The 67,046-nt window shown below is 33.7% G+C and overlaps 1 protein-coding gene across 1 annotated transcript; it reads right to left on the minus strand.

Annotated features, from left to right (window-relative positions):
- Positions 1-10,016: 10,016 nt before the first annotated feature.
- Positions 10,017-37,468, minus strand: LOC145685561 (uncharacterized). Its single transcript, XM_081757956.1, has 4 exons — positions 37,448-37,468; positions 33,739-33,918; positions 12,642-12,725; positions 10,017-10,256 (listed from the first exon to the last, which is right to left on the minus strand). Exons 1-4 carry the CDS (start codon positions 37,466-37,468, stop codon positions 10,017-10,019), a joined length of 525 nt encoding a protein of 174 aa, XP_081614082.1.
- Positions 37,469-67,046: the final 29,578 nt, after the last annotated feature.

Consider the following 67,046-nt stretch of genomic DNA (forward strand, 5'->3'; position numbering starts at 1 on the left):
AAGACAACATGACATGTCCAGTTGCTTGTTGGAACTTTCAGAGCAAGAAGATGAGAATGTTTTTGATCCATCTGAAGTGTTTTAACAAACATCATATATACTTTATGGTTCTGAAACAAAAGAGATAAAAGTGGGATGGAAGTGCTCGTACGCATCTTCGTCCAAGAAGCTAAGATGCAAAAGTGTGCAGCTAACGTCATGCTCTTGTGTTTTTATTTTATTTTCTTTCTTTCTTTCTTTCTTTTTTCTTTTTGTACTGTCGGGGCGTCATCCTTTCAGACTACCTTTATAAGTGTGGCACTATCATAGGCAGGTACTATTGCCCACTTCTGAGAAAGTTGGGTGATGGTGTTAAGCGAAATTCTCACGATTTGCTCACTAAACGTAGCCGTCTACTTGTGGAAAATGCATACGCTCATGCATCCCAAGTAGCTTAAGTACAAGTTGCTAGAAGTAGCTTTAAAATATTTATCCCGTCTATTTCCCTGATCTTGCACGTTATCGACTTATTTGTACTCCAAAAGATTTAAATTCCACTTCCAGGCCTTCAATTTAATTGCACAAATTGCCTTATAGTAAAGTTTGAAACAATTCAGTTCTGCGAAATTTACGGAATTCTACAGCAACTCTCTACGAGAGCAAACTTTAACATTCTAATGGAAATCTCCTATTTTTTATTACAGAATCGGATTCGATTGAAAATATGTAATTTTACTTGACAGACTTTCTTGTTATCTTAATATATGGCTCAGTAATCGCAAAGAAAACATCATATGCCACTTGAGGTTGATAATAAACGAAATACCTTGAGATATACAGTTGCAATTTAAAACAACACAAATGTTTTGAAAATATCTATACAACTACCATTAAATGAAATTGTTCTCATTTGTATTCCAGTAACACAGTGGTAAACATACCTTGTGAAAACCAAAGATGTTGTGCTTGTTTCCTAAAAAAAATCCCAGAAATGTAAAAGTCAAACAGACCAATATGCTCCTTAAACCAATGGCAGAAATATGTTTGTAAATAATTATTATTTGGCAACAATACGTCAAAGTACAAATTAATATATTATATGCTACAGGGCAACGATTTTTCAAAACGAAGATAAGCACAAAGAAATTTAATTGGTATGCAGTACTATTGTAAATTATCTTCCTCGTTTCAGAAGTTAAGAACTCAGTTTATTTAGTCACAATTATGTGTTTCTTGTGTTAAATCAGAAAATGAGAAAATTTTATTGTTTCTAAATACAAACGAGTAATGTTCCAAGTCAAAAATACTCGATGAAATTGTATTTTTTTATTCAGCACACATACTCCGATAATCTAATTCCTGGTGCCGTCTCTCCAACACCCCGGAATCAATGGATCTAAACAGATCGTAGTCAAATTGAATGCGTTCTCAAAATGAGGGCATATTGTTAGATAAGAATGTTGATACACTGGGTTTTGAAGAATCTCAAAATTAGGGAATATTGTGAAGTAGGGATGACTGTTTTTTTAACATAAATTTAACTTCATTTAATACTAGCACCACACAGTTTTACACGAAACTCGAGAACAAAAAACGCTGCCCTGCCTTGGCATCCTACAATCTTCAATTATTGTCGAACAATTGACGGAATGCACAACTAAGAATTAAATTTGAAAGGCACGTACTGTCTTCCCATTTTTATTGAGGTACTCGGTTAACGTGACTCTCCTTGCCGCTCAAGATTTCGTTGTCTATAACATTTTAAAATTAACAAAGCTTAAGTTATGTTTCACAGCATATGCTCTAACTAAAAGACTTCTTGAACTTACACTTACCAATTTGATTGTAGAAAAAGCAACTACAGGATTCCTGGATACGTCCGGTTCAATACATTCTACTTCATTCATAACTATTTAAAGAACATTATCTAAAGTGGTTGGCATTGTTTGGATTTGCCCCAGAGATAACCCCAGAAAAAATGTCTAACTGTGTAAATCAGGAAAACGAGTAGGCCACTCAATCTTGCTTCTTCTGTCAATCTGTTCTTGAAGATATACTATGTTAAGAATTTGCCACATCGTAGTGTGGTTCTGCACCATCTTGCTGCAACAATATGTACTCAAAATTGTCTTCTACATTCTTTATCATTGCTGGGTCTAATTGATTTAGAAGCATATCGTCATTCAGTGCAGAAATCAAATTGCCATTCATGAAAAAGTAATCAATTATTGTATTGTTCAGTACTATCTTACATATATTTAACTTTTCATGATGTTGAGTGTATGAAGAGAGCAGCGGAAGTTGCTGCCAGACAAAAGCTTTATGGTAGTAATGTTGATACCACTTGAAATTTAACATCCTTCATAATATATTTGAAAATGCAACGTACATTTGAAAACGAATTTGAAGACGTTATGAAACAGATATGCTAGAAAATAGCTAAAATATTTTACAATACACAATTTTACTATGTTTTGAACTTTATAAGTAACAAGACTTTTAGCACTTCTGGGTATTGCCTGAGGTTATAGATGATGCAAGAAAAGTCACGTATAACGATATTAACATTATATATTTGCAAAATTTAGGATTCCCAAATTTCGGCCCAGGAAAGTCATTTGGGAGAAGCAGATTGCCTCTTGGACCAGTAATGTGGACCTGAAGTATGACTATATCAAACCAAAACAACACAATGCAATATTTTATATATAGACTTCAAAAAAAGCAATCCTATAGTGGATACCCCATGGATACGCCAATATGTTTTAGCACATAATAACTAATTTCACTACAAAAACTCTTATAACGTGTCACAAATTTGTCAATGTTAAAAAAAGTTTAGTTATTTAGCACCCTTAGTAATTATAGAAGAAAAGAGCACTAAAATAAAATTTTAAATATTTTTAATATAACGTGATATTTTTGGGTGATAAAGGCATCCTGATAATTTCCAGTTTCCATAAATGCCCTAGGATTATTCTTGAAATATAAATTCTTCTTCTGAAAAATAATCATGTTGGCGTGTGATGAGCCTAAAGAGATGATCTTTCAGAGAGAGACTTTACTTTATTTCTGATTGTATAGTATTCAATTTAACTTTTGTATTTTTAAGATTACTTGTATACGTTCGGAATATACTTATTTACTGCTATATTCTTAAAACAGATATCTAACGAATTATTAAACAAAGTAATCAATTCCACATAGACTTTGTGCTCCATATCCCAGGTTTCGTATCCTCCAAACATATAAGCTTCAAATAACGTACCTTCAGTTTCATATCTTCTTATACCGAGTGTACTAAATCCACCAACACCATATCCGGGGCCAAATCCATGTTCAGCGTAAGTGCTAGCTGGAAGAGTTGTGGAATCGAAAAGACTTTTGCATTTTTTGCTGATAACAGGACTATTTCTGAGGACAATGAAAAATATTAGGATCAAACTGAATTGTTTTGTAGAAAATTAATTTCCTTTTAAATTATGAACGTTTTAGTATAGTATACTAAGGCGAGTGTGTAGATAATTCATCTTTTAACTATTGATACCTACAGTCTTTATTTCTCAGTAATGTGTAAATTAAACGATTTTCGCTCACGCAATCTTATATATATTAACCTACAATCGATGCGTAACCAATCGTTTTCTGATATAAATCACAGACTTAGGCTGTCAGACATATTTTTCAAAAGCATTCCGTAATGTTTCAATGTAACACTTTAAGGTTTATTAGGTGTACGCCTATGACCTACATCCTAATCAGAACAAGAACACTGTATTTCTTTCTTATACTTCAATACTTCCTTATATTAAACTTTTTCATTTAAACTGTTGATTCTTTAAACGATTCGTCAAACTTTTTTGATGTTTTCTCGCTTATGAGTTAAAGTCTTTGAGCTAAAGTCTCGCTTATGCGTTAAAGTTAAAGTCTTTGATCTTTTCTCGCTCGCATGAACAGAATATAAGTGTTCTGTACGTCCCTTGAAACAATCAATAAGTATTAAAAGAATACGGAATATGCAAAGAGAAGAATGTTTGTTCCGTTTGAAGATGGAATTACGAGTCTTAACATAAATGCCACTAAGCTACTTATTCAAGTGAAATTAGTTTTTGGCATTTTTATACTGCGAAAGAGGTGAATCTAGCAGAGACATTGAGAATTACAAATATAAATATAAATATCCAGACAGTTAAAAATCCCGTCTAGTGATCGAACGAAAGCACAGAAGGTGTGTAGAAAGTGATAAGACTGGCAACACTGCAGGCGATCTAGCAACGTTGTGTCTAATGACCAGTGCTAGACCGGTTTGTTAATTCCTTTTCACTTCCTCAGTCCGAGTTACAACTCCGTACATCTAACACATTATTTTTGACAGCGCCATCAGTGAAGTTGTGTTCTTGCTGTGTGATACAGAAATGGAGCATCGGAATTTAGAGCAATGTTGTGCAATAAAGTTTTGTGTTAAACTTTGTGAATCTGCGAGTGTGACTCTTGAAAAGTTGATACAGGCCTATGGGGAACATTGCTTATCAAGGGGTCAAGTTTTCCGCTGGTACAAATCATTTTTGGAAGGGCGAGAACACGTTGAAGATGAATCTTGCTCAGGGAGAACTTCAACTCCAAAAACTGACGAAAACGTTGAACGTGTGAGGGCTCTTGTGAGACCAAACCGTCGTTTAACAATAAGGATGATGAGTGAACAGTTAAATTTAAAAACTTTAACCGTACATCAAATTTTTACAGGCGATTTGAACATGCTGAAGATTTGTGCCAAAATAGTGCCGAAAAACCTTACATCTAAACAGAAGAACAATTGAAAACACATGCACTTTGATCTTCTTGAGAGAATTGCCAATTACTAAGAATTTTTCAATTGTGTGATCACAGGTGATGAATGCTGGATATTTGAGTCGATTCTGAAACAAAGCTGCAAAGTGAAGAGTGGCACACTCCGTCACCTCCACGACCGAAGAAATGTTGAATGAGCGAATCAAAGATCAAGACGATGCTGATTTTTTTTTTTTTGTCAGAAAGGGTATCGGTCACAAAGAATTTGTTCCACCAGGACAAACTGTCAACCAGAGTGTTTTATCAAAGTGTCCTTAAAAGGTTCATCAAAAGAAGGCTTCGTGTGAGACCAGACATTCAGCCAAGTGGGTGCTTCAACATGATAATGCCCCGTGTCACACGGCCATTTCCATCAGTAATTTTGTTCCTCAAAACACATTACTGTTGTCCCTCAACCCCCCCTATTCACCTGATTTGAGTCCTTGTGATTTTTTCCTTTTCTCCAAATTGAAACATGTCCTAAAAGGACGTCATTTTGGAACTTTTGAGTACATTCAAAGACTGTGACCGACCAATTAAAATCCATACCAGTTGAAGACTTCCAGCGATGCTACCAAAAGTTTGAACAACGAATCCGCTAGTGTACACCTGCCCAAGAGAACTACTTTGAAGGAGATAACATTGATGTTCGAAAAGCATAAGAACTCTAGTTAGTACAAAATCAGTCTCATTAGTTTCCTAACACACTTCATATCTGGCAATAGGTTGTAGCACTGTTTGCCGAATTATGTTCTGTGATCCTTGTGGACACCAACCAGCACTATTTTTGAATAAAAACTTTGTGAGTACTATGGAATCAAAACCACAGAAAACTATTCGTGCCATTTCAGAAAAATGAAGCATACAATATTAAACTACTGCTGTAAAGAGACTCCCATGCCATCGGTAAGGCAAAGCATTGCCATGTGAATTGACATAGGCTAACAAGCTCCGTAGTCAAACAGTATGCAGTTTATATATGAGTGAAAACAATACCGAGTAAAGTATTCTGTATGGATTATGACTTCAGCTATAAATTTGAATCTGATATAAAAATTTTAAACACTCAGAATACTGATTGAATCGTGATCATCGTCCATGATAGATTCCTGAACACCTCCCCATCCGCAGAAAGTATGATTGCTCCTACGTTGGCCTATAGTGGGAATGATGCATCCTATTCCTCTCCTGTGAGGTAAACCATGAATACAGATCGTTGTAGTGCCAAACTATAAAAAACAAACTGCCATCAGTTTAGAGGATAATACTGTCTTCCAGTGATTGATGAAACCTTCTTATGACGTACAGAATGAAAACATTTGCATCACCTCAATGACATCGCCCATACTGACTAGCACATCATATGGAATTGCAGAAAAGATAAGACTTTAACTGGTGTTTGAACTCGACAAGGGGCGGTTTAAGGTTTCTTCGCACCACACACTTCAGATTTACTTTTACCACGGAATCCGATAGTTTTTTGAACAATGGCAAAGCCGTGTGGTTATATAAACTGACGAAATTAAATTATCGTTAAGTTTACGATTTTTCTTTAATATGTCCGAAATCGATTAATTTGTCGGAAATGAGAAAGCTAAGACTCTTACATAATGGTCCGTACACAAGCGAAGAAATATTCTTTTCTCACGAAAGCATAATTGACCCTAGATTAGCCGCCTGGATAAAATGTTTTCCTCAGTAATATTTCTCTGAAACTGGCAATATTGTGTGTTGCTGTTCGAGTCGCGCTTTTCAGTAGCTGAAAGTTAATTGTTAGTGTTTGATGTAGCGGAAGTAGTACACTTCTGTTTCAGGTCTACAGTTTGTGAGAAATAAATTAACTCTGCAGCAGTGTGTTTGGGTGACAGTTGTCAACTGCGCGCCTATGTGCGTAACAAATAAAATATCAAAATGCCGGAAGAAAGGGACTACAAAAAATATAAATGTTGTTATACAATGGCCTGGGGAGGAAGAAGAAGAGTCGGAGGTGTGTTCTGATGACAGTGATTATGAAATTAATCGCATTAGTGCAAGCGACACATAATACGGTAAGGGAACATGATGGCTTATGGTGGCGTTTTTCTATTTTCTAAGTATGTGTGCAATTAATGCACTTTCCATCCTGAAATTCAACCAGTTCACATCAGTTGTCACGAAAGAGATTTCTTGGAGGATATCGCCTGGGAAGTAACTAAATCTCAAATACAACACCGATGCTCTATTCCCAAAGTTTCAGTTGAAATTGGGAAAAGGGGTCAGACTTCAATTCTTACTTGGAGTTGAGGAAGAGGGACTGGTCGATCTTGAAAACCATCAGGTTCCAGAGAACATTGTCATGCCTGTAGAATTGGAAGAGAGAAAACTACAACGAAGTGGTGCCTGAAATGTAATAGATGGATGTGTAGAGAACATCTCAAAGACATTTGTGTAACATGTTGGCAATCAGTTTAGTTGTCATGAAAAAAAAAAAGTCCGTTGTATTCAGCAGTACACTGTAGATATACAACCAAAATTATAGCCTATAATTAACATTTTATCGAACAAATGAAAGATTCGTCATTTAAACATGATTTTACTTATTCAAGATATATTTTACTAGGTGGATGACACATGTCACCCACGCGCCCAATCGTGCAACAAAAATGTACGCGCCTAACGCATGGTTAAGAAAATATACACATCCAACTGTATTCCGAGGGCGTGTGGATACATCTTAAATCGTGATTATTTCTCTTCAGACGAACTACTGATGATCGAATAGATAAGAATCTTAAGTTCCAATGTGAAGAAAGCAACAAAGAAAAGATATGTTTATATCACGGACAGAAAATAAGTAAAATGTTCTATTTATGTACTCCTTGGCAATAAGTGTTGGAAAACTTGAAGTGTTTGTACTAAAACCAGATTCAAAAGAAATGAACTACGGCTTACCATCTCCATTTTTAAATCTGTACTAAAACCAGATTCAAAAGAAATGAACTACGGCTTCCTGTTTCAATGCTGATCCAGATCTAAAACAAAAACTATAAGAGACATCAGGAAGCGATTTCTAGGAGTCGGTTTAGCATTTCAATATTGGTTTTATATTCTTTCCTAGTTCCATATTGAAACCAAAGGTCTCAATAACAAACTACTTTCGGTGTTGGTGTCGATATCCAGTTTGAAACAGAGCAATATTCAGCGGAAGGTGGTTTTATGTAATATATAAAATATCAAGAGAATATATATTCCATCTACGCTCTATTCCCTCTAGTAAAACTGAAATTGATACAAATAAAGCACTTTGATTGTTATAGAGTAAAAGCTATAAGAAATTACGAAACGCAATTGTCTCAAAACAATGAACTTTCCCAAGTACATATTTTACCTCTTTCAAATCTTCTTATAGAAACTGATAGGTAGATAAATTAAGCAATTATCAATATTTTCTCTAAATTTAGAAAGATAATTCGTAAACATAAGTTGTTCCTGGCAATAAAAACAAAATTACTGAAATATTTTGAATCTTCACACTAATATCTCTAAGAATTGCAGAATTGGTAGAATATACTACAACATACTACAGTTTTTGGGTTCAATATTAACTAAGAAGATATCTAACAATACAAACCAGACTCATTCACATGGTAAACTGGCACTGCTACATGTTTTGCATATTCAAAAAGGGTGGCGCAGTATTCACTATAGAGAGAGTCGTATACTTGAGAAAAAGTACTATCACTCTAATTTACCAATATTTCTTAATGTAGTGAGGATGCTTTTCTATGGGAATAGCAGTCAAAAATTAAAATGTGATAGTGGAAATCGTAATATTTTAAATTACAATTAATTTCAATGTGATATTGCTGGTAACAAAATTATTCTGTTGCTTGGAAGGTGTATTAAACAATACTAATTTAACAAGAGGGAATTTAGTTACAGTGATGAAAGGAATTGATTACCGTTGAATGTACCTTTTACGTTCCAATGTAATAAAAGAATACGATATAAGCTATAAAATGGAATCCGAATCACTATTTGGGATTTTACTCCAAAGATTGATATACCTAACCAGGATTGAATCCACAATTAGGCGCACGGAAAGGACGTGGGCTAAAAATTTCGTAACTAAATTGAAACTGCCATCAATAATTTATCAATCGAGAATAAAATGAAAAAATGGGAAAATACGAAACGTCAGGCAGTAAAAAAAAAATGAAATGAAATCTTCGAACTTTACGTCCCAAGCTTATGTCGGTTAGGCTAAAGGATACGGTGATGATGGGTAATGAATGAAATGGTGGAATGAAGAAAGTGGGAGGAAACGGGACAGCCCCGAGAAAACCCACGAACACAATTTTTATAATGTTTATGTACCACAAAATTCACTTGGCGGGGCCTGGGATCAAACTCAGGATACCAGAGGTGAACGCTCTACCACTGAGCCACCTCGGACGTCATCAGGCAGTAAGTTTATAGATCTTATACGTTCTTAATTTCGTTCAATTAATTTCTTGACAATTGAGAAGAGACTGGCATAAGCATGTGTAAAGATCGAGGCGACACCAGGACGGGAATGACAATTTTTAACCCAAGATAAGACGAAATCGAGATTGCTGATTGTAAGTCGAGACGAGACACAGGTTCTATGAAGTCCAGTTTAGTTTCGTCTCCATTGCATTCCGAGTAAAATTACAAATTTCGAATTCAGTTACTTCTATAACTTATTAACTGTTAGTAATTCTTACTCAATGATGTCAGTAATTTCTAGCACTAGTGAAGATAATAGAATTATGGTATTCAAGCTAAATATGAATCCGAAAAGACACAATTTTAAACTTTGTAGCTAAAGAAAAATAATTTTCAGGCATTGATAGAAATACATAAATAGCAGCTTACAAGAAGCTGTATTATTTTCATCGCTTTATTAACAATAATATAACTTTATTTACCTACGTTTTAAAAGAAAATAATATGTATTCTTCAGTAAATATGATAAAATATCATGTGACAAGACAAACCTTTGACGTTTTAAAAATTCTCAATACGAACGCCTACTTCCTACATGGGCCATTATTATTACAGTGCTATTACGAAATTAAGTAACTATTTCAAGTTTATTAAAAGTACCTTTATTTTCGTTAATTTAGGGTATGAAAAATAATAGTAATGTAAAGCATTCTTTTCATTTGTATTTCATAAGAATACATATATGATGATGTTTAAAACAGTTAACCAAGATATCCGTAACCTCCAACTCCAGCGTGAAGGTTACCACCAACCCTTCTCACAATGGCATTAAATCCATTGATATCATCAGCTCCGTATGTAACAATTCTTCTGCTGCCATCAGGTTCAATAAGACTGTATTGTCCTTTTACAACTGGACCATCACGAACTTCAGTCTGTTGCTTGTTGTCTCCAGTAAGGGCATCACTCACAGCATAACCAAACTGGTATCGTGGGTAAGCCTTAAATGTAAATAGTTTAATTATTATCTAATTTGTATAATTTTGTTAAGATAATTTTAAATTTATGCCTTTCTCACACATTATTACATACTTCTATAATAAGTAAGAGTAACAATTATTTTTATTGTTTTATGGTATTTGCTAAATATTACCTTATTACATATACAAAATTTTGCTTTTTAAACTTTAGATTAAAAGTAAGCATTACAAAGTAAAGCGGATATCTTATAGTAATAGAGAACAATATTTCAAAGTAATGTATTCAGTATTCCAAGAATAGGGTCACTGAGTTTACTGTTCTTAAAAGAAAATGTAGATGCATTCCTTTATTTTATATTACATCCACTAAATTGGAAATCATAATAATATAGCTAGGAAACCTTTCTGATATGACCGAAAACAATCAAATAGAGGATTAACCTTCGTTCGTATAATGTTCTCCTTATTAAATACGTTGCTGTATTTCTGGTTTCAGTTTTCGTAGTGTTCAAACGCATTTAGTTTCATAATAACTTAGTAAACTTAACTAAATTATTTTAACAGGGTACAGGTAAAAATGGCTATTCTTCTTTAAAACAGAATGTCTTAAAAAAAAACTTTCATCTTCGAGATGGAACATTGATTGCAAAATATATAATAGATCGGGATTCTTGACTACGAAACTTCGTAATGAAAATATTTTAGTAATAATTTCTGCAGTTATGCAACCATATCTTGAAAACAGTTGTCCAAAACTTCAAGATATTGGCCTAATACGTTCCTCATACCTTGAAATATCATATTAAAAAAAACTTTCAAATTACAAATAAGTTCAATTTATTTTCCGTGTATGCGTACCTACCCTACTGGCAATGCTTCGAAATTCGGAGAGAATATGTACCAATACTAATAGCTTCCACATAACAGTACGTAGTCTGAAATGCGTTGAGCCCTTACAACTATTCTCATTTGAAAATAAAATTATGAAACCTTCCCATATTACAATTGGACTTCAGTGGTTTCTGGTAGAGAAAAATAAATGTACATATCGTTTGCACATGTATCATTTGAATTTAACTTGTTGTCGTGCTGCAGATACAGCAACAAATAGTACTTTAAATTTCCAGGTCCGTGCTATATTGCGGATGTCTTCATACTTCTGAGTCAAGTTGTCTCAATTTCTAAGGAGTCGTCAAAAATGTACATGATCTTAATATTGTCAGTGGTGTATACGGCACACTTTGTGTTGATTAATTTCCATTCTTTCTTCTCAATAGCTATATGTATTCGCTTTCGTTGTGAACAGTACAGATCTTGATGCACATGATGTACGATTTGCTTTCAATCCCACAAAAAGCGCAGCATAATCTTCCTTGACATCACAGTTTGCGCTTTAACCACGCCGCGGAGATTCTACTCACTTCGACCATGATCCTTTTTGAACATTAATATGGCAGATTCACCTTTTTTGTCACTTGTGATCAACCTCTTCAAAAATATTTCAACTTTGTTTCGCGCTACATTAACATCCTTGTCGAAATAAAATTGTGAAACGTAATGCAGTTTTACGGAAAGTTTGTTCATTTTGACTTCGTAGTACTTTGTGTTTAATTTTAGGAATTGCAAATTTGAACATTAACTAGCTTCGACCTTAAGCTGTCAAAAGGCGTTAAGACTTTCCAGCTACAATTCATCCACTCTATGAATAGCTACACTAATGGTGCGAAATCACATTTGTTTCCTATTTGATATTTAGCTCGAAATGTGTAGAAACAATAACATTGCTTGACATTTAATTAGAAAGAATACTATTTTACGTCCCTTGTATATCAAACTAATATTCTGATGTGAAGGCAATGCAAGTTGTTTTCTTATTTAAGAATGAGTCATCAACAGATTTTCTACCATTTATAAGAGAAAAATCTAACTAACGTTGAAAAAAACTCAGTCACAGCACATTATCATCACACGCGTATTTTCACAGAATACATGGATTTGATTATAGTCAGGAGCTCATATGTTTCGGATCTCAGTCTTTAGCTGCAGGTTCATGTCTCATGTTACCTTTACGCTGAATGGGACTCAAATTCCAAATAACTAACAAACGTTGGTTACAGTCAAAGAAGCACTGACAACTTTCTTAAACAAATAAAACTTTATATCTCTAATTCATATAAACATGTAAAATCAAATATCCAAATATGTTTCAATTATTAACAATATGTACAAGGAAGAAACAATGTTAATAAAAACGAATTCTTCCGATCTAATTGGCTTCAAATGGACTATAAATTTGTTGCAAATAAAGTTTGAAACTTAGAAATGGTCAACGTACATCAATCTATAATAACAGTATTCTTGTAATTTCTAAAGCATATTGTAATTTTAAATTATTATTGTACTTACGTAATAATCAAGTCCTCCACCAATTCCGCCAAGGACACCAACTGCATAAGCAGAAGATGCAAGAGCAATGAGAGCAAAGATAACCTTGAAAAGAATAAAAATTATATTCTGAGGGAAAACTCAATTAAGACAAAATATCAAAATTATATGTGCAAGAGAACTTAATCACCAAAGAATTTAGTTATGTTTTAAAATTCATCTTCGTTCACAACCAGGGGTAAGTATGAACACTACATAAATAATAGTCTTTCCACGCACGATTTACACTTTCTTGTAAAGAACTTTTCTAATTGAGGTGATTATAAATTAGAATTAATAGGTGAGTATTTATGTGTTGAGATATTGTTCAAATTCTTTACAGGTAATTTCTAAGCTATACTAGAAAGTAACTATCATTTTATGTTTCCTAGGAAGCATATATATATTGTGGAAGTACTCGATTTTCGAGGATAATAAGTTGTATATTTTGATTTTATTTTTATGTTTATGTCGCGGAATTGTTAATAAGGTTATGGGAATTTAATGTTGTAAATGTGAAGTAAATGCAAGCTGCACAGTCTGGTTAACGTTTGTGTCAGCAATTTATTGTAAACACTTGTGTATAAGAATGTCATCGTTAAGAGTCTGGCAATGTAGGAAGGAAATGTTGACAATGTGTCTTTCCTCACATTAGCCAGATTCTAGAAATTGTATAAACTGAATCTGTAGGATTTTATGAATTTCATGAGATTACGGATGTACGGAGAATTGCTTAGAACCGGGAAATCAGAGCGTGTCGAGGATTGCAATTTTGAGTTTTGACACATGGAAGGAATTTGTCTCTCCATGTGAAAACGGTGTTACACGTGCCGCAGCAGACGGAAAAGCAGACGATGGTAGTTGGACCCCGCAAAACAAAACCGGAGGACGAGAAGGTTTTGGGGAGACAGTTCACGGAGAGTTCTTGAGCAGTTCTTGGATGAGTTCTTGGAAAGTTCGCCGAGTTACGACAGCGAATAATTCTTAGAAGTCCATGATCAATTTACCGTGATCATTCTTGGGTTCGATTTTGGAGAATCGAGTTTCATTTGAATATCAGCCAGATGATAAGAGAAGACAGTACGTTGTACTTCAACATATTCTAACGACGCAGAACTTAGGCAGAGATTTGCATTGAGAGGAGCCATTCCTCAATGTCCATTTTCGTCGTCCACCTACAAGGAATTTCAGCTTAAGGAGCAGAGTTCAACACCAGAACGACGAGGGAATACACCAGTTTAATCCAGGTATGTGTGGCACCGAGTCAGAATTCAAAGCTCAATACTTGATCGTTCTGTACCTGTCTGGCAAATGAATCCGAATATCCGTTATAGCTAACATTCATCGATCTTACAGTTCATTCATAAGATTACCGAAATACAGTGTTTTATTTTAAATGAAGTGGACGTATCGTTATTTAACTAATCCCCAAATGAAAACCTCTCGCAAGTTAATTTTATGGTTTGTCCCACTCATTCTAGATGGTGAGTGGTAGGCGCCTAGTAGCACTCAATTTGCATCCCCAATTAGGCACTGAGTGGCTAGGTTGTCATGATGGAGATACTGTTAGACGTAAAAGTCATGGTAGCGATTCCAGTGAATTATGCGCGTTCAGTAAATTTAAAACATTAGTAAATTTAAAAACCCTCCCTACCCACCCATTCATGGTGAAATATGTAAAATTAGTATCTTATATAGTTGTAAATGAAACCCACCCATCCCACCCTCGCTTCGATTCAGTATAAGATTATAACAAGTGCGACGACTGAGTTCGATTCTCGATTGAATAACAGAAATGTGCATTAGTGATATTTTTAAAATAAATAACGGATTACGTTCATCAAACCTAGTTATTATATGGTAGTTTGTGTTAGAATATTAAGGTTAATAACAATAACACATAAAGTGATAATATTACAAGTTTACAATAAAAATAATAAGAGAAAAGAAAGTGAAATAATTTTTGTTGTTGTTCTGGATACTCAGAACGGATGCATGAATCAGGCAGGTTATGCTGAGCGGAAGACGATTGTCGCTCAAGCGTTTAAGCACGAGTGGAGCCGAGTAGACACGAAGGCACACGATTACGTCGAGAGCCGCACGAAAAATTTGCTCCGTATCGTAGTTACGAGCAGAGTAGGCGGAATAACAAAGACAAACCAGTTGTTGTATAGTACATTAAATATAACCTACATTAATCCTAGAAGTGAACTATTTAGTATTTATTTTGGAGTAAATAGTAATAAGTGTCACAATGTTGTCTATAAAGAACAATCACAGGGTGCACTATCCTGTTCTTAAAGACAATGGAAAACCTGCGACGATGTTCAGTAAATCTAGGTACTATTCATTAGATTTAGGAGTTTTAAAATATTTTGCGGAATATTATCCGACATATGATGAAACAAAGGAACAGACGTTTAGAGATAACGTTCTGGGTCGCAGATACAGAAACTATTACATGATTGAATTCTCAGAGAAGAATTTCAGCGTTGATGATTTGGTAGAATTAGGATTCAGGAGACATTTCTTGTCTATAATTACTGGTATTTCAGAGACAAATACGTTAATACGCAACGCTATATTTTTCGCAATCAAAGAAGATCAACTTAAATACAAAGTATGTGCGTTATTCACTAGTGGTGCTAGTCAAGAACTAGTGACCCAATGGCTTGATCGTTTTAGGAATAGATTTGTCTGCACTCAGGCAGTAAAAATTTCAGAGTTTATTAGTACAGTAGCGTTATATGAGAAACAAGCAAAAATAGTAGTGGCGAGCGATAAATCGTTGCTAGACTTAGTAGCTTTTGCGTTGTTCTTTAAACAACGGACACCTTGGTTATCAGCCTAGAGATGACCAAGAAAGTAGAAGAGTTTTGTGTATAGATATTAGTATTATTATTATTATTATTAGATATATGAATAGGATAAGGATATATTATTAGTAATTATTAATGTTTTAAGTATTTAGTTAGGATAATAATTTGGTTATAAGATATTTTGTTTAGTAATAGAGGACATAAATATATGGGTAGTTATAGTAGTATTATTAATATGGGAAGAGGAAAATCTGACTATCAATTGGTTTTATTGCAGTATGTCTTTATGGCATATAATTTTAATGTAATTTTAATAGTGACGTAATAAAAAGAATAAAAATAGGACAAGACTATGGAGAAGAAAAGCGAAACTAAGAAAATGAAATATGAATGATTTTGTGATTAGTTTTGCATTAGGATTTTAGATGTAAGAGAAGGCAAGAATGGAAAAAAAATGAATGATGCAATTGAAGTAGATTTAGTCTAGACATAAGTTAAAATTAAGAAACCCTGATAATTAGGCCAAACCTTTCATTAGGGGAAACTCTAATCAGGAAGGAAATCCCATTCTCTTCGAGTTAAAATTGGGCGATTACCGAACGTCGATGAGAATATTTTATTTATGATGCAACATAAGTCTTCCGTGATTGTTGAAAAGAGACACAGGAGTTGACTCGTACATCACGTGAAAGCCGTGCAAATTTTTTTTTTTTGTGGAGATATCCTTCATTTTTAGCTAATCCCTTAGCGTAAGATTAAAATTAAGATAGAAATAATTAGTGAGTAAATTTTTCGATATTCTAGGGAATACTAGGATAGTCAGAAGAGAGAGAGAAATGTTAGTAGTGCATCTAGAATATAGTAGAAATAGAATATAGTTATATTCTGCTAGTATAATATAAAAATAGTCTAGATTAATCGATTCAGTTGTATTAGTTAGGAAGAAAGAGGAAAAGAGTTGGATTTAGGAATGTGATTATTGAGAAGAAGGAAATTTTAGTAAAGATAGAGTTAGAATGTAAATAATTAAAGACGTAAGATGTAAAGAAATAACCACCAGTAGATCTATAACATAGACTATAATTAATAATAAAATGTGGATAGAGAGAAGAAGAGAGAAATAATAAATAATGAATAATGGTTAATAAGTAAATAAGAGTAAGAAGATAGAAGTAAATAATAAGGTTATAGATTTAAGCATGCATCGACGAATAGATATATAGATAAATATGGATGCATATATTAGCGCTAGGAGTACTCCATGAGAATATAAGAAGTAGATATAGAATATATATATAAATAAAGCGCAAGAAAAGAAGAAAATGGAGAAATGTTATCGGGGACATGCAGAGGATTTTTCCTGCAGAAGAGAAGCCCTGAACAGATATAGAACTTATTCGAGTTGGATATATGAAGTAGTTTTAGACTTTCTTCGATAGTAGTCCTTCTCACACGCTATAGGCCCTGTCGGCAATTGTTAAAATAATGTAATAATTTAATAATTTAATGTAGAGATAAGTATAGTGTAATAACTTAATAAATATGATAAGAAGTTTAATAGTAATAAATAATAATATGAATTGTTGACTTAGTGAAATTGTTATGGAAAGGCCATCCTAAACAACGTAACTAGGCAAATAAGTAAATAATAATAAATAAATATAATAGTCTATGGTTATGATCTAAGAGTATAAATAGTCACGTCTTCGATATTGATGAAAAAAAAAGAAAAGAGAATCACGTCACGAAAGTTGATCAAAATTTAGGTATGAAGAAGAATTAAGTTGTAAAATTTGAAAACCGGTCAGATTTTGTAAAACCATGTATATAGATAGTTATAAATATGCTAACTGTAGCCAATTGTTGATTGAGATGATACGGCAAGTCAGGCTGCCGTATTTAACAACCAAAGCCTTCAGGATTTTTAGGAAATGGAAAATCCATCATTTTTCTTAATCGCAATCAATTTTTGTATGCAGTTAACAAGTGTTAGGGATAATAATAATTATAGGTTAAGAACAAGTAAATAGTCATAGTATTTAAATAAATATATATATATTCGCGTGTAAAATTTTTTTTGGTACTTACCCATATAGATAATCCAGTAAATAGTACATTGTGTAATCCTGTGTAATGTCCATAAAGGAATTATATCCATTTAAGTATATATCACATATTAATCAATAACATTTTCAGTTTTAAACATTTTATCACTTTATAATATTTTTAATTTTTAATATATCACATTTTGAATACTTTAATCACGAACGGATATGCCAGATTGGTAGAGTAATGGTTGAGTACTAGTATGAATTTTGAATATCGGTAACACTACTACAGTGCAAGAGATCCCGCACGCAATCCCACGAATAGATGTCAAGAATTGGAACATTTTAGTGAATTCCAATAAACATTCAACGTAGATAAAAACATTCACGTACATCATGTGACATAGTGGTTTTGTAAAATAAAGTGTTTTAAAACTAATAATGTAATAAGTGCGACGAAATATTAGCACTCGATGTTATCCAGTCAACGGTGACGCGTGAACAGAATGACAGGAAGTTGAATTAACCTTGACAAAGCTTGATTGAAAAACTGATGATCTTGCAGTAACTATGCTGGAAGTACATTCAGGATTTCCAATGCCCTGCGTTAGGATTTTCTTTCTGTTCAGATTAAAATGTCAGTGAATAAAATTTTCATGAAAATAAAACATTAATATGTTCAAGTTTTACAGTGCGATTGTGAATATGTTAATTAACTATGTTCTAAAAACAATGTTACAAGTTTTTGTTTTAGATTTCCATTCACAGAGAGGTGGAAATAAATGAAGTTAAAACATTACTGATACGGCCAATAAATTTATTGGTTGGCACGTATGGACAGTCAGAGTAATGGAAGTTTTGGTAATACGACACTATAAAAGCGTTGTCGCTAAGAGGAGATAACTCAAGAGTACTTGCAAACTAATATATATGTATTCATGCACAATCACTCTTGACAAAACGTGATGTGCAAGTATTTCAGCAAAAACTCGCTAGATGTCGCGAGGATATACTTTGCTACATTACATTTCAAATATTGTATTTTATAATTTTAGGAAGTAAGAGAAAAAAAAATTCAAAGATATATATATTATGAATACATGTTAGGTGGAGGAATATCGATTACTATTTATATAATTTATTTTGCATAATAATACATATTTTATTTCATTTCAAGTTTATATTTATCTTTAATATGGTGTTAGTATATATCATGTACAGGGTGTTTATAGAAAATCGCCCTCTTACGATGTCGAATTTGGTTTGCGGAGCAACCAATTTTTTAAGGGGGGACATGTGGAAGTACTCGATTTTCGAGGATAATAAGTTGTATATTTTGATTTTATTTTTATGTTTATGTCGCGGAATTGTTAATAAGGTTATGGGAATTTAATGTTGTAAATGTGAAGTAAATGCAAGCTGCACAGTCTGGTTAACGTTTGTGTCAGCAATTTATTGTAAACACTTGTGTATAAGAATGTCATCGTTAAGAGTCTGGCAATGTAGGAAGGAAATGTTGACAATGTGTCTTTCCTCACATTAGCCAGATTCTAGAAATTGTATAAACTGAATCTGTAGGATTTTATGAATTTCATGAGATTACGGATGTACGGAGAATTGCTTAGAACCGGGAAATCAGAGCGTGTCGAGGATTGCAATTTTGAGTTTTGACACATGGAAGGAATTTGTCTCTCCATGTGAAAACGGTGTTACACGTGCCGCAGCAGACGGAAAAGCAGACGATGGTAGTTGGACCCCGCAAAACAAAACCGGAGGACGAGAAGGTTTTGGGGAGACAGTTCACGGAGAGTTCTTGAGCAGTTCTTGGATGAGTTCTTGGAAAGTTCGCCGAGTTACGACAGCGAATAATTCTTAGAAGTCCATGATCAATTTACCGTGATCATTCTTGGGTTCGATTTTGGAGAATCGAGTTTCATTTGAATATCAGCCAGATGATAAGAGAAGACAGTACGTTGTACTTCAACATATTCTAACGACGCAGAACTTAGGCAGAGATTTGCATTGAGAGGAGCCATTCCTCAATGTCCATTTTCGTCGTCCACCAACAAGGAATTTCAGCTTAAGGAGCAGAGTTCAACACCAGAACGACGAGGGAATACACCAGTTTAATCCAGGTATGTGTGGCACCGAGTCAGAATTCAAAGCTCAATACTTGATCGTTCTGTACCTGTCTGGCAAATGAATCCGAATATCCGTTATAGCTAACATTCATCGATCTTACAGTTCATTCATAAGATTACCGAAATACAGTGTTTTATTTTAAATGAAGTGGACGTATCGTTATTTAACTAATCCCCAAATGAAAACCTCTCGCAAGTTAATTTTATGGTTTGTCCCACTCATTCTAGATGGTGAGTGGTAGGCCCCTAGTAGCACTCAATTTGCATCCCCAATTAGGCACTGAGTGGCTAGGTTGTCAATATATATATGAGCACCATTAAATCGCACTAATGACACTTTTTATTTGATATGTTGGAGGTGTCAAACTGATCATCATTAGTTTCCAAGAGTTACCGCATACCAATAAACATCACACAACAATAATATGTGATGTGACTAAACTAAGGTGTAGATGCTTTTATCACACGATAGGATATCTACAACATCAACATGCGTTAACAAACGACCGTTGTTTAGGTGAGGAACGGTATAGACAGGCTTACAGTTAAAGGTTGAGATATCTGCAAACGTATGTGAAATATCACTGGGGGGATCAAAATTTTGGTTGAAAAACAAGACCACACACTGTTCCATTCCAATGAAATGTTTGATGAACTGAAATAAAATGTGGTGTACCATTGAAACGAGTGCATTAATAAGAGTAGAGCTATGAAAAGTTTCTGCACGGAGAGTGCTGAAAAATGTACTACACACATAAAACAGATTAAGATAAGCACTTTCGAACTTTGTTTTTGTACCATAAATGTGAAAGTGATGTTTTTTTAACAGCATTTTTATAGTAATGTAACTTTTATGTATCAATAGTATATCATCGGAAACAAATGACTATACGTAAAGAATTCCGAGAAAAACTCTTTCAACAAACTGTTTAAAGCTTTGGTACTAGTAGGTAAATTAAATCTGATAATCTAGTTTTATTATAAATCCAGCCTGAAAATAGTGCAAGCTGTTCTGATAAGATCTTTTAAACTAATTCAAAATGAAAATCACGAAAACGATTATGTTGTCCAAAAATTGAAATTAAAAAAATGAAATAAAGTATTACAGTTTGACGTTACATAACATTTACATTAAAGAAGACGATAATTACAGCATGTGAATGATAATGGAAGAATTGGTGGAATGAAATGTTGGAGGAAACAGGTTACCACATACACGATGTTGTTCACAGCGAACTTATTAGGCTGGGGATCGAAACAGGGACCCCATGCAACTGTGGTAAGCGCTCTACAACTGAGCCACAGTGCCTCCTTCGTATGCAAATTTAGTCTCGATCTGCTAGCCCGGGTAAGTGAGAAGACAACAAAGATCAAGCATTTTTCGTTCACTGCTGTACACCATCCTCTACGCAGTCTATATCTGTTGATTAATCAGATGTTTATCTTTATCAAAACATAATTAAAACTGGGATTTCATTTTGATTTTCATACCGAAGTGAAACCAGAAGTCTGGCAATGTTGCGTAGTGGTAATGAGTAATTACCGTATTGTGAAACGGATGTCATCTTGAGAAGGCATCGTAATCACTTGTATTCTATCCCTTGTATGATATATTATGATTGTTTTTCATGGTAACTCTCTATACAGCTATCATTTGTGGAGCAAATGTTGGTGAGCTAGCAGTACTTTTTGATAATGCTATTTCATGTGTTAGCAAAAGTAAAGTTTACAAAACAATATTACCAAAATTACACACACACACACACACACACACACACACATATATATATATATATATATATATTTCAATTTTACAGCAACAAACTTCAAAGAGCTGCTACACCTTGCAGTAGAAATATGTTATTTTGGATTTGTCTGCAGTATTTCCATCTTATTGATTTATTTTTAGCGATTTGAAAACCTCAGTCTCTGTGTTTCATAATTCGTTAATGTAATCCTTATATTTATTTACAAATTCAAAAATTGCCAAAAAAAAAAGCGTTCTGAAATCATTGTAGGTTTACCTATTATCACAATGCCATTATCATATATTCTATTAAGGCTTAAATTACCGTATGTCACGATAAATCATTGTATGGTTAGCTACCGTGTATCCATCTCTACAGTATTTTAGATTAATACTTTTTCCTTTTCATCATTTATAAATTAGTACTTTGCTACTTTCTAGTGCAAATGAAAATAAATTTTAAAAATCATATTATTAATCAGTTATATAAAGTACAGTCAAGGAATTTCATTTTTTTTTAAATTACCAAATTATTTAAAACCTAGAAGTATATCATAATAAATGAAAAGAAAGTAGTTAGTCATATGGTTCTTATAATTTGGAAATTAAAGTAAAGAAATGGAAATAAATTCCTTCCCGGGAATTTATATGCCAGAGAAGAAACTCGGAAATATTCCCATTTTGTTATTTTCCTTCCCACCGGGAATATTCCGACTGCCCATCACTACTTGATCGAGTAGCGTTTCGTTTATTAGTTACACACACTCTCTCGCACACATACAGTGATTATGTTTACAGTGTGATGATGTCCATTGTTAGCAAAACGTGCCCTCTTTTATTCATGCTTTATTTTTTTATTTTTATAAACTAAAAAATCTACGGAATTACCGCATTCAGCCTTAAAAACTTACACATTGTCTGTACCGCCTGAGCTGTATACCACTATCTGCAATGCAATTTTAAAAGCCTGTAAGTGAGAAATCTTGGTTATCAGTTCAAATCCTGTCTGTTGGAGGACTTTAAATTCATCGTCAAACATAGAAAAATCACTACGCTATTTTGGGGCGTAGTTCAAATATTACGTAATCATAATCCGAATTTACCTACATAAAAGGACCGTAAGTTAAAAGTTAATAAGTGCTCAGTAACTGAACTCTATTCACTTATTACTAGACAAATAAGGATTGATTTATGAAAATTTAAGACTTCTCAAGTGTTTCATTTAAGGTTGAACATAGCTAATATAAAAAAAATAATAATCACAATGTTTCACGAACTAGAGCTTGATTGACGTATTAGTCAGCACCTGTGTGACGCTGGAACGATACTTTACTCATTTTCCTGTTCATAATCAATAAAAATCGCTCGAGACGAACTGATACGGACTTACATTTAACGAAACACTTCTACACTGGGACGAAATGCTACAGATTTTGCTTTGAGACGAAACGCTACTTGGACGAAATACTAAGGAACCAGTTTGTAATCTGTAGACTAACGTTCTAGTGGTGTAGATGCGTTTTCAATTATCTAACAATTTTACACAAAACAAGTACAAGGCATTATTTTTCAGCATACTATGGTAGCAGTTTCATGGATGAAATAGTCATGGCATGGATTTAAAAAAATGTAAGTTACGTTCTTGTTCAAATATGTTGCTAGAAAGTGCGTGCTGCTAGAAGGAGAGTACTAGAAAGTCATATAAAGTTTTATGTATTTTGTGCTCTTTATCACATACATTACGTGCTCGTTCTTGATGAGTGCCTATCAGTTCAATATCAGGAATCGAGATAGGTACTTCTGAACCATGAACACGTAACCTTTACCTTAGCATTTAGAAGGAAATAACGGAAGAAGGAAAATGAATTAAATTCGTCGATAAGCTAGAAAATTTCTTGTAAATTGTATTGGTGAAAAGTGGACTGAATGAAACTAATAACATATTAGCAGTGAAACATGACACTGTTACTCAATTTAGTTCTGATGCTGTTAGGTAAGTTTTAATATTTTACATGAAGGGCATAATACATGCATTTCAGGTATTTATATTCAATGTTGAAAAGTTGCGCATTTTTTTTTTCATAATAGAATTTAACATTAATAATTGGGATATGTTTACTGAGACTAAACCAACCAGAACCATTGCATCATAGATAATTTTTCAGTTTATAAATACTCTTCACAAACTTCTAAGTCTCTTCTATTTTATTTATTTTTATTTTACATAAGAATATAAACTTTAATATGGAGATACATATCAATTTATTGAAAACACCTAAAGATAGCTTTCCTTACAACCTTAATCTGGCCCTTACAAGGATCATCTTTACCCTTACAAGAGCTCTGATGAAATGTGTAATGATATCATATGGAGCTGGCACTATGGTGTTTTGTTAAAGCATTTTGACTCCTTATCAGCGGTTTAGCCGAAGCCACCTGATTCCGAGTGTTCATGTGTTGTATAAGAGATGGAGTTTCAATCCCTCTATCACTTGTGGTTCAGTTGCATTTCAGGTTCTGAGTGACAAAGACGGTGGGAACTGAGAATTTTCTTATGACCACTATCCTTCTTTGCTGATGTGGTTTTGCGGTGAATGTAATTGGTGTTATTACTATGGATAGTATCCCTCGTGATACAAACAACACAGCTGCCACTATTGCCACAAAACGTAGCAAATTGGCAACTACATGAGTCAGAAAGCTTACCCATTTTATCCCTTCCAGGCACGGCAATTTTCTGTTCCACTGCTTCTCACATAGTACTAAGCTTTCCCCACACTACTATTGTGTAAAATTGTGCTGTCAGCAGCACCTAAACGTTGCCAACCAAAATGTATGACGTGTTTTAAACTCAAGTATGTATCCATTAAATTGATAGGTATCTGCGTATAGATATGAAACTGATGTTTTGTAACAGCGACCCACGGGAATACTATCGAACCATTTAAAATAAATTTTGGAATGGGGTTATCATGGACCAGGAACTGAGCTTGTAGTCAATCTTGATGTGAGAAATTAGGTATACCGTTAATTGAACAAACACAACTCAATGTATAGTCTCCTCACTAAAGATAAATAGTCACATAGCTTTGTGTTTCTCAAAATTTATATTTTGGGGGAAGGGGTTTTATTTTCTATTCTTTTGTTTCTCTTTTTTAGATAAACTTAGAAGTTCTTGGCTCTTTTCTCACATCATTTTAGAACGGCTGGCAAGATGATAAAGAGTTTTTGAACACATTTAATACCCCCGGAACCCCCAGACATGAGTTCTTTATCATGTCGCATTGTTAAAATTCTACATTTCACTACACAAAATATAATATCTCGCGACTTCCGCTAATTCGGCCAGACGGTTAAACTCACAATATTAATTACTCAGTATATATTTATATTACAAATATAAATTATTTGTTGGGATTATGTCATACCAGTTTGATTAAAAAAGAAAAACCCAAAGGGAAAACTAAGCACTCAACGTTATGCTAACGTACTGTATCTTACAGATTTTAATTATTATTCTTTAATTAAGTATTGAATGATGGAACGAGGCTCTCGTTTTCTCGTTCAAAAAATTGGTATTTAAGCTAAAATTTTAAAGTGGAAATGTAGCTCATCTATCAAATGAATTTTGACTTTAATGACTTAAAATGCTACAATTAGAAAGAAGTTAAATAATTTAAATAACTGCTGACAATAAACGGTAAAAATGAATTACTATACTCACTGTTAGGATTTTTAATTAACACTTAATTGGTCGAGCAATGATATATATATATACCGGTACCTATCCTAATTCCTAATAAAAGCTGTATTAACTTACACCAGTCACGAATCACTACTATACACTAGGCTTCTCTTAGCAACAGTGAAATATCGCGAAAGTGTACTTATCAGCTCAATTATTCCATTTCGATGTTAATCTTATAAGCTATAGAAAGTTTGAAAAATTGTATGCATGCATTGCTGAAAGCGAATTGTTACTATTCCGTCCTGTGTCTAATTTTAATAATAAAAGGTACAGTATTAAAGAAGATTTAAAGAAAATATATATTTTCTTATTCACAGATGTCTTCTACTCTCCTTTTGTATCTCGCCTTGTTCTTCGGAACTTCTTACGGTATGTATTAATTTAACCATTTAATAATATGTTACCTATACAGTATACTATTGATATATACATAGTACTAGACATTTACCACCCCTAAAATTACAATCAACTAACAATAGTTCATACTTCGTACTATTGGCATGATCGTTTGCTTTTCACTACTGCTTCTATGAAACATCTGTGCTACCATTGTAATCAGTTCGGACTCATTCCAAAGGTGCACTATGCTCGTTCCAAAGACGCAATTCTCTTATAAAAGCATGTTGGATGACCATTTAGTGATAAAAAAAACAATCACGAGGTGAAGAATAATACTAAACATAATTAAAGCAATAAACATATGTTCTTATTCTCTTTTCTAAAATTCCTATCTCCTGTTTCATTTACCTTTTTTATGATTTTAGTATGAATAAGAAAACATGTAATATTTTAGAGAAGCTTTGAAAGCGGATCAAAATAGTTAACTTGTATTACAATTCTAAGTCAGCTAAAGACACGAAATAATGCCCAAAAAGAATGTACAACTGTATGCTAAATCTGGAGATTCAAAAAATTAAAAGAAGATAAGTAAAGCGACAAAGTGTTAAAGTATAACATAGTAATAAGATTATGTTCTCATTCTGCTTTTTGTTTCAAATACACTCATTAGAACACAAGGGATATATATATATAAATGTAGCATACTAAAACTTGGAGCAAAACCTTCTCTATATATTTATAAATACACGTATATAATTTATTTTAGAATGGCGTTGAGTCAGCATACTCGACTAGGACAAAACTAGGACAGCGGTACTAGGACAAAACAATGCTTCATTTATATATTAGTGAAATATCTAAAAAAAAAATGCGATTGATATTGAACTTTGAAGATTGAAGTATGTGCTTAGATTAACTTATCTTGTTAAATAAGATTAACGCAAAAAATACTTTATCTTACCTGCCATTTTATTCATTCATATCATTAACATAATCGCATTTTCTTCAGCCGTTCTCCCCAGCACTGGAGCTACGGGCTTGGTGTCGGATACGGCCTTGGTGGTTACGGAATTGGTGGCGGATATGGTCTTGGACGATACGGCCTTGGTGGATACGGTCTTGGAGCTTATGGACGTGGTGGATACGGAGCCTGGGGATATGGTGCCCAAGGTCTCCATGGAATCGGTTATTTTGGTTAAGAGTTTGAAAAGCGTGTAACGTTTTTTCAATGAAATAAAAGATATGAATGCATCTTAAAATATTAACTTTTAGAAAAGATCTCTGTTCGATAATTAAAATATGAACGTTAAATTAATGTTTATTACTAGGATATTATATTAAATATATTACCCTTAGTGATTTATGAAATGGGGAGAAGAATCATAACAAATATACTAGGGAAATAATGATATAAAATAACATAACATTCATTTAAATCTTATACCCCATTTTGTACGATATGTAAACAAATGATGGAGAGAAATTTTCTCGCCTAGCCTATGATGCTTTTCTAAATGTCAGCTTCTTGGAGGCGCAATGGCACTGATTACCGTTCCTTTCTGGTTATGTAAAAGACAAAACGATAACGTAATATGTTTAAGTGTCAGCAATAGTAATGCATCCCTGGCGTGGTAAGATCAATAAAAATATAATATCGTGATTCACGATGTAAATGTTTTGTACTTATAACAAAAAAGTCAGTTATTGAAAGAAAAACTGAAATAGGGTAATGTAAAGAATAATATTAAAATTCAATCAGTTTCTTAGAGAAAAACTCGACTTCACGTCACGTAAAATAAATGTAAAACATTGCAGCAGGAATGTTAACTTCGTTCAAATTTAACTCAAATCAGAAATCTTACCTTTGATGCAATACACATAGGTCATCAAAGATTGTAATTCTATTTACTTTAACGTACCCTCTGTGCACTCTTCTACGAAATATATTGCTTTACCTTAGCTTTTATCTTACAAGTGAATTACTAAAATTTCTATCTATAAGAGTCTTTAGTTCTATCTTTAGTTCTATCCCCTAGCGTATAAATGAATGCAATGAATATTTTGCGCTAAAATCTTCATTCATCCACGAAATATCTTTCTCAGAGGCAAATTCTGGATACAATGCGCTCAGTTTAAGTAACCGAGAATTATGATTTGCCAGTAAGTAACAGAGAGTTATGATCTTATTAATTCATTCTTATTTTTCTATTAATATTAGCAATATATTTTTTCTTTCTTTCTTCTTCTTATTGATATGAAGTAGTTTGCTACATTTGTACTACTAATATCTCCTTTATGCAGCTTGCAATTTTTTTTTCTTTCCTAGAGGACGAGATCAATGGGTAGTATTATTCAAGGCAAGAGTAGGAATACCTTCCTTGTTCACTCTTTTCACGTGGTAAGTCTTTCTAACAGTATAAATATTCAAGTTTTGGCAAGCTTCATGCGTCTGTTAGTTTAAAGTCAGTTTATACACAGTTTAAACATTTTACACTGCTAATGTTGGTTTACTTTGAGCACATGATTCCAGTCCCGTAGTAAGTTTTCTTCTACTTAATTCAAACTTTGTGTAAATGCAGTATGCACGTTTAACCACTCTGGTGAGTCTCATTGACCCCAGATAATATACGTTCCCTTTTAAATTTAAATATTCTCAGCAGACGACGCTGATTTCTGCTCTACCTCACAGTTGAATGTGAACTATAATTCTATTAATAGGAACACAAATCAATATTCCTACTTTTTCCAATGTAATGTAGCAGGGATCTGCGATATCAACAGTATCTTTTTATTGAATGTAGTAAATGGTAAAATGAGTAAATTTAAAATGTATATAATCGGATCTTGAAACTCTGAACGTCGATATTTCTTTGTCTGGGCTGTCATCGAAAGTCAAGAGTTTTGAGAGTGACTATTCAAGAAGGCGCCGTGCTACATTATAAATCCTGCCCTTCATTTAATTCCAATTTGCATGGTGAATAACAATTGTAGTATTAACGATAATGTTTCACATTTTAAGGATATTATTTCTGAAGTTGTTAAAGACTTTGTCCCGATCCGAAAGACTCACATAATTCACTCCGTGGTTTCATGCACAAACTCGTTATTGTATTCAAAATGAACATCGTGCTTGGATGCTGTGGAATAAGTTTCTGAGTGAACACACGTATAGGTCTCTTTCCAACATCAGGCACATTCGAAATATCTCCTCCGTATCAAATATAAGAAATATGTAAAAAAAAAATCTATCCTGTCCTTTCATTTCTGAACCGAGTTGTTTTTCTTCTTTTTCTCTTTCTTTTTTCTTTTCTATTTTTTTGACTCTTATAAATTCCAGGAAGCAATAACCCTGTATCTGGCAAAAATATAGAGCACAACTGGATTCGGTTGCATATAGCATTATTAATTCATTAGTGTTCATTATTGCCTCAAACAACCTAGAACTCCACAAGAAACGCTCACATTTTTTTTCTAAAAAAAATAATTATTTTCTACCACTTATTTTAAGAAATATCAGTATTGGCCTTTTAACTTCATGCCAATGGGGAGGGAAGATCACCTACAGCCGAACACAATTTTATTTCCACACATCGTTAGTGCTTGATTGGTGCTCTTTTTGTCGGAAATGTCATCGATAGTGTTCCAGGAATGATAAAATAATATTTAATTGCCTGCTAAATTCATGGCAATAGGTCTGGCAAGTCACCTACATCAGATTACAATTTCGAAGTACCAACCACCTACAGCGGATCAAAATTCTGGTTTCACATATCGTTAATTCTTGGTTATTGTTCGTTAGGGCCAGAAATTCCATCGTTGGAGCTCCGCAAATAACGCTAACTTAACAAAATAATATCGCTAATGCAGCAGATCCCTTCGTTAGTGCTTCAGATGTAACACCTACTTTTCTTGAAAAGAAACGCTAATTTCCTGCTAACTTGATTGCAACATTCCTGACACATCACCTACGGCAGGCTACAATTTTGATTTCTCACATCGTTTGTGCTATATTAGTGCTATTTTTTACGCTAATAATTTGTCAACGCTCTACAGATAATGCCTATTAAGGAAAGGGTTATTGGCCTGCTAACTTACGGCAGACAGCAATTTCGAAACCACGCATAGTGTAAGGCCTGCCAGGCATGACAGACCTGTTGAAATGAAGGGAGCAGGGAAATAGTAATGACTTTTTTTTAACTACACAGCACTGACGTTGGGACATGCGGCACTAACAACCGCTAACTAAGCACCAATTACAGAAGTAATCGAAATTGTGGTCTGGAGTAGGTTTGGTCTCAGGTCTGCTGACATGAGTTAGCAGGGCAATAAGTGTTTCTTCAAAAATGAAGGCGTTGGAGCACTAACGATGTGACATGAACACTAACGAACACTATCGATGTAATAACGATGGGAGAAATCGAGACTGTAATCTGCTGCAATTTCTGTGTGGCTTGCTGACTTGAAATTAGGTGGGGAAATATTTTTTTTAAAACAATATATATCCGTTGTGTTAGGAGCATTAACGATGTGATATGTGGCACTAACCAGCACTAACAAAGCACTATCGATATACGACGTCGAAATCGTGGTCTGCTATAGGTGGCCAGCCAGCTTCATAAAAGGGACCCATTTTGTTAAAATAAAAGCTGTATGTATAGAAGCTATAATTTTAATGTTTATGGCACTAACACTGCTCGAAACAGCAATTTCATTTATGGGATGATTTTGATATGTTAGCCTGTTCCTATGAAATTAGCAGGCCAATGGCGGCTCTTAAAAATGATATATTATTTTCGTATTTTATGGGGTTTCCTGAAATAACGAGCACTAACGAAGCACTAGCAATGTGTGAAATCGAAATTGTGGTCCGCCAAATTCATGGACATATTAAGCACCACAAAAATATATTTCATCTTTACTCTAATTTCTCTGAGAAAACCAGAAGTAGTGAAATCTATTATCACTTTTGGGTTCAATATTAATTAAGAAAATATCACGACATACAATCCATACTACATCACACCTCACACTGCTACTGGTTTTGTAAATTAAGAAAGAGTGGAGTAGGGCAAACTTGAAGAAAATCGTATAGAGCAGTAATTGGTAGTAGGAGAAATTGATTACTATTTCTTAAGGTAGAGAGGGTACTTTTCTGTGTTGAATATGACAGTAAAAAATTAAAACTTGCCAGTGAAAATCGTAACATTTTAAATTATTATTAATTTCAATATAGTACTGTTGGCAAAAGTGATTGTGTTGTCTCGAAGGGGTATTACATACTGCCAATTCAACAGGAAGGAAATTTGTTACAGTAATGGAAGGAATTGATTAGAGTCGATTGCCCCATATCAGTATTAATGTTTCATAAGCTACGCTCTAATGCGACTTGGAATTCAAAACTGTGTTTGAGACTTTAATCCAAAACTTGGTACGTCTATCGGGATCGAATCAGCAACCACATGCGCGAAGATCATGTGGGTTAGCCGTTTCATCACGAAGTAGCATAATACAATAATTTCTCTATCGAGAATAAAGTAAAAAAAAAACTACTGAACGTCATTTAGTAGGTTTATGCAGCTTATACCTTTTCAATTTCATTCTAATTATTCCTTGGTGATTGAGATGAGAGCGGCATAAGAAAATCTGTGAATCGAGACGAGATCAAGATTAATGACAATTTCCAACTCAAGATAAGACAAGACAGAGACTGCAGTCTTTAAGTCGAGACGAGTCCTATTTTATAGTCTAGTTTAGTTTTGAAATGAAATGAAGTAAAATTCTTCAATTGAATTTCTCACAATTATACGCTGTAGGTTAATGAAGGAGACGATTTAAGAAAGTAAATGATGATGGAATAATTGGTGGAATGTGAAAGTGCAAGGAAACGTTAGCACCAAGATAAAACCCACGGACGCAATCTCATCCACCCCATTTTAAATTTACTTGTCCAAGTATACAACCAGGGACACCACTTACCAGAATTAAGGTTGGTGTAAAAGGACAAGTATTGCCGCTAGATGTCACTATAGTCTTCGTATCTCTTACATGCATTTTTTACCTTTCACAAAAATTTACAATTTCTCTTACAAATTTCAACCTAGAGACTTCAAATTTTTAGAGAAGGAACTTTATAATCTATGCAAGGAAACAATCCGTGCCGATTTTTTATTTAGAATTTTCTTCATTGTTGAAACAGTTACATTGTTAAAAATTTGGATATCCATTTCAACATTCAAGAAATTTCAACAATAAAGAAAATGCTAAATAAAAAATCGGCACGGATTGTTCACTTGGATAGATTATGAAGTTCCTTCTATATAAAAATAAAAATTGAAGTCTTTAGGTTGAAATTTATAAGAGAAATCGTGAATTTTCGTGAAAGGTGAAAAATACATGAGAGAGATAGAAAGATTGCAGTGACATCTAGCGGCGAAACTTGTCCCTTTAAATTAACCTTAAGCACTCTACCACTGAACCACCCTGTCAACTAGTTTAGTGCTGTCTCAATTACTTTCCTAAGATAATTTTATATTTGAACTAGTCCTTTAACATATAAATTGGTAATAAAATTTACACTCAATTTTGTTATTAATTAGTAACATCACTGCAGATAATTGATATTGCAGTGTTGAAAATTATTAAAGAGCAAAACTTGGATCATGAAAAACATAATAGTTTCTAAAATCTTTAAAATGATACCTTTAAGTTTTACGTCCGGCTGTTATGCCTGTTAGGGCAAAGGAGACGGTGATGAGGAGAGGTGAGTGAAAGGATGGAATGAAGAAAGTGGGAGGAAACGGTAGAACCCCTAGAAAACCCACGAGCACGGTGTTTGTGCACCACAAAGTCCACACGGAGCAAGTTGTGATCGAACCAGGGACCCCAAGCGCAGGAGGTGAACGGTCTACCACTGAGCCACCGCGCACTCCATAATAGTTTCTAGTGTTGATAAATAGGCTTAAATATCTCCTTACAAGAAGTTGTTTTTATTTTAAAGATTTTATTCACAATACTGTAGTTTCATATACTTACCTTTTAAAAGAAAATAATGTTCCTTATTGAGTAACTGATAAACCGACCAATAAATTATTACATTACAAGCCGAATCTACAGAGAACGTCCCACACACTTTAATAATTCCTTATATAAACGCCTGTCTTCTATATCGGACATTATTAATATTCTCATAATAGATATCTGCACTGGCTCGGGTTGAGCCCGCGAGCTTAGGCTCGACCCGGCCCGTATGCTGAGCTCGGGCCTACAAAGCATAGATCACTTCGGGCTAGGGTCGGGCACGGGTCGTAAATGTTTAAATATACAACCATATTTCTCGGGCCTTTCGGGAATAATTTTGTAAATATAACTACTGTATAACCATATATATCAAACCATTCTTTCTGGAGAATTTCTAAACCACATTTAAATTTATAACTTGAAACTCCCAAACTACAATTATGATCATCATTAGGCATTTGCAATTTAAAGTAAAGCAGTGCAGTGGAGACAAAAAAAAAGAAGTAACAGAAATAAAAAATATCCTTGGCTTATATGTGAGTAAAAATACTGTTTCTTACACTGAATTATGGAACAAAAGCATTCAGAACCAGTTGTCTTTATTTTTCTTCTTCTTCAAGACAATGTTAGTTTATATTTTATTTTTTTTATAAGTTAGTTTATATCTTCCTTTTATTGATATCGGAAGAATTTATTTCACAAATTCTCAACAGAAAATATAGCATTCCCATTTTCCCTTGTAAAAGGATGAATCATATATTACCGAAAGTGAATCACAGCAGAAAGGATGTCAAAAATATTACAAAATTAGAGAAAGGAGAATATGTATTAGTAGAAAATAAGCGCTGCAAACGTAAAGTGAAAAATTAAACCACTAATTGTTGTAAATAAAAGTACAATTTTGAATTAATTAGTACGTTTCTGTGATTCGGGCTTATTTCGGACTCATTTGATTGTCACACGGGTTCGGGCCGTGCTCGGGCTAAATATTCCGGGCTATGCAGAACTCTACTCTATAAATCACAGTTGAATACCTATTTAAATTCCATTAGGTGTGCTGTTATTTTAGTAAATTTTGGAATTAAATAACAATAACTGCAATATAAATATTACTTCAATTTTATTTCCTTAGAATACATACACGATGATTTTTAAAATAGTTAACCAAGATATCCGTAACCTCCAACTCCAGCGTGAAGATTACCACCAACTCTTCTCACAATGGCATTGAAACCATTGATGTCATCGGCTCCATATGTAACAATTCTTCGGCTGCCATCAGGTTCAATAAGGCTGTATTGTCCCTTCACAAGTGGACCATCACGAACTTCAGTCTGTTGCTTGTTGTCTCCAGTAAGGGCATCACTCACAGCATAACCAAACTGGTATCGTGGGTAGGCCTTAAAGGTGAATAATTTATTTATTATATAAAATTCTGTATCGTTTTGTCATTGAAATAATTAGCAATTTATTTCCCTCTCATAAATTCTCACTAGAGACGGGATGTTAAGAAAAAAAAAATATATATATATATATATTAAAATTAAAGATACGATATGAAATATCTCTTTATTGTTTATAATGGGAGTTACAGTTTCAATTTAAGCCAATTGCATTTTCCATATTTTGCATATTTCGCCCATTCCTGCCTAATTGCTTTAGTATCTACTATTCTATGCATTTTCTTCAAAATAAGACTTTATAGGGGAAAATACAAAATGTAGTATTTCAAGAAGGAATCTGGCTCTTCGGAGAAACATAATTGTTGATTGTAATGATAAGATATCATAAATCTTTACTGTTATTTGTACTGGTAAAGTGCTGTAAAACTTTGGATAACTGTCTGATAACTGGATAAAATTTGGACATGGAATACATATCAAGCTTCGTTTTTCTATATATAGTAGAAGAAGATATTAACAATCAATTATTTTCTCTATATTCTTTGATCATTATCTATGACTTGAGTTTACCTTTTAATTCTATTGAGTATTTGTGTCCAATATTTCGGGTTACATGTTAGAGCCTATTTAACTACGTATCTTTTAAATCTTAAATGAGTTTTCTTCAGCGTTTAATGCCTAAACATCTGGCATCTATTTCGTACATACTGCCGAAATAACTAAAAGTGAAAAATTATCTATATAGTACTGTGGTATTTGCTAAATACTATCTGATTATATAGAAGAAGAACGGTATTTTTTGCAAATTTTGTTTTAAAAAAGACGTGCAAGGTATCAGAAATCTTGCATTACGGGACAAGAAGATTTAAAAGTATCGTATATGTCATTCCAAGGATAGAGTCACTAAAAGTATTGCTGTTTAAGAAAACAATATTTTAGATATATTCATTTATTTTCCTATATTACATCCACTTAATAGAAAAATATTACAGTATAGCGAGAGACACTTTATTATGTGATTAGGAAGAGTCAACGTTAGTTTAATCTTCGTTATTATGTTATTCTCTCTTTCAAATCAGTAGTTGTATTTTGGAGTCCAGTTTTCGTAGATTCAGAACTTATTTAGTTTCATCGTATGAAAAATACTCGATTGTTTGAGCTGACGGTACGGATATATACTAGTTATTTTCGACCGGAAAGTCTTCAGAAGAAAATAATGCTTTCATCTCAGAGACAGAACATTGATTACAATAGATATAATGGACCGAGATTGTTGTATGTTAAAAAAAAAAAAAAAGTCAAACAAATGTTATTAAAGTAGAAGTATTGGTAACACTGATATATTGGTAACTATGCCATCTAGTGACTGTTTTGAACGTGAATTTCTGTAGATACAGTTTACGTCAGAATTCAGGGAAAATTGAAACTGGTCGGACCTTTTGACCAAGTGTTGTTAAAGTTATAATAATGGTGTATAATATTCATCCGTTATTATGAACTAATTATTGTGTATTCCGGAATATAACCTTGAGTTAAACATCTATAATTGGGTGAGTTTGTTCCATGATTTTGCTAATTTGAGTTAATTATATCTTTAGAATCTGTTATAGACCGTCATTCTATTAATTTGACAACTGTAACCTGAAGGTTAAATTGCTTAACAACTAGTAAATTCAGCTTTTGTCTTAAAATTTAAATATATATATATATATTTCAAAATGTCGATATTTCATGAGCCAAAAATTAATATTAGAAATTGTTATAAATATTAATTCTAGATATTTCATGAATTATAGTTTGAGCTCTTGGGGTAGTTGACTACTAGAACCATTATTGAATGTTACATTTTTTGAAAGTTGTTGTTCCTGTTTTTTGTTCAATTCGAAAATAATAATTATTTACATTAAATTCATAATCTTGTAATTTAACCTAATTGATTATAGATACTTGAACATTCGATACTATTTTTGGTACGTGGAATTGAGAAGTTGAAATTAACTAATTTAATACCGTCTATGCAGATTAATAGCGTATATTAAAAGTTGAGTGCTTATACATACGTATATACTTATTTAAACGATTTAATGCTGATTACTCTCTACTACAATTTTTGGGGGTGGCGTATTGTGACCCTGACCAGTGACGATGCGATATTACTGTTTCAATTCTTTATCCTTTTTATAAAACGCACGTTACACATGATTTTCCCTGAATTCTCTCCTGCCAAAAAGTTGCATTTGTTGAAAATTAAAATTTTGTCTATGGTTGTAGTTAATTATTTGATATGTTTGAAATTGTGAATGGTAGGATTATCTAAGTAGGGAGTATCAGTGTGGAACTACGACTCACCATATTAGATTTATAGGTTTTGACTAGAAATATTATTAACAAAAGCGATTCAATTTGGCATAAGTTGTATCTTATAACTTATTATATTATCTAAATTGTAAGAATGCAGGTTAACCGAGATTATCCGATTAGGCAGCAATTACATTTAAATTCTTTCCCAAATGGCGATGGAGGGATAGTGGAACCTTATAATCCCCTTGATTGGGATTTATCATTTCTTGAAAATAGAGGAAATGTTTCCATAAACGCTACCTTACATAGCACAAACCCATTTTTATCTTCAACTTCGTATCAAGAAATACGAAGAGAAAGACATTCGTCCTTGACTGATAATGCCAATAGATTACGTGTCGTTGATAACCATTTGGTTGGTCAAGGTCAGTTACCTGTGCAAACAGGTGTTCAGGGCGAATACTCAAACCCGTTCCTCGATATTCACGAAGAAAAAGAAAGCAAAGGTGCTTTTGTTCCACCAGCTGGTTGTGCTGGATTAACTTTACGTACAAGTCTTTCAAATGTGACTCAGTCAGCTGCAAATGTTAGCTTTTTAGAAGCAATAAAAAGTATTCCGCAGTGTGATGGTTCACGTTATGAAGAATTATTTAAATTTTTGAAGGCAATATATTATATTAAATCCACTGAGTTATATCCCGACGAGGCCTTATATTTTTCTGCTCTATCTCGGACTTCGGGTAAGTTGCATTCGAAGTTGATAAGCGAGTTTTCAATTACAAACAATTGGTTGGTTATTTGTGTTCATATACTTAATGACATGGTTTCGGTGCTGGGTAAACGAGAATTACGAAATAAGTTTATTGATCGGCTACAATATCCTAATGAAAGTGCTTCTGAATATATTAGGGAAATACGCCTTTGTTATGAGTTGCTGGAAGGTAATTGTGCAATAGATAATATAGCTATTCTTCGGCAAGTTTATTATGGTTTAAATCCGCAACTTAGGTACGATTTATTTCGTGAAAAAGAACCGGAAAGTTGGCATACATTATTGATTGCAGTAAATCAATATGAACTTTATAAAAATGATTTGTTGGTTTATAAAGGACTGACATCCGCATCCAGTGTGAAAGAAAAGAGGCAGTTACAGTGCTATGTTTGTGGTGGTGCGCATTCTTATAAATACTGTAATGTAAGGCGGACAGTTGGCGTGAAAACAAACATGGGCGTGAATGATCGGCATCGCTTCTCTACTCGTAATGTACATTCCTCGAATCAATCCCGGCCTATTAAAAGTGATCTTGTGCGTGAAGCTGGTTATGTAAATAGTGGTCGTGGGGAAGGAACTTCTACTATAAACTGTTCTACGAGAATAAAAACTTCAAAAAAGATGCAATTTATGTCTGAGCATAACACGGAAAAACAACGTAATATGATATGTATGGAGCCCACGAAAGTGAAATCCCGGTGTGATTCAAGTGTTGAGGAATTTATGAAACCTTCAAGTTCTGAAATTAATAAACAGTATCCAGATACCGCTTTACGTCAAAAACATATCGTTGCTGTTTTTGTTCAGGCTTTTGTTATGGGACAAAAATATTACGGTGGTTTAGATAGCTGCAGTACTATTTCAATGGTAAATAAAGAGCAATTTGAACGTTGGAACTCATGCATAACAAAACCTATAACTGTGAAAAGTGAAACTTTTACTGGTGTTGGTGTGGATAATAAAACTTTGACATTAAATTCATATGTGGTGTTACCTATAACTTTCCGTAGAAGGGTCTATAATTTGAAGTTTTTTCTTGTGCCTAATTTGAGTCCAGTTTTTATTGTGGGCATAAGGGAACTTAAGCAAATTCAGGCAAACTTGGATTTGGTTGCTAACAAACTGTGGTTGAAATTAGAAGGACAATTTGCGCCTTTAACTTATTCGCCGGTAGATTCAATGAGAGGTGGGGGGTCAGAAATTTCTCCTACTTATCCAAGGAAAGACAACGATGATGCTGGTGATTGTTTTGGTTTTTCCAGCCAATTTCCGAAGGGGTCCTTGTCCAGATGGTTTATTGGAGAATCAACATCCAATGTGAGTGGCCCAATGAGTAGCAGAGTTGCCAACTCTACGGAAGGAAAAGTACCAAATTCTTTACTGCAGAGCGGTCTTGGGGAGAATAGCTGTACAAATCCTCTGATGGTAGATCCAGTATTATTGGAACAAGACAATACATTGCAAGGGTATGTAGATGAACTTGTTAATAATTATTCTGACGTGTTTTGTAAGAAAATAGGGAAGGTGAAAGGCGTAGAATATCAAATACGTGTTAATAATGAAACACCAATTAGGAAAAAGGCGTATCCATTAAGCAAACAAGATCAGAAGCATATGGATATTATTCTAGATGAATTGTTAAAAGAGGGCGTGATTGAAAAATCAGATAGTGAATGGTGTTTTCCAAGTTTTTTGGTTAATAATAAATCGGGGGACAAAAGACTAATAGTTAATTATCAGGATTTAAATTCCCGGTTATATTTAAATCCTCAATATACTCCTAGGATGGAGGATATATTGGCTGAGATATCTAAAGGTAAAATAAGATCAAATCTTGATGTCCGGAGGGCGTATCTACAAATTCCTCTCACTGAAAATTCTAGCAAATACACTGCTTTCATGACTCATAGGGGGCTGTTTCAGTGGCGTGTTTTGCCATTTGGTTTGGCAGCAGGTTCCCATATGTTATCAAAAATTATGACAGAAATATTGTATCCAATAAAACATTTAGGAATTGAGTGGTTCTTCGATGATATAATAATTTTTCAAGATACTATAGATGAACATAAGCGTGTATTAGAATTGGTATTGCAGAAATTCAGAGAAGCAGGGATAACGTTATCTTTAAGTAAGTCAACCTTATTTCAGACTAAGGTATCATACCTTGGATACATTATTGACGGAAATGATTTGTATCTAGATCCCTCTAGACTTGAAATTATTAAAAATTTGCCTCCCCCCAAAAATCGAAGAGGTTTGTTAGCTTTAACAGCGTTTTTGCAATATTATTCCAAATTTATTCCACATTTTCAGGAAGTTCTGGAACCCATTAACCGATTAAGGTCAGCAAAAGTTGAGTTTGTATGGGGTCCTGAGCAGCAAGCGGCACTTGATAAATTAAAAGATTTATTCGAGACTCATATTGTATTATGTTTACCTAATTTAAATGGTAAGTTTGTAATTAGTTCGGATGCATCAACAAAATCCTTAGGGGGATGTCTCGAAGAATATGATAGTAATGGGGTGTTACGGCCTATTGCTTATTTTAGTCGAAAACTTCGTCCTTATGATTTAAATAAGCCTATATATTTATTGGAATTAATGGCCTTGGTTGAATGTATGGAACGTTTTAAAACATATTTACATAATAAATTCGAGGTACGAGTTGATCACCAAGGATTAGCATATGCCATACGAAATTTAAAGAAAGTAAAAAACTATGGAAGCTTATTATATCGGCTGTTAGGGTTTGATTTTGAAGTCAAACATGTACCTAGTGTGTTAAACACGCCTTCAGATTTTATTTCCAGGGTCCATGACACGCAGATGTTCGAGTCAGTTGATTTAGAACCTACTTGGAAAGATGAGGTAACAAATATGTGTAAAATTAACTTGTGGTTAATGCCATTTGCGTCTCAGGCTGTGTTTACACACCAAAGAAGGGATGAAGAGTTGATGAAAATAATTGAACAATTAGAAAATAATGTAAACGTAGATGGATATAAATTGGTAAAAGGGATATTATGCAAAAAGACGAAAGCTATTAAAAATCCCTTTAAGATTTGTATTCCTAAGAGTTTGATAACATCTATAATTGATTATTATCATAATAATATATTACCGGGTGCTCATGCTGGAACGCAGAGAAGTATCTCTAAAATATGTGCAAGATACACGTGGAATGGAATAATTAGGGACATTAGGGATTATGTTTCACGGTGCAAGGAATGCCAAATAAATAAAAGTACTAATAGACAGCCTATGGGACAACTCATTTCTCAATATGAAAAAATTCCGAACGCCCTATGGTATTTTGATGTATGTGGGCCACTATGTGAATCAAAATCTGGCAAATACTGTCTCATTGTTGTAGATTCTTGTACTAAATTTATGTGGTTAGAGCCTTTTAGAACTTTAAATGCTAAAACGGTACGAGATAAGCTGTATAAAATTATGTGCCGATTCGGATTTCCCCATTCGGTTTCCCATGATAATTCAAGTCTCTTTGTTTCATCTTTATTTAAAGATTTTCTGTACGGACAAGGAATTAGGGATATTTGTATATCTCCGTACCACGCTGCTTCGAACGCATCGGAGCGTTATTTGCGTGTTTTGAAGGATTGTCTGAAAATTTATTTCCGGAATAAACAAACTAAGTGGGATCAGGGTATCCATGAAATTGAATTTTCTATAAACTCAGCAGAACATACTGAATCAAAATGTTCACCAATGGAGCTAGTGTATAATTATAATGTATGTGATCCTCTAGATGTGAAATGGGAAATTGATAACTATGAAATCAGACAAAAGGACAAAAATTTATGGGTAACAGCGTTAGAGAATTTGGAAAAAGCGTGGCACCGTAAGAAGAGAGAATATGACAGGAAAAGATCTCCTGTAACATATCAAGTTAATGATAAGGTTTTAATAAAGTCCCAATTTAAATCTAGTCTAGCAGATAAGGTGACTAAATCATTATGTCCTAGGTGGCTTGGCCCATTCCAGATTTTGAGATTACTTACAAAAAATACATTACAAGTTAGATCAATTGAGAATCCTAATGATGAAAGAAAAGTACACGTTTCAATGACTAAAATTTATCGTGAACCTAGATTAACTGTTAATAATTAAGATCAAATCAAATGTAATTTCATTTCTGTTGATCAACTGTATCTAGTCAGAATCTTGAATTAAGTAAATTAAATATAAGATAGAATTACACAAATAAACAACTTGGTCAGCATATATTTTAAATATTGTATGTATGTGATGTTAATATATTTTTTGTATTCCAGGCCTGGAATGAATGTCGTGTGACTGTCCTTTTCACTTTGTACTTCGTGTATTCAATTTGGATTGTAACCTGATATAGTACGCAAGTTTTGTTATCCTGGTAAATTATTCATTTTGATGTTGTTCTGAAACTACCCGAGCTGCTGTAATGTAAGTTATTGTTTTCATTTCAATTATAAAATTCTGTTATTACTTCAGGAAATTAATAATTATTATATTGAAGGTCTCCTATTAATGGAAATTATTTATAATTGGAAATATTATTTATGTAAATCACTATTCCGGTCATTATTGGAATTGTTATTATAAATTATTTTCGATTATTTACTCATGACATTATATTACTAATACAAGGATATGCTAGGTCGGGCGAGTCAGATGGATGCATGCTATTGAATGAGATTTTGGGGGAAGATATTTTTTGCTTTTAGTTTTTACTTTTATTTGGTGGTGCATGAGAGAATGAGTCTGGTATTAGTAGTTGGTGGTGGAGTAGGTGTTGATATTCTAACCAAATTGACACAAGACTGATATAATCAAAATAATTTATAAAATAAAAGTACAACTTTTATTTTATGGGGGCCTCTCGATGTTGTTGTATGTTAAAAAAAAAAAAAAAGTCAAACAAATGTTATTAAAGTAGAAGTATTGGTAACACTGATATATTGGTAACTATGCCATCTAGTGACTGTTTTGAACGTGAATTTCTGTAGATACAGTTTACGTCAGAATTCAGGGAAAATTGAAACTGGTCGGACCTTTTGACCAAGTGTTGTTAAAGTTATAATAATGGTGTATAATATTCATCCGTTATTATGAACTAATTATTGTGTATTCCGGAATATAACCTTGAGTTAAACATCTATAATTGGGTGAGTTTGTTCCATGATTTTGCTAATTTGAGTTAATTATATCTTTAGAATCTGTTATAGACCGTCATTCTATTAATTTGACAACTGTAACCTGAAGGTTAAATTGCTTAACAACTAGTAAATTCAGCTTTTGTCTTAAAATTTAAATATATATATATATATTTCAAAATGTCGATATTTCATGAGCCAAAAATTAATATTAGAAATTGTTATAAATATTAATTCTAGATATTTCATGAATTATAGTTTGAGCTCTTGGGGTAGTTGACTACTAGAACCATTATTGAATGTTACATTTTTTGAAAGTTGTTGTTCCTGTTTTTTGTTCAATTCGAAAATAATAATTATTTACATTAAATTCATAATCTTGTAATTTAACCTAATTGATTATAGATACTTGAACATTCGATACTATTTTTGGTACGTGGAATTGAGAAGTTGAAATTAACTAATTTAATACCGTCTATGCAGATTAATAGCGTATATTAAAAGTTGAGTGCTTATACATACGTATATACTTATTTAAACGATTTAATGCTGATTACTCTCTACTACAATTTTTGGGGGTGGCGTATTGTGACCCTGACCAGTGACGATGCGATATTACTGTTTCAATTCTTTATCCTTTTTATAAAACGCACGTTACAAGATTCTCGACTATGAATCTTCGTAGCATTGTAGCGAAATGATATTTGTACTAATTTAAGCAACTACGTAATCCTTTCTTGAGAGCAGTAATCCAAAATATACACTTCTAATACGTTCGACATTCCTAGAAATATCGCATTTTTAAAATGCTTCCTAATGAGCACTAAGCTGAAATTTAGGACTGTGCATCTACAATTCGTATACTCTACAAATAGAGACACCAATGTCATACAGTGCGCAAAAGACTAGACATCTTTTGGACTACCGTATAAATCCCATTTGTTTTTTATTTGATATTTAGCTTGAAATGAGTAGACACAATAATAATCCTTGACATTTAATTCAAAAAAGGTAGAGCTCCTCCGTGGCTAAGCGGTTATCGTAACGTGCCTTTGGCGTGGGAGGCCCGGGTTCGATTCCCGGCGGGAGCTCATGTGGTTTGGATTCCACGTTAATCAGTAGGTCCATGTCTCATATAGCCTTGCTGCTGAACGCGAGTTAAACTCAAATCAACTCAACTCAAAAGAAAAGGTATTTTCCGTCCCTTGTACCTCAAACTTATGTTCTGACGTAAAGGCAATGTAAGTTGTATTCTTATTTCGGTATTAGTTATCAACAAATTTTCTATCATTTATAAAAGAAAAACTAATCAAGTTGAAAAAATAACTCACAACGGCCATTCGGATTTGGTAAATTCAATTGCTGAAAATGATTGCTGACACTGGATTCAGCACCAAAAGAAACAGAGAAAATAAAGGTGTTTAGTGGTAGACCGTATGCATGGTGCAAGATAAATGAGAGCAAAGTGCTAAGACAGAACGTAGAAAATGTTAAGAAATGTCATGTTAATTTTGAAATGAGTCGAGGGGTTGAGGTCAAATGTTGCATGTGAGGAATTGATGTAGAGCTCCACTGAATAGGCATGATGTGAACAGTGTATTAACTGCCAATTGTATGTAACTGTTTGTGAGAAGAGTCACCAGTGTTACAACCACCACGTTTTGTTAGAGGGAGTCAGTAATATATTCGAGGTTTGAATGGGTTAGGTATTTTTGTGCAAGGTACCACGCCAGCATTCATCCTATATAAATACTTCTCATTCTGTTACACGCTGTAAACATTCTTCTTGATGTTCCATGATTAGATTACATTTCTTTCTTCCCTTCGTGTATACGTGCCCATGGACATTAATAAAGGCTCTCTAGTTCCTCAGTCACGTCACCATTATGACAGTATTGATGCATTGCCATAGCGTGGAACGCCTATTCTTACAGAGGTCTCAAACTATATTGTCCACTATTGATTTCAATAGACGGTCTGCGTCAAGAGCCATATGTCATATTACTCCTTTCGCGTATATTGTTCTTGCGCTAAGTCCAACATGACAGTTTTTCAGATGACCCCATAATTTACATTACTCCTATTCACTGGAGCTCTAGATACATACCATACATACTTCATATTCAACATTTGAATTCAATCCCTCTATTCGTTTCAAAATTAACATGGCATTTCTGGACATTTTCTACGCTTTATCTTCGCCCTCACTTATCTTCCACCATGCATCCGGTCTGCTACTAAAAACCCTCTTTTTTCTGTTTCGTTTGGTGCTAAATCAAGTGCTAGCAATCATTTGCAGCAACTGAATTCATAAAGCAAGAATAGTTCCTGGTCATTCATGGTTACATTATTATCATACGCGCATTTTCATGGAATGCGTGGATTTGATTATAGTCAGAAGATTATGTGTTTCTGATCTGAGTGCTTAACTGAAGATCCTAGTTTCATGTCTCATAAAGCATTTTCGCTGAATGGAACGCACAATTCCAAATCAAATAACTGATTATTTTCAAAGTATTGTCAAAGAAGAACTGACTACTTTCTTAAATAAATATATCTTTATATTTAATACTCAGACAGCTAAGTTACATAAAATATTCAAACATGTTTCAATAAACGATATGTATAATGAAGAAACAATACTAATAAAAACGAAATCTTCCGAATTAAATTGACTTCAAATTAACTATAAAGTTGATGTAAATAATGTTTAAAAGTGTAAAATGGTCAACGTACATTAATCTATAGCAATAATATATCCTATAACTTCTAATACATATTGTAATTGTAAATTATTATTGTACTTACGTAATAATCAAGTCCTCCACCAATTCCGCCAAGGACACCAACTGCATAAGCAGACGATGCAAGAGCAATGAGAGCGAAGATGATCTTGAAAAGAATAAAATAATATTCTGAGTGAAAATTGAATTAAGACAACATATCCAAATTATATGTGAAAAAAAGTATTTAATTACTACAGAGCATAGTTTTGCCATAAAATTCATCTTCGTTCAAAATTAGCACTATGAACACTGTATATAGTTGCACGCGCATGGGTTACTCGTTCCTGTAAAAATCTTTTCTAACTGAGGTGATTATAAATTAGAATTCAAGCGTGACTATTTATGTGTGTTGAGATACTGCTCAAATTGTTTACCGGTAATTTCTAAGCCAAGCTAGAAAATAATGCCCTTTTTATGTTTTGTAGGAAGTAATCAAAATTATATTATGAATACCATTGAATAGCACTATTGTCACTTTTCATTTGATATATTGCAGGTTTCTAGCTGAACATATGTGCTTTCCAAGAGTTATCGCATACCAAGAAAATTAACAACAATATGTCCATGCTCCTGAATGAAGGGGTTGGCTAACTAGAATTCATCCCACAATAGCATGCATTTACCATCAACATGCATCGGAAAACTTCCGATTTTTAGTGGAGAGACAGTGTAGACAACACTACAGTAAGAGGATAAAATATCTGTGTGCATTACATGAACCGGTAGTGAATCGAAAAATACCATGGTTGTAAAACAACGAAGTGGAGTTGGAGTTGGCACCATGGCGGTGTGTTAATGCGTCACAGCAACTTATCAGCAGTTTCGACGGTGCAACCTGACCCCATCTATACATATCCTGTAACACATGTTAGATTGTAATTGTCCGCACTTGTTGCAAAAGATGCTGTGTGAGTAATTAAGTCACTCGACGGTTATGAGTGACAATGGCGGCGGGAACTGACATTGAGAATTTTCTTACAGTCACAATCCCTGTTCACTGATGTGATTTTGTTGTCACTTTTGCAGGCTTCATCACATTGGAAAATATCATTCTCGATACAAATAACACACTTTCAACTTTGGCCACACTTGCGTCACATAACGTGACAATTTACCATGTTTAAGTCCCAAAATTGCTTGTTTCTTACCAGAAAGTTCTTCTTAAAGTACCGTTCTGCTGATTCTCACATAGTATGAAGTTTTCACATACCACTATTGTGTAAAATTGTGCTGTTAAACAGCGTGGGAACCGTGGCAACCAAGACGTGGAACGTGTTTCACGCTCAAGTATTTTTCATTAAAATAATAGATATCTGTGTATAGATATTGAAGCTGATATTATGTAACGTCGACCTACCTGAAAAGTATCGAAAAAATTAAAATCAATTTTGAAATGGGGTTATCACCCACCACGAAGCGAACTTTCGTTATGTCACTTTGGACTTAATCTTAGGGTGCGGAAAATTAAGTATACAGTTCAGTAAAAAGCATGAAACTATATGTATAATCTCGTCATAAAAAGTAAATGGAAACATTATTTACCTTTTCTGAAAATTCCTCTATTTTTATGAAACGGAGTGTTATACTTTTCAACTCTTTTCTTTATTTTTTCTATATTGAATTCGACGTGATTCGCTGTATTTTGTCGCATCACTTAAGAACGGCTGAACAAATCAAAATGAATTTCTAAACATATTTAGTACAAACATAATTACTTTCCTTTACCATGTTACAGTGATTAAATTGGACATTTCAAAAAGCGAAGGTAGCATTTTTTTTTTCAGAACACAAAATATATTTATCGACTCTTTCAACTTCGACCAGATGATTAAACTCAGTATATAAATTATACTGGGTTACTCAGTATATATTTATATTAGAAATATAATTTTTTTGTTTGGATTATGTCATTCCGCCTTGATTAAAAAAGAAAATCTTAAGGGTAAACCAAGCTTCCAATTTTATGCTAAAGTGCTATATCTTATGGAATTTATCGTTACTCTTTAATTAAATTCTGGGTGATGAAACGAATTTCACGGTTTTCATTTCAAAGAATAGGCAATAAAGTCATTTTAAAGTTAAAATGCACCTCATGCATGAAATGAATTTTGACTTCCAATGTCTTGAAATGCTACAATTAGAAAGAATTGAATTAATTTAAATAATTGATTTCAATAAACGGTAAAAATGAATTACTTTACACACTGTTAGGATTTTTACTTAACGCTTGGTTGATAGAGCAATCAGATATATATTTTGCATCTTATATTTCTGATAAATATATGAATCCATAAACAAGTACATATTATGATAATCATTTCAGTAAATGGTGATTTTCGCATAATAAAATTATGCAATGCTACCATGAAATTATTTAATAATACTTACGGTAAATGCGTTCATTTCTGTTGTTGTTCATACGAGATTGTCTTAAACTATAATTGAACAGAAATAATTCTGGCAGATTTATTCAGTAATGAACGGAAAGAAAGCTGCTAAAAGTGTGTTTTTCACAAGGAAGTTACTAATTGCTTTCCGGTTGATTTCATTTAATGTCAAAAGTTTCTAAAATTTAAAATATTTTCATTCCACAATAATACGATTATAACCTTCTAGGCATGATTTCTGATTATGTCATTCTAAAACCGTATAAGAGTAATATAAATAATTAAAGGAAGCAAATTTCTTCAAAATAATACAACCCTATTTGATACACTATAAGAGAAAATATTGCTGCAGAGAAAATATTTATTATATCCTTTGTAGTTTCCTTAGATTATGGTATATAAAGAGAGGGCAAAATATTTTAGTTTTACAGTGCAGTTCGATCAACAGAAGCTGTCTTCAAGGAAAAATAAACATTAACAAAATGGTAACGTACTGTATATGTAGTCATTAGGGGATAGCTTTCGATCAATTTTCATGCTTTATAAATAACTTCGTGCTTTTAAATTTGTTATTTATTCGATGCTCTTTATGTTGCTGAAAAGAGAGAGGGTGTATAAGAATTAGCCTTCCCCGAAATTTTACCCTGATTTTGACTTTCCAATATTTCATATAGAAATTGTTATTTCAAACAATAATTACAGAATTTACGTAAAGATATTACTTCTGTATCTTTGTAGAGTCACGGAAAGACATCATTCTAAATAGTAGTCCAAGATTAGTGATGAGTAAATTTCCGGGAAGGTTCTTTGGGAGATTCCCAAAAATGGGAATTTTCCGGTAATTTATGTACAATCACAAAAAATTGCATTCTATTACTATATTATGATTTCAAAGATAAATTCGTTTTTATATCAGAGTATGTTATTAGTGTTGTCCCCAGAGGAGTCTTTAAAATGTATATTCTGAACGATGTTATGTTATTTTATTAATATTCTACTATACTTAGAGATTACGCATAAATTGATATTTATTTACAACATGTCCTATGAAAGTAAATATGTTTCAAAAATGGTATAGTAAGTCCACATACTTTTAAACCGCTAAAAAGTTTAAATTTACATATAAGTGGCTTTTCTAAACTTGACTCTACTACTGATATTATAAAGATATTATATTTGTAAATTTTATAAACAATTTTGTCAACATCTGCGCATAAATATGTATGTTCACAATATTTGCAAGATACTTTCTTACCTTTATAATTTTACATGTAACATTGCCACACACTTCCTGCCCATTTCTCGAAATTTTATGCGTTAATTCACATGTAAGAGAAGTCCGAGTACCTCTTCAGAAATTCAAATCAGAGAGAGGAGACAGACGGACGTATATTACTAACTGTGGTTCAGGGTTTATTAATAGTACTTCATCTCTATTTGCACATAATTCTACATTACAAAATGGTTCGTTTTCATCATTTGTAAATTAGTACTTTGCTAATTTTGGCTATTGTTTATTATTGGGGGGCCAGATTTTGCACCTACTTTTTTGCGATATTCTTCCGATGCGGTTGTTTATGGTTTCACGCGTTAAATTACGGTACCAACATTAAATTCAGACAGCATTGCAGAGCGAGCGTTAGCGACTGGAGGCGGGTTATAGCCCCGCATGGTACGTTGTTTTCTATCTTCGTTACCAACAATTCACTTTCTTTTCTCACATAAATCACTTCCACTTACTTTTGCTGTTTGTACAAATCCCCTACTGCCCTAAAAAAATGTGTTCGATACTTTCTTGACTGCTTGAACACCACTATCAACTCATTTCTTTCGTAAAGCATCCTACTTGTTGCTAGTTTTGATCCCCAAATAATAAACAATTACCCTACTTTTTATTGTAAATGGAAATGGAACCAAAAAAACATATTATTAGTTAGATAAAGTACAGTCAAATAATTTTAAATCTTTTAACCTCCAAATTATTTAAAATCTAGAAGTAAATCATGATAAATTAAAATTAAGTAATTAGTTATATGGCCCTTATAATTTGGAAGATAATGTAAACAAATGGAAATAAATTACTTCCCAGAAATTTATAGGCCAGGGAAAAAACACAGGAATATTCCCATTTTTTAAACTCCTCCCCACCTGGGATATTCCCACGGACGATCACTACCCGAAATGAGTGAAATATAACTGCATTTCGCTCTGATTAATTTCTTGCGTTTGTATTAACCATTAATCTGTTTACATTCATATTTGCTTTTATTTTGCTATTTCCATTTAAAATAACATTTGAATATTTTAACTAAAGACGCTTCCTCATTTTTTGTGATATCAGGAACAGGATGTACATCGTTAAGCATATTTGTGGATTTTTTTTTACACTTACAAATTTGTTCATGTTCGAATCTTTAGGTTATTTTTAATAATGTGTTGGTCATTTGTCCATGTTTTCTGTAGCATTTTATAGGTTACATATCTATATTTCAAAGTAATGAACTTCCAATACTTGGTAACCACATTCTAGTCATTTAATTGTGAAAATAGTTTTGTTTATGTTGTTTTATACTTTTTTTTAGTTATTTGTTCTGTACTATAGAAGTGGAATTGAAGTATTGTTATTTTTTTATGGGTACGACGTGTTTCCTTGGGTCTTCTTAATTATTTTTACATTAAAGATTTTAAACAATTTTGTTATTATTTGGTAGATTTTGAAAGCTTTGTCTATTCTTATTTACTTATTATCAAACGATATTAAAGTTCATTCAACGAACCTTCTGATCCTGATGTAAACATTGCAGAATTGTACTTTACTCCGCCAGTCACCGGATGATTGTCTATCGGTCAGCGCTTCTTTCGAGAAGCACGTGCTTGTACCCTGTCGATGTTTTACTTATTCCCCGCATGTGACCATATTGTTAACTGTGATTTGCGCTAAAGTTGGGCCAAAACCACTTTCAATGCATGCGTATTCTCTTTTATTGCATTAATTCAATTTAGTTCTGAGATAAAGTATTGTCTAATTCTAAGGAATTCTGGTAATGAGCCTTATAAGCAAGGACTATTTTCTTCTGCTGCATGGGTGTTCTAAGGCTCTCTAACCAATAAAATCAAACAATCACCACGTGTATTTGTTTACATGAGGTACGGAACATTCCTTGAATGAACTTTAGGTAAGCCGTAATTCAACAGAGTGTAGCAAAACTTCTAATAATCAACTTAACTGTCTATTATGTGTTCCTCTATCTGTTCCTTCCTAACTCTCAGAAATTTATCCAATTTTAATAATCTCCGCATAAATCTTTCATTACGATGCAAAGATATCATACATTTTAAAGTATCAATCCAATAACAATGAGTGGGTAAAATGGAATAGTTTAAACCCCTTAATGAACACTATGTAAAAATTATTCCATTTGGATAAGACAAGCAACTTAGGGATAGAGAATGATAAGCGCCACTTCCGGTGAAATTTCATTTCACTTCACAACTCACACTTTTTGGAAGCTTTAATAATATTTTGTATTAAAGCCCGTAAGGAATGAAAAGGCAAATAATACTCCACCCACATCAGAAGCTTTTGAAAATTATTTTTCTATACATTATCGTGTATTGAAGTAACATTTTTTGATGACCCTCAATCATCTACTCTGCATAAATTATAAATGAGAGGAAAATAGAGATACATTAATAAGCCAATTGAGCCATATGGTGTAAGATAATCTGATTATATGTATGTATTCTGCTTTTAGTTTAATTTCATTGCGCTATTCTGGGGCTTTGTAATTATCCTAACCATTTCGCTTTCGAAGGATAACTCGAAACTGTTGGGTGAATTTAATCTCCGCTACAACCACAAGCGATTTACGAAATATATACAACGGTAACCTTAGTAATCGAAAATCCTATTCGGTTTTGAAAGAATACGGTCTACATTTTCTTTCAGAGTTTCCCGTACTCTTTGAAGCTAAATAATCAGTAATAAATTGCACATACCGTGGATGAAATAAACCTTCAAAGGAAATTTCGTAAAACAAAAAAGTTCACTTTTGTAACTACTACAACAACAACAACAACAACAACAACAACAACTACTACTACTACTACTACTACTACTACTAATAATAATAATAATAATAATAATTTTATTTAGCTTCTGCAATTTACATTTCAATAGTAATTATAATATAATAATTCATCACTTCTTGAAACTTGTTTCTTTCTGCAAATTCTCGTTTTCAATTAAAGCATTTTAGCTAAATTATTTTAACCTAAATGACGAATTAAAATATTTTTAATGTTTACATTTGCTACTCGTATGATCCGTTCGAACACTTGTAAAATTTAGTATCACCCTGTGCTAATTCATTAATTAAAATTATATTCATCTAGACCAGGCATGTCATTTCTATAGATCTAGCTTTTCTTAGTAACATTAAAATATTACGTAAGTACACTTAGCAGTTCAAATATTCTTTCTTGATGTTAATCTTATAAGTTATCAGAAACTTTCAAAAGTTGCATACATGCATACTATTTAATACGAATCATTATTTTTTCCTTCTCTATCTAATTTTAATAATAAAACTTACAATATTAATGTTGATTTAAAGAAAACATATTTTCTCATCCACAGATGTCTTCTACTCTCGTTTTGTGCCTTGTCTTGTTCTTTGGAACTTCTTACGGTATGTATTACATCTTACTGTTTAACCCTAATAAGATACTCGCTTTCTAATGTAAATTTTAGACTTTCAGTTAAGCAGGTACTCCTTCGTTCCTATTTACGATACCATCATAGTTCATACCTCGTCTTTTTAACAATAGAGCAACCTTTCAAACGGTACCACTCGCTTGTTTGTATCAGACAACAGAAGCAGGAGACTCGTTGAAAACGGGGTAATTTTCCGACACAAAATCGATTTTTGGGAATTTGTGAAACTCGGCCAGGCCCGGATTAAAACATATATCTCAAGATCACTCAAAAAGTGTGTATCTACATGTGCAATACATGTACAAAATTTCAATGTGAAATCTTCAAAACTAAGGTCGGAAAAGCTTTTGAAAATCTCAATATGACTTTTGATATATAAATATAAGCATATATTTTTACGAATTGTAAAATTTTTCTAAAGTAAGACTATTTGTTCCTGGATCATGTTCATACCTCTTTATCTTCAAACTAAAACACCCTTTCTAAATACATATCATACACCACAAATGGAAAATTAGATAAAATCCGGAACATTTTCTGATTAAGAAAAAAAAAACAATGGGTCCCTGAGCTTCTACCTAATTCGTAGCACATAATGTAAAAGTTCACTGCATCATTATTATTTCTCCTCGGATCATGGTTTACACTTCGTTCTCTTTAGAATGAGGCGGCCTTTTAAGAGACCACTCGCATCCCCATATCATATACCGTAAAAGAAACGGGAAATTAAGGAAAATCCGGAAAATTTTCTGAAACAAATCCCCTGTTTGCAGCCTTTCGGCACTTCGTACCCGGGCCTGGGTTGACGCAGAGATTTAAAAAATACTGAGAAATAGTTAGAGGAGTACGCAATCATTCAATATGATATCTTGAAAGGTAAGGCTGCGAAATTTTTTTAAAAAATTGCCTAGAGAAAAAAATGTGATGTCACAGTCCCCCCGCAAACATTTGACATAACCAACTTGTCAATCTGGTCCCAAGACATATCTGGGGTGTTCTTAGGTCCATGTATGACTGCAGCAGCAACAACAACAAAAAGAAATCTTCTTAAATGTCTGTTTTAGTATCTAAACAATCGGTTAAAGACAACACTGAACTGTGGTACGAAAAAATACCACGGATCAAAAAAGGATATTGAAATATGTTACCCTTTGATATAGACCACAATGTAATAGGTTAAATGTGATACAAAAATTTGCTATCCCTACAATCACTATCAAATAATAGTAGTTCATACTTGAGTTTCATTAGTGTGATCATTTGCTTTTCACCAATTCTCTTATGCAATCCTACCTTTATAATCAAGGTCGTCTTTAGTATTTTAATTAGTAAACATAATTAAAATAGTAAATACATTTTCTAAAACTCTTATTAACTTGTTTCATTTAATTTGTACCATTTTACTATAAATAAAAAAAACATATAATATTTAACAAAATTGTAATTAGGATCAAAATAGTTACTTCATATTACACTTGAAAGTAAATTAATGACACGAGAACATGCGCGAGGAAAAACGCCAATATATATCAAGGCCAGCAAATCAAAGAATTGAAATAAGATGAACAATACAAACAAATTTTAAAGTATTCTATAGGAATAAGATTCTGTCCTCATTCTGGTGTTATATATACACAACCATTTGAAAATAAGGAAAATATTTAAGTACAGCACACTGAAATACAGCACGTTGAACTTTCTTTAAATATTCTTTCTAAAGATACGTATATAATTCATTCTAAAATTGGGTTGAGTCAGCAGACTGAAAGTGGTCCTGGGAATAAACATCAAATTATGTATCATTTATATATTAGTGCGAAAGATCTAAAATAAATGCAATTAATATTGAACTTTTACTTGCCCACTTTAAGTAATCCTGTTAAATAATTTTAACTCTAAAAATATTTATTTTACATGTTATTAGTTCGCTGATATCCTTTTCATGTATGTACTCTCTACAGCCGTTCTACTCAGCACTGGAGTCAGCAGCCAGAATAATAACCGTATCTCACTCGCTACAATTCCCGTAGTCGGTGCTTATGGTGGCTACGGACTTGGTGCTGGATACGGTCTTGGTGGCTATGGACTTACTGGCGGATATGGTCTAGGAGGATACGGCCTTGGTGGATATGGTCTTGGAACTTATGGACGTCTTGGATACGGAGCTTGGGGATACGGTGCCCAAGGTCTCCGTGGAATTGGTTATCTTGGTTAAGAGTTTGAAAAACATGTAACGTTTTTTTTTTTTTTTTGAATGAAATAAAAGAAATGAATGCATCTTAAAATATTAACTTTTAGAAAAGATTTCTGTTCGATAATTAAAATATAAACCTTAAAGTGATATTTACTATTAGTACTATAAGGATGTTATACAGGGTGTCCCACACAAAACCGGTACTCCTCACTCCCGAGATTCAAGACACACTTTAAGATCAATAATGAACCAACTCACAATGAATAGATAGTGGTAACAATAAACAGTTCTTTTTATATAAGAAATTCTGGAAGTGGTGGCCATGGACATTCATGCATCACTGACCTCGTTCGATCACATTTAAAAACAACACGTTGTAATTCTGCAGGCGTGATGTTTATTTCTTTAGTAATTTCTTTATTTCTTAAGTAATACACTTTAGTAGTGTATTTCTTTAGTACGTTTAAGATCTTCCATTGTGAGAGAATTGTCATCATACAATTTGGTTTTCATTGTACCCCATAACTATAATCACACGATTTTAAGTAGGTCGATCTAAATTGCACTGCGTCCCTTAAATTTTATGTGCCTCCAAACGAATGTTGGTTTATTTGTTTATCATTCATCCTCTTAAGAATTACCTTATAATTATATTCTACAGTTTAGTAGGGAAAAATTGTTTCAATAATTTCTCTGCATTCTTTATAGAAATGGATCTGGTGTATTAATTTATTTGGTATTAGTTTTGCTTTGAAGGAGTTTGAAAGGGTAAACTGTTGCCATCAATTTATATCTACATCATTCGCCCCATCTATATACATTTGATCCGCAACTGAAATACATAGAACCATAGCAAATGCAACCTATCTTTTATACAAAAGATAAAATGAAGTTAGTCTTGTAGTAAATCAGAAAAGGTAAAAATTGTTGCAAAATTACATTTAGCTGAAAAAAACTTGCGTTAATTGATGAAAACCGTGGCAATAACTATCAATGATCAGCTTACTATATGTGTAAAGTATATAATTTGATACCCCTGTCGAACTTTTTTTTTCAAAATTCGTAAACTTAAAGATTTGAGTCCTTCAACAATATCAAAAGCTGCTGTGAGTCCTTCCTTCGTAAAGGTTAACATTGTACTATGTTTCTGCCGTTACTAACTTGTACATTTTAGGAGTTTATACTATTATCAGAGAAGATAATCCTTATACAGCCTATATGCACTGTCACTTCTATCAATTTAATTTAATATTATTGCATTCATGTTCATCTGGGAAAGGGAAGGATTTCTTTTTTTTTTCTTTTTTTTAAGTTTTGTAAATAATATATAATATTTATTTCCTAAATGTTTCTCACGGGAGCCTTCAATACATTGGAACATCATTGTCTCTGAAACAACTAATTATAGAAAAAAAACATGGGATCATGGAATGGGGGTGGGTTTATAGAATCGTCGCTTATTGCCTTTGTTATATGCTGTACTGTCGCGGGGATAAGTGAAATTATGTACTGCAGGGAGCTTCATGATTTGGCAGTATTATACTAGTTGTTACTGGTGGATGACTTGCTGAAGTTCTCCTCTTTTTACATTTGCGCCTACGAGAAACTTTTGCAGGTAAGTTTCGTTTCTTATTTCGTAGAATGATTTTATAAATTAATCGCCTAACTTTACAGTCGTATGTGAGCCTCATATTGTCTTTCTAGGGAACAGAACGAAATATCACGTTGAGTGCACGATTTATTTGAGATGTCAGTGTTTTACACAATGACTGTGTGAAGAGGTTATGGAATATTTCTATTGTTGGTATTGCACAACCTTGTCCCAGTTGTATGAAAACGATCATCATAATGATAGATCTCCAGCCTAGGTTTCTGATTGAAGTACGACAACTTAAAGAAATTAGGATTGTGAATAATCTAATAATATATACGAATAGATCTAACTAACTAACTAACTCTATGGCCTATGGAACCCGGAGGTTCAGTGCCGCGTTCACAAAAGCTCTCCACTGACTTCTATCCTTAGCTAATTGGATCCAGTTTCTACTTTGTATTCCTATCTCTGCGAGATCCATCTTAATATTATCCTCCCATCTGCGCCTAGGTCTTCCTAATGGTCGTTTTCCTATGGGTCTACCAGTCAAGACTTTGACAGCGTTTCTACTTTCTTCCATTCTAGCTACATGACCTGCCCACCTAAGCCTCCTAGACTTGACGACCCTAACAATGTTGGGTAAACCGTATAAACTATGTAGTTCCTCGTTATGAAGCTTCCGCCATTCCCCATTCTCGTTCCTCTTGGGTCCGAATATTCTTCTCAGGATCCTGTTCTCAAATACTTTCAGTCTATGTTCTTCCCTCAGAGTAAGCGACCATGTTTCGCAACCATACAGAACAACAGGCATGATTATCGTTTTATATATTTTAAGCTTCAAATTCCTCGACAGAATTCGCGACGACAAGAGATTTTGAACCGAATAGTAACACGAATTCCCTGCTTTTAGTCGACATTTAATTTCTTCGTGAATATAATTTTCGTCTGTTAATATTGATCCTAAATATTTGAAAGTATCCACTTTATCAAAAGTATTATTTAATATTTTAACGCCTCCACAATTTGCCGTATTACGGTCCCGACGCACTTCCATGTATTTAGTTTTCTCTGCATTTACTTCTAAACCCATGTCCCTGCAAGCGTTTAATAATATCTCTGCATTTATTTCTACTGTTCTCCTATCATCCCCTATTAAATTTACATCATCAGCATATGCCATAACCTGGTGAATGCCGTTCAACTCTAGACCCTGGTTGCTATCTTTGATTTTCCTTATGGCGTATTCCAGCACAAAGTTAAATAATAATGGCGACAACGCATCTCCTTGTTTCAGGCCATTTTCGACGTGGAAGCTCGTGGACAAAAATTTTCCTACCCGGACTTTACTTTGGGATTCACTTAAACATATCCTAATTAATCTAATTAGCTTTCTCGGTATTCCAAGCTCTGTAAGAACGTTGTATAATGTTTCTCTCCTAACCGAGTCGTAAGCCTTTCTAAAATCAATAAATAGTTGATGTACCGGGGTATTGTATTCGCACTTCTTTTCGAGTATTTGGCGAATGGTAAATATTTGGTCGATAGTTGATCGATTTCGTCTAAATCCGCACTGATAATCTCCAATAATTTCATCTGCGTATGGGGTCAATCTTGCTAACAGAATATTTGAAAGGATTTTATAGGATGTTGACAGAAGAGAAATGCCTCGATAATTATTACAGTCAGTTTTGTCGCCTTTCTTGTGAATTGGAACAATGATTGACTCTTTCCACTCTTGTGGCAATTCTTCCTTGTTCCAGATAAGGAGAATGAGTTTGTGTATCTTGTTCCACAATTTTTCGCCTCCAGCTAAAATTAACTCAGCCGGAATTTCATCTACACCCGGAGATTTGTGTTTCTTTAATTTCTTTATAGCGGCTTCCACTTCTATTCGATTGGGTTCTGGAATATACGGTTCTGCGGTGTGTATCTCCTTTTCTCCACGCACATTAGTTTTTGGCTGCGTGTTCAGCAAATCGTCAAAGAAATCTTTCCATCTATTTAAGAGGCTATCCGTATCAGTGAGAACTGTTCCGTCAGATTTCTTTAATATATAAGCACGAGGTTGATAGCCTTTCTTAAATTCGCTGATCCCCTTATACATGTCCCGAATATTTTTATTTTTACTATTATCTTCAAGTTCCTTAATTTTAGCTTTCAAAAAATCCCGTTTCTTTGTTCTAAAAGTTTTGGAAGTTTCCCGCCTGATATCTGCGAAATTTTGTGTAGTTATTTCATTCGGATTCTGTAGCCACCGTAATTTTGCCTGTTTTCTCTTCTCTACTAGTTTAATGCATTCTTGGTCGTACCATGGTTTGTTCCTACGTATTTCCGCGTGTCCCAATTTTTCTACTGCTGAACTTTTAATGCTATCTCTAATTTCAATCCAAGTATCCTCAACACTAGTGCACTCCGAGTCTTCTAAAACCGAGAATCTATTCGAAACTTCAATCTGGTATTCCTCTCTTACCTGGCTCTCTTCTAATTTCTTTAAATTAAATCTCTCCGTTTTCGGACATTGAGTGTTACCTTTATTCAACGATAATCTCTCCCGTATTATCGCTGCTACCAGGTAGTGATCAGTGTCACAATCAGCCCCTCTAAACGATCGGACGTCAATTATGCTAGATTGTCTTCTTCTATCTACTAAAACGTGATCAATTTGATTATGTGTTTTTCCGTCTGGTGATGTCCAAGTGTATTTATGAACGTCGCGATGTGGGAATTTTGTACTCTTCACGATTAGGTTTTGGGATGTTGCAAAGTTCACGAGTCTAACACCGTTGTCATTACTTTCCTTATGCAAACTTTCGTTCCCTATAATCGGTTTGAAAATATCCTCTCGTCCTACCTTCGCATTGAAATCCCCTAATAGAATCTTCATATGGTATCGCGGGAGTTGGTCAAATATCCGTTCCACTTCTTCGTAAAAACTATCTTTTATATCGTCACCCTTATCTTCAGTTGGAGCATGTACATTTAAAACAATAATATCACACCACCGTCCCTTAAGAGTAATAAAAGAAAGTCTGTCAGTAACAAATTCAACCCGTTTAATTGCTGGTAATATTCGTTTGTGAACGAAAAACCCTGTTCCTAACTGGTGATTTTTATTTCCTTCCCCGTAAAAGAACGTGAAATTTCCGGAATTCTCAGATCCATTTCCTTCCCACCTAACTTCCTGAACTCCTACTAAGTCCATCCTGTATTTCTCTAACTCACTCGTTACAGATTTTAACGCGCCTGCCCTATAAAGACTTCTAATATTCCATGTTCCAAATCTCATGTCCATTTTCTTTTGCTGATGTCGTGCCAAGTTATCAGTCCTTGTCCGAGGCTTTTGTGAATGTTTCTGAACAAGTACCTTTTTTTACAGGATGAGGGTGTTAGCCTTACCCAAACCCCCAAGCTGGAGGACCACTCCTAGTCGTCTGTCCGCGACTGCTTATTCAGTATATTCGCAGCTAACCTCTATATCTAGAGGCCTTCTCCTCGATCCGCAACCTGAGGACGCGCCATGCCGTGGTGACAGGAACCCACGTTACACGGTACGAATAGATCTATTACAGCTAAATCAGTGCAGTGTTTATTAGAATTTAGGCTCAAACGAAAAGAGGTTCCACTGCAGATGACGATGTTACATCCACGTCCGCTAGGCAAAAATCTCCTCTGCAAGATACTTCGGAGGACAAGAACAAAGAACCTTATGCGGCAGAAGAGATACCAGGTTAGTAGCTTAGGTAGGGTAGTCTAGGTCTAATTTAAAAATACTAGATGGAATAGTAGACTAGACGTAGATCAGCTTCAACCACCTCCTAGAAACTTCTTAGTGTTAGCGTGTTATAATATTACCACTTAACGAATACCGCATGAGTTCTGGTTTTATTCTGTCTGTAATTGATGTTATTCGTACGAAATTTATGTTTGGTAAGTTGGAAATTCCCATCTGGTCAGTTTAGTAATTTGAATTCCTATCACGAGTTAAAGATATTTGGAATTCTTTGTACAAAAAAAAAAAAAAAAAAAAAAAACACAATTAGTAATGTATGATGTATTATATCACTATATGGATAATTTTGTTTTACTTAATGAATACTTGTAGCATAAAGCCCTTCAAGCAAGTTGTGAGGAACTCTTTGACTGAACTGATGTTTCATTATCCTTGTTCGAAATTCTCCCTACACCAAGCCACATTTGTTTCCTCGATAACACGTTGTTGCAATACACCTCCACAAGTTCTCGATTGATCTTGGCTGGTTTCTTCCTCTTCACATGCAGAAACCTTATCGCATTTCGCATTTCAACATTTGACCATGTTTCCAGTAACCGTGCCGAACTGCGATTACACTGTTCAAAAAATTTTGATCGAAAGTATGTAAATTCTTTGAAATTCGATTTTTACATTCATTTAAGCACAATATGGAAGGAAATGATAATAGGAGAATTTTCTTAGCTCAGGTTGTGAAAAAAACGCCCTTGTACAACAGTAGCTGTACATATACAAATGTATTAATATTTATAGAAAATTTAAGCAAAATCCTTGTAAAAAGCTACATTTCAATTTTGTTTATCTATTTCACTGTGATATGATAAGCTGGGGAGCTAAAGAAGTACCCTAACCTATAGCTTTCTATACCCTTGTACTTCCTTGTTCAAAATTGCGCAAATACCAGTTTCACAGCGATACAGAAAATAAAGTAACCGTGGTCAAGTTAAACATTAACAATTCCGTAATAAAAATCAGTATTAACATCAAAACATGAAAAATATGTACAAATACCTTTTTGTGCAAGAACTATACTGCAATGTAAAAAAAAAGTTTCAAGTGATCCCTTGTACAGGATTATGTTTATTTTATTTTGAGCGTCTTTGCTTTGCTTGTCTTTTGTAGGTTACATCTGGAGCACCCCTTGCGATAGTCCAACAGTAGTCGGCCAATATGTTAGAACTCCACTTTCCCTCATATCTCTTCTCCATAGCTGTAATATCTTGATGGAAACGCTCTCCATGTTCGTCACTTACTGCTCCACAATCTTCGGGAAAGAAGTCTATATGTGAGTGAAGAAAGTGGAATTTCAGAGACATATTGCAACCAAGATTTTTGTAGTACAATAACAACTTTGCTGCCAGTTGTTTGTAACTTGTTGCTCGGTGTCTTCCCAACAACTGTGAACAAACACTCTTCAAGCTTTCCCACGCACCTTTCTCCTCACCTTGGAGAATTTCGTCGAACTTGTGACCTTTGAATAGTTGCCTAATCTGTGGCCCTATGAAAACACCTCTTTAACTTTGGCATCACTTAATCGAGGGAATCGTCCTCTTAGGTACTTATAGGCCTCATCCTCTTGGTTCATGCTCTTAACAAAACTTTTCATAAGACCTAATTTAATATGTAGAGGGGGAAGCAAAATTCAGCTACGATCTACCAGTGGTTCATGCTGCACATTTTTCACTTCCGACTGAAGAGTTTCTCTGGTACTCCAATCAGTTTTGCGGTAATGAGATCCACGATCTCTACTGTCCCATTCACATAAAAAGCAACAATACTTTGTATACCCTAACTGCAAACCTAGCAACAGTGCTATTACTTTAAGGTCACCACAAATGAGCCACTGAAAATCGTAATATTTAATGGCTTGAAGTAAACGTTTCAAGTTTTCATAAGATTCCGTCATATGAACTGCGTAACCTACAGGAATTGAAGGAAGTTCATTTCCAATATGTAAAAGCACTGCCTTTAAACTCACCTTGGACAAATCTATAAAGAGCCTCCACTCCGTAGGTTCGTAATTAATTTTAAGTGCCCTCATGAGACCATTTACATCTGTACATGCCACAAGTGTGTCTTCCATAGTAAAAAATGAAAGGAACATCTTCTCCCTATTCCGATACACTGAAATATTTACTTTTTCCTGCAATAAATGCCATTGCTTTAAGCGTGACGCTAAAATTTCGGCTTTGATTTTCGAGAGGTTCAAGTCTCTGATTAGATCACTTAGTTCCTCTTTAGTAAGTCTATGTGGTTAACATGGAGGTTCTTCTACAACAAACGTAGGTTCCTTCGAAGTACTTGATTCAGGAGCTTCAACTTATTGATCATCATCAGAAAAAAGATCATATTCTTTAGGTGGATCAGGAACAGGTAGTCCTTCTCCATGTGGAACAGGGCGCATTGCAGAAGAAATGTTAAGATAGATCAAGGCCCGTTTCTGCTTCGTGGAAATTCCCTTCTTGACGGAAGGAACCATACAAAAATAACAGTCTCTGATGTGGTCGCTTGGCTCCCTCCAAATCATGGGCACTGCAAAAGGCATTGAGCGCCCCTTCCCATTAATCCAATTTCTTAGATTGCTGGCACATGTGTTACACAAAATGTGAGGTGCCCAAGATTTATCTTGGTCTCCAATTTAACAACCAAAGTAGTATTGATAGGCTTTTCTTATTAGTGGTGTTATAGTCTGCTTTTGTGAGGAAAATGTCACTTCCCCACACACGTAGCAGAAGCTATCCGCACTGTTTACACAATTTCGCGGCATTTTTGTTTATTGAAATCCTCAAAATGTCACTTGAAATAGTTACGACAACTATTTAAAAATATACATTCGAAATACCAGTATTTTTGCGTACTTGTAGTTGTATTTTATGTCCTGCACTCCACAAACGTCACACCCAAAACGCTGATAACTGCACTAAACCTGTCTTTTCTAACAATAGCAGAACACTACTGAGATAACGAACACAATGGAACCAAGCGCTCATATAATTTCTCCAGTGTTGCCGGATCAGTGTAACATTTTACCCCAAATGAAGCGAATATATTTATTTTTAAAGCGTTATTATTAGACATGCCTGTAAAACGAAAAGTACAGCTAATATTAGAAAATAACTTTCAAATTCGTGATCAGCACCACAAAATCAATAAGAATTAGCTGATTTTGTTCAATTTACATTTTCGTTGATGAGCAGTGTTATCTGCAGCTTGACACCGTCCTGCTCTCTAGCGGTCACCAGCGATACTACCCATCTATACCTACAACACACACAAAGAGCTACTAGCATATAGTGATTCATTTTTAGGTCATTTTTACCTTACTTTTTGACTCTGCCTTGTAATTATCATTGAAACAAATTTTTGTGTTGTATTCAGAAAACAAACAAAACGTTATTTGCTAAATTGTGGTTCTGAAATTAAAATATCGCATGCGTTCGTTGATACAGTACACGTTGATTCTCAGTCTCCGTAGCTACAACTTGGAGTTGTTTAACATGAGTTTCACGGGAAGTAAAAAGGAGATCATTTTTGTACCAAATTTATTAAAGTAACAGATAAGAAAACGAGGATACGACCTCGTTGCAAAACGTGCACTTAAGAAATAGTTGGTTACTTAAAGAATGAAGAATCATTATGAAAAATGCAATGCTGTGAGAAAACTGTAAATCCAAACAAATGGAAAATGTTGATCCGTAATTTGCTTCTGATGATTCTAACATCAGTGATGTGTTTGATATGCAACTGGAAACTTCAGGTAAGAATTAATTTTGTATCAACAATATCATTTTCATTATATAGTAAAATTTTATTTCTTCCCTCTTTCCCACATCAGTTCTAATTTTTCTTAAAACTTTACACCTTGGCATAGCTTGTATGAATGGATCAGGCCAGAAAGCGAAGGGTACGGCAATTGCCCGCGTAGCTAACCATCAAAGAATGATACTTATTGTAGCATCAGTGCCGAACGTCAGTGTCTGGAACAATTTGAACTCAATTTGTTCGTCTGCCTGTATGTATGCATCACGCTACCAAGCGCAATTTTCGGTGTTTTAACATGAAATTTTGAGGATAGAAGCACGACACTTCGGAATGTGCACTATAGATTTCCATTAAAAACTGATGTAAAATTTCAAAATTAGTGGTTCGGATCCCACTTTAAACAATAAGCCCTGTATCATATAGCCTTGCTACTGATGCAAGACTGCAATCAATTCAACTAAACAAACAAATTTTATGCGTTTCGAACAAACTTGGCTTGCAGGATAAATGCTCCAACTCAGTTTTTCTTATAAAACATTTTTAGATATGGAGTGTTCAGATCACAAAGGATCCAAGTCCATTTTCAGAAAGGTTTACTTTTGCTCATCAAAGTAGTATCTTCGTAGCCAAAATACGAAATAATGAAACAAAAACCACGTGAAAGGGTGTTGACTGGAGTTTTATAGGACAACCGCTTGACAAGATCGTTGATGAAGTAGGGGAGAAGGGCTAATTTTCCCCTCCTTCCTCATAAGATAATAACATTATATTGCGTACGCTGCAGCGTGGGAATGATTAACAAATCAAGCTCCGAATGTCACCGTCAACGATGCATAATTACGTTATATAAATTCAGGGTGTGACCAAAAGTATACATCTTCGGAAAACGTCCTATTTTCACAACCACAAATCCGAGATGTAAGAAAGAAAAACTACATGGCAAGATGCAATCTAGAATTTTATATGATTACCACTAGAGAGGGGCGTTCGCTTAAAGCTCGTCCGCCCCTTATCCTGAATTTCAGGTTGTTGGGGAAGTAACGCTGATTTGGAAACCTTTTGCAAAGTCCAACATAAAAAGTTTGAAGTCCTTACAGCAAATAAACTCAGATTAGAATCAGTTATAATTCTTTTCCGTTGGCCGTAATGAAGTATAGGCCTATATTGCTCTCTTATAATTTTTTTGGACCAAGGATTCCAAAGGTGGATCTAGTTTCGGGTTTCAAGCGTGCTTAAAATTCTGAAAATTGGGCTTAAGCAACTTTCCACTTTTAATCATTTGTACTTTTTCCGTATTTATTCGCTGTAAGGACCTCAAGCTTGATCCGTTGTACATTGCTTATCAAAAGATTTCTAAAATTGCCTTACTGTCCCTATCATCTGAAATCCAGAGTAGGAATGGGGTGGTTGAATTCCTATCCTGTTGACTCCCCTGTCTAGTTGCTGGCATATGAAACTATCCTACTCGCTTTCACATGGTTTTAGTTACATTTGTTTTGGACTCTTGATTGCGAAGATATTACGTTTTGAAATATAATTTATTTGCTGTGCATAACTGAACCTTATTGGAAATAGATTTGGATCCATTGTGCTCTGAACGCTCAAATATTACCTTTCTTCAATAAATTATTGACTCAAAAAACAACAAATTTCCTAGGCTTGCAGAAAATATTCTAAAGTTAGCACAACGTGAAGTTTGCTTCAAACATTACTTTTCAAAAATTTATTATTTCAAAATAATTTTTAAAATAGTAATAAAATTTTGCAACAAAATCTCACTTGCCTCCACGAAACGCGAGCTTATTCCCTAAAGGAATAACTAGAAAATTCTCAGAATGGTAACCCCAATAAGGCTTGCTTTAGTTCTAAAATAACCGCTCAACTCTATTTCTGTAACATTCTAGCCTTAAAAATGTAACATGATTCCCTTTACATTTGAAATTTCGGATACTAATCAAAGACGCCCGCCCTGATCCTTGATAGCACTATGTGATGTGTCATAGCACTAGCAAGTTTCGTCAGTCTTTCTCAATCCTTTTCAATACACAGGGATTGAGAAGACTTTTGTTTTGCCATGTATATTGGTAAATTGTGTGAAATGTTTAGAGTAGGTGGATTTTAAAATCTACCTTAAAAGTTTACTGTAACCAACAAAATACATGCGAGAGTCACCGGGAATAGGGTGTAATAAAAGGGGACAGTGATATAAAATAAGTTGAGAATTACTAATCTATACTGAAATATTCTGTACTCAGCACAGTGTAGTCTTAACGAGAGTAAAATAAATGAAAAATCGGTTGCAAGAGCAAACAAAGTCTTAATAAATACGTTATTACACGATTTTGAAATATATTTAAAATAATGTTTTAAACTTTTCAAAATGTTTAATACATGTTCTTATTCGTGTGTGTTTTAAAACATGTTTAAAACATTTTGAATACTTTTTTCACGTTTTAAACACATGTTTTGTTCTTTTTCAAAAAACAACTGTATTTTTTTTCAACCCTGGTAGGATACCAGTGGCAAAATGCTTGTAGGCGTTCATTCATTACTATTGACTTCGCAATATTTTATGATTCATATAACTTTTCACATTTGGGCATCTGAATAAACTAACTTTTTAATTATCTTGCTTTACTAAAACGCCATTATATATTTAACCTGTCCACGCGTCAGTCCGACCAGACAAAATAACTGCAAGAACAACTTTGAAATCGAGACGATGGAATAGTGTTTTAAACTGGAAGTCGTAGAAAACAACGATTTAAAGCTTTTACGTTGATCAGTATAGATTGAAAGAATAATTCAATCAGTATAACTCAAGTATTTTTTCTTTAAATTGCTTTAGCTTCCCAGAAGTGCTTCCCTTTAACTCTGTACTAAAACCAGATTCAAAAGAAATTAACTACGGCTTCCTGTTTCAATGCTGATCCAGATCTAAAACAAAAACGATAAGAGACATCAGGAAGCGTTTTCCAGGAGTCGGTTTAGCATTTCAATATTGGTTTTATATTCTTTCCTAGTCCCGTATTAAAACAAAAATCTCAATAACAAACTACTTTCCGTGTTAGTGTCGATATTCAGTTTGAAGCAGCGCAATATTCTGCGGAAGGAGGTTTTATGTAATATATAAAATATCCAGAGAATATATATATATATATATATATATATATATATATATATATATATATATATATATATATATATATATATATATATATATATATATAATCTACACTATATTCCCTGTAGTAAAACAGAAATTGATACAAAAAAAAAACACTTTGATTGTTATAGTGGAAAAATATAACAAAGTACGAAACACAGTTGTCTCTAAACAATGATCCTTCCGAAGCACATATTTCATCTCTTTTCAAATCTTCGTATTGAAACCTATAGCTACATAGATCAATCAATTATCAGTATTCTCTATAGATTTAAAATGCTAATACGTAAAAATAACTTGTTCCTAGCAATCAATTAAAATTACAGAAATATTTTGCATCTTCATACTAATAACTCTAAAAATACCAGAATTGGCAGAATATACTACAACATACTACAATCTTTGGGTTCAATATTAATTAAGAAATTTCAAGCAATACAAACCAGACTCATTCACGTGGTAAACTTACACTGCTACATGTTTTGCATATTCAAAAAAAGTGGAGCAGTAATCAGTATAGAGAA

Source organism: Thermobia domestica, chromosome 5 (assembly GCF_964235325.1).
Source record: "Thermobia domestica chromosome 5, izTheDome1.hap1.1, whole genome shotgun sequence".
Lineage (NCBI taxonomy): Eukaryota > Metazoa > Arthropoda > Insecta > Zygentoma > Lepismatidae > Thermobia > Thermobia domestica.

Excerpts from the sequence above, each read along its gene's own strand:
- LOC145685561 (XM_081757956.1), bottom strand. The coding sequence starts at position 37,468 with ATGCCGATCATTCACGCCCAT. Across the intron at positions 33,919-37,447 it reads TGCCGATCATTCACGCCCAT|GCCTACCCACGATACCAGTT; the intron begins GTTTGTTTTCAC and ends TTCACCTTTAAG. Across the intron at positions 10,257-12,641 it reads GTGGAGGACTTGATTATTAC|GCTTACCCACGATACCAGTT; the intron begins GTAAGTACAATA and ends TTTACATTTAAG.